General features: G+C 37.6%; 2 protein-coding genes across 5 annotated transcripts; both read left to right on the top strand.

Annotated features, from left to right (window-relative positions):
- The first annotated feature begins 23,219 nt into the window (after positions 1-23,219).
- On the top strand, positions 23,220-42,451 carry LOC117296431 (ralBP1-associated Eps domain-containing protein 1-like). Of its 4 annotated transcripts, none has more exons than XM_033779349.1 (17): positions 23,220-23,536; positions 24,209-24,338; positions 24,754-24,822; positions 25,342-25,508; positions 25,856-26,078; positions 26,979-27,185; positions 27,988-28,051; positions 30,773-30,924; positions 31,837-31,916; positions 33,038-33,136; positions 33,257-33,356; positions 35,222-35,383; positions 37,010-37,076; positions 38,183-38,442; positions 39,485-39,723; positions 40,887-41,026; positions 41,454-42,451. In XM_033779349.1, exons 1-17 carry the CDS (start codon positions 23,387-23,389, stop codon positions 41,629-41,631), a joined length of 2,487 nt encoding a protein of 828 aa, XP_033635240.1. In that variant the 5' UTR covers positions 23,220-23,386; the 3' UTR covers positions 41,632-42,451. The 4 variants fall into 4 exon arrangements, with proteins under 4 accessions (XP_033635240.1, XP_033635239.1, XP_033635241.1 ...); XM_033779348.1 differs by having other exon boundaries at positions 31,816-31,916; XM_033779350.1 differs by lacking the exon at positions 33,038-33,136 and having other exon boundaries at positions 31,816-31,916.
- A 2,036-nt stretch (positions 42,452-44,487) lies between these two features.
- LOC117296453 (CDK5 regulatory subunit-associated protein 1-like) lies at positions 44,488-71,094 on the top strand. Its single transcript, XM_033779396.1, has 10 exons — positions 44,488-44,978; positions 45,550-45,653; positions 51,820-51,955; positions 52,981-53,191; positions 53,894-54,014; positions 54,346-54,701; positions 55,689-55,875; positions 56,444-56,593; positions 67,374-67,514; positions 68,132-71,094. Exons 1-10 carry the CDS (start codon positions 44,489-44,491, stop codon positions 68,243-68,245), a joined length of 2,010 nt encoding a protein of 669 aa, XP_033635287.1. The 5' UTR covers position 44,488; the 3' UTR covers positions 68,246-71,094.
- Positions 71,095-72,089: the final 995 nt, after the last annotated feature.

Raw genomic sequence — 72,089 nt, 5'->3', positions numbered from 1 at the left:
ACGTGAACAGATTTATTTAAAATAATAAGCCAATCAAAATGCTTCAATTTTGATACCATCGTCTATAGAGACCCTGAAGCAGACACTGTTGTTAATCAATCGTGCTAAGGGGCTTTAGGAGGCTTTTGATCCACTTTAACAAATCAATCACCAACCAAGGGCCAGGTCCCCTGGATTCTCTCTGACGAACTATTTCAAACTGATCAAAACCTTCAGAAACTCCATTGTAGGGTTAGATTCCCGTCTCTGAACTTTATGCCAATCAACCATGCATGCATAATGCATGAAAACGTTTATTGTAGTGCGCACTGCACCAGTTTGGCCATCGCTGTCGGCCCTTTTGGTATCTCCTTGAAATACATTTTGTGTTCAGCGCTTGAGAATTTTTTTTTTGACCTAAATCAATCATTCCAACCGTAGCCAATTCTAAACCGTGAATCAAAACATTTTAAGACTGAATATTGTTTTCCTGCCACTCTTTATTCAGTAGAAATACTCTGACCTACTAATGATTTGGGGTTGCCTCACACGCGCTCCGGTTACCCAAAATGGATATTTTTTTATTGGCATACTGCATTTGTAGAGGTCAGCGCTCACAATACTTGGTCCTTCCTCTGAGTTGTATCTAGGCAAACCAGTTCGCCTTATTTTCACATGCCTTGTCACTTTATTTAACACCAACATTATTGTAAATACATTATTGGTACACTATTTGAATAGTACGGTAATAACAATGTGCAACCCCGTCTTCAAAATCATTAGAAACTTGTTGGTCTTTAACTTATCACAATACCCACCATTGAACTATCTTAGTACCAAAAACACAATTGACGTTAAATAAGTTTCGACAAGTAGACTGAAAGCTTCTTCATAGACATTTATTTCTCGTTGTTGTTCTGAAATAGCCGATACTATAAACGAATCTTACATTGCTTTTTTAGATTTGATAGGAACCTATAAAGCCATTTTAATTGGTGTTCGATACGTGGCCTTGTGTACCCCCAGTGTCTGCGTTGTGTTCTGGGAATCACTTTAAAGGCTGTAGGGGATAGGCCTTCCGTTCGAGAGGACATATTGTATGCTTTCAAGCCATTAAAAGCTGTTGCATTGTAAGAATAGTGATTTGCGTCATCAGGAATGCTACATGGAACAGACACGCCCATGGTCCACCCATGTCCACTCATGTTAAGAGTTGGTGTGCATCTATAACTGCTCATGTGACACTTAACATGGGCGGAAGTATTCTATATCTGTGATTGCTGATATAAATCTCAGAAATCTAAGAAAATGCTTTGTATTTAAGAAAGTCTTACTTTTAGTGTAAACTTTTATGTTTTTTAATCGGTTATAAATTAGACTATTATCTTTTAAAATAAATGTTTCTTTCAAGACAGCTATATTTTTAAACTGATCAAAGTTTTACAGAATTTAAGAATGAGGTAAAAATTGCTTCTTTCTCTCTCAATTTTGTTAATTTTATAGTTAAATAATAGGACATTTCTTTCCCACAATACTTATGCATGAATAAAAGAAAGTTATCCCAACCTTGAAGTTTTAAACATGGATTACAAGGAATTTAAAATTTCAAGAATATTACTTGAGGCCTATCATGATATACCAATGCGTTGGAGTTTAATTGTTTTCATTTATTCTCTTGTTTAATAAAGACTTGAAATTAGCTGACATCAAACAGTTGTATATTGAAGAAATAAATAAACTGAATAATACAAAATGTTGTTGGTACTTAGTTTGTATTTGTGTCATTGTAAATCATTCGGTTTTGTTTTCTAAACACTGTATCAATAAAGACATTAGCCCAAGTCGTTCAATTGGCATATCACTCTGATGCATCCAGTGTTGGATTTGAAGTAATACCCTTTTACATCAATAGCTTTTATTTATCTATTTATTTATTTTGTTCAAGTAGCCAGACACACAAGGCCTGAAGGCCACTTCAAGGTGTGGGCTACAATTAACTGTTTTCCAGGGGCCGTTGCCACCTACTCCTGGGGCTGAAACGGGCAACCTCTTTACAGTCCATACGGCTATACAGTCCGTCAGAAGCCTGGCTGGTACAGCAGAAAGCACTACCCCCTCCCCCCCCCCCCATTTTTCACCAGGCATGGCTTCGCAAGAATTCAGGGTCCATGAAATGTACATTTTAATGCAATCATTAGAGTTTCACATTTTTTGTGTCCCATTTCACCTTACTTTCAATTTTCGTTTTGCCTATTTGAAGGTTTTTTGTGCCTTTTTTATATTCATTTATCCTATAAATGCTAATCACTTTAAAGACACTGGACACTAATTACTCAAAATAGTTGTAGCATACAAACTTACTTGGTAACGAGCAATGGAGAGCTGTTGATTAATATTATGTAAAACATTGTCTCGAATTCAAGCATCTGAAAGCCGAAAACCCGGTGACAAGAGTCTTTTTCTTTTCTTTCATTGCTCTCGTGCAACTTCGATGACCATTGAGTCCAAATGCTCACAGATTGTTTGGGATACACCCAAATTGGAATACTACATGTTAGTCTTCGACAATTATTACCAAAGGTGTCCAGTGCCTTTAAGCCACAAGGGTAATAACTAAGTAGGGGATGTTGGACAAGAATCCAAATTTTGTTTTTACCCTGGAGGAGGAATTTTATTCAAGCTTCTCTTATACAAAAATACACTCAAACTATATATGTAAAAACGGCAAAAGGAAAGAATTAAAGCGTAGTAAAAAAAGATGTAATTAGAATAATCATCAGTTATTAAATTGACAAGCGATAATTAATATGGTATTGTTAACAAATTAACTGAACATTGATTGTTCATAATTATAAATCAATAAATTCCTTTATGTTTAATAACCGTCCTAAAATTAAAGTCGTATTAGAGATATCTAAAGCCCGATATATTTTATCGGGTCAAATGTTCTGAAGGGCCCCCCTAGAAGAATGTGTGCACCCCCCCCCCCTAAAAATACACCTTAGTTACGCCATGGTTACGCTGCTGTCAGGTAGTCTATTATCTAGGTAGTCCACTTAAATCTTGACAGGGTTAATGGAAAAACGAAAAGGGATAAACAAAATATGTATCCTGACAACCGAACCGAACAATGTTTGTTTTTGTTGTTGTTTACTATGTTTGTCTATTTACAGCACCAAGCGGGTAGCTTAGGACTAGGGCGGGGAGTGTTCGGGATGACGTGAATGGGAGCAATAATGAGCATTTTATAGGTATAACATTCGTCACCAGAGTAGTTTTTGCCACAGGGAGTAACTCTAGCGTCCCGACCTGGCACGTCGTACATGCCCCAGCGTTCATCAGCGTAGTTCTGCTGCCACGCATAAGAGTAAGACAACATGCCCAAGTCACAAAGCTCCGCATCCATAGTCTTACATTTGGCTTGGGCCGCATCCCGTTCAGTCTCACCCCAAAACCGTTCTGTAGTCAGACAAATACCACGTCCTGCGGATGAAAACAAGCATCTTAAAGGCAGTGGACACTATTGGTAATTTCTCAAAATAATTTTTAGCACAAAACCTTTTTTGGTGACGAGTAATGGGGAGAGGTTGATGGTATAAAACATTGTGAGAAACGGCTCCCTCTGAAGTGACATAGTATTCGAGAACGAAGTAATTTTCCACGAATTTGATTTCAAGACCTCAAGTTTAGAACTTGAGGTCTCGAAATCAACCATCTAAACGCACACAACTTCGTGTGACAAGGGTTTTTTTTTCTTTCAGTATTTTCTCGCAAGTTCGATGACCGACCAAGCTCATATTTTCACAGGTTTGTTATGTTATGCATATGTTGAGATACACCAACTGTGAAGGCTAGTCTTTGACAATTACCAATAGTGTCCACTGCCTTTAAATAACAAGGACACAGAAACAGGAGACAATGCAAAAAATGGGTGTTGAGCTGGCGTTAAAAAGTCAGAATTCCGATTGTTGTTTTGAACTGAAAAGGCCGCCTTTTTTATCAGTGCCCTTTTCGCGAGGCCGATCCAGTGGCGCTTGGGCGATTCCATTAATGCTGAACCCTGACAATACATACAAGTATATTTTTCTTTTTGTTGAAATCTGATCTCCAAAAGTTCGATGCAACAAAATTGTTAGTGTTCTTCGAAAAATGGTTTAAGCCCTACCGAATGGGACATTGTATTTAATGGGTTCTCGATATGGCATTTAGGACCGAAAACCATCGCTATTGGTCCGCGGAGGAAAAGGCGTGAATAGTTTGGGCACGTGAACAGATTTATTTAAAATAATAAGCCAATCAAAATGCTTCAATTTTGATACCATCGTCTATAGAGACCCTGAAGCAGACACTGTTGTTAATCAATCGTGCTAAGGGGCTTTAGGAGGCTTTTGATCCACTTTAACAAATCAATCACCAACCAAGGGCCAGGTCCCTGGATTCTGTCTGACGAACTATTTCAAACTGATCAAAACCTTCAGAAACTCCATTGTAGGGTTAGATTCCCGTCTCTGAACTTTATGCCAATCAACCATGCATGCATAATGCATAAAAACGTTTATTGTAGTGCGCACTGCACCAGTTTGGCCATCGCTGTCGGCCCTTTTGGTATCTCCTTGAAATACATTTTGTGTTCAGCGCTTGAGAATTTTTTTTTTGACCTAAATCAATCATTCCAACCGTAGCCAACCGCAGCCAATTCCAAACCGTGAATCAAAACATTTTAAGACTGAATATTGTTTTCCTGCCACTCTTTATTCAGTAGAAATACTCTGACCTACTAATGATTTGGGGTTGCCTCACACGCGCTCCGGTTACCCAAAATGGATTTTTTTTTATTGGCATACTGCATTTGTAGAGGTCAGTGCTCACAATACTTGGTCCTTCCTCTGAGTTGTATCTAGGCAAACCAGTTCGCCTTATTTTCACATGCCTTGTCACTTTATTTAACACCAACATTATTGTAAATACATTATTGGTACACTATTTGAATAGTACGGTAATAACAATGTGCAACCCCGTCTTCAAAATCATTAGAAACTTGTTGGTCTTTAACTTATCACAATACCCACCATTGAACTATCTTAGTACCAAAAACACAATTGACGTTAAATAAGTTTCGACAAGTAGACTGAAAGCTTCTTCATAGACATTTATTTCTCGTTGTTGTTCTGAAATAGCCGATACTATAAACGAATCTTACATTGCTTTTTTAGATTTGATAGGAACCTATAAAGCCATTTTAATTGGTGTTCGATACGTGGCCTTGTGTACCCCCAGTGTCTGCGTTGTGTTCTGGGAATCACTTTAAAGGCTGTAGGGGATAGGCCTTCCGTTCGAGAGGACATATTGTATGATTTCAAGCCATTAAAAGCTGTTGCATTGTAAGAATAGTGATTTGCGTCATCAGGAATGCTACATGGAACAGACACGCCCATGGTCCACCCATGTCCACTCATGTTAAGAGTTGGTGTGCATCTATAACTGCTCATGTGACACTTAACATGGGCGGAAGTATTCTATATCTGTGATTGCTGATATAAAGCTCAGAAATCTAAGAAAATGCTTTGTATTTAAGAAAGTCTTACTTTTAGTGTAAACTTTTATGTTTTTTAATCGGTTATAAATTAGACTATTATCTTTTAAAATAAATGTTTCTTTCAAGACAGCTATATTTTTAAACTGATCAAAGTTTTACAGAATTTAAGAATGAGGTAAAAATTGCTTCTTTCTCTCTCAATTTTGTTAATTTTATAGTTAAATAATAGGACATTTCTTTCCCACAATACTTATGCATGAATAAAAGAAAGTTATCCCAACCTTGAAGTTTTAAACATGGATTACAAGGAATTTAAAATTTCAAGAATATTACTTGAGGCTTATCATGATATACCAATGCGTTGGAGTTTTATTGTTTTCATTTATTCTCTTGTTTAATAAAGACTTGAAATTAGCTGACATCAAACAGTTGTATATTGAAGAAATAAATAAACTGAATAATACAAAATGTTGTTGGTACTTAGTTTGTATTTGTGTCATTGTAAATCATTCGGTTTTGTTTTCTAAACACTGTATCAATAAAGACATTAGCCCAAGTCGTTCAATTGGCATATCACTCTGATGCATCCAGTGTTGGATATGAAGTAATACCCTTTTACATCAATAGCTTTTATTTATCTATTTATTTATTTTATTTTGTTCAAGTAGCCAGACACACAAGGCCTGAAGGCCACTTCAAGGTGTGGGCTACAATTAACTGTTTTCCAGGGGCCGTTGCCACCTACTCCTGGGGCTGAAACGGGCAACCCCTTTACAGTCCATACGGCTATACAGTCCGTCAGAAGCCTGGCTGGTACAGCAGAAAGCACTACCCCCTCCCCCCCCCCCATTTTTCACCAGGCATGGCTTCGCAAGAATTCAGGGTCCATGAAATGTACATTTTAATGCAATCCTTAGAGTTTCACATTTTTTGTGTCCCATTTCACCTTACTTTCAATTTTCGTTTTGCCATTTTGAAGGTTTTTTGTGCCTTTTTTATATTCATTTATCCTATAAATGCTAATCACTTTAAAGACACTGGACACTAATTACTCAAAATAGTTGTAGCATACAAACTTACTTGGTAACGAGCAATGGAGAGCTGTTGATTAATATCATGTAAAACATTGTCTCGAATTCAAAATTTTGTTTTTACCCTGGAGGAGGAATTTTATTCAAGCTTCTCTTATACAAAAATACACTTAAACTATATTTGTAAAAATGGCAAAAGGAAAGAATAAAAGCGTAGTAAAAAAAGATGTAGTTAGAATAATCATCAGTTTTTAAATTGACAAGCGATAATTAATATGGTATTGTTAACAAATTAACTGAACATTGATTGTTCATAATTATAAATCAATAAATTCCTTTATGTTTAATAACCGTCCTAAAATTAAAGTCGTATTAGAGATATCTAAAGCCCGATATATTTTATCGGGTCAAATGTTCTGAAGGGCCCCCCTAGAAGAATGTGTGCACCCCCCCCCCTAAAAATACACCTTAGTTACGCCATGGTTACGCTGCTGTCAGGTAGTCTATTATCTAGGTAGTCCACTTAAATCTTGACAGGGTTAATGGAAAAACGAAAAGGGATAAACAAAATATGTATCCTGACAACCGAACCGAACAATGTTTGTTTTTGTTGTTGTTTACTATGTTTGTCTATTTACAGCACCAAGCGGGTAGCTTAGGACTAGGGCGGGGAGTGTTCGGGATGACGTGAATGGGAGCAATAATGAGCATTCTATAGGTATAACATTCGTCACCAGAGTAGTTTTTGCCACAGGGAGTAACTCTAGCGTCCCGACCTGGCACGTCGTACATGCCCCAGCGTCCATCAGCGTAGTTCTGCTGCCACGCATAAGACAACATGCCCAAGTCACAAAGCTCCGCATCCATAGTCTTACATTTGGCTTGGGCCGCATCCCGTTCAGTCTCACCCCAAAACCGTTCTGTAGTCAGACAAATACCACGTCCTGCGGATGAAAACAAGCATCTTAAAGGCAGTGGACACTATTGGTAATTTCTCAAAATAATTTTTAGCACAAAACCTTTTTTGGTGACGAGTAATGGGGAGAGGTTGATGGTATAAAACATTGTGAGAAACGGCTCCCTCTGAAGTGACATAGTATTCGAGAACGAAGTAATTTTCCACGAATTTGATTTCAAGACCTCAAGTTTAGAACTTGAGGTCTCGAAATCAACCATCTAAACGCACACAACTTCGTGTGACAAGGGGTTTTTTTTCTTTCAGTATTTTCTCGCAAGTTCGATGACCGACCAAGCTCATATTTTCACAGGTTTGTTATGTTATGCATATGTTGAGATACACCAACTGTGAAGGCTAGTCTTTGACAATTACCAATAGTGTCCACTGCCTTTAAATAACAAGGACACAGAAACAGGAGACAATGCAAAAAATGGGTGTTGAGCTGGCGTTAAAAAGTCAGAATTCCGATTGTTGTTTTGAACTGAAAAGGCCGCCTTTTTTATCAGTGCCCTTTTCGCGAGGCCGATCCAGTGGCGCTTGGGCGATTCCATCAATGCTGAACCCTGACAATACATACAAGTATATTTTTCTTTTTGTTGAAATCTGATCTCCAAAAGTTCGATGCAACAAAATTGTTAGTGTTCTTCGAAAAATGGTTTAAGCCCTACCGAATGGGACATTGTATTTAATGTGTTCTCGATATGGCATTTAGGACCGAAAACCATCGCTATTGGTCCGCGGAGGAAAAGGCGTGAATAGTTTGGGCACGTGAACAGATTTATTTAAAATAATAAGCCAATCAAAATGCTTCAATTTTGATACCATCGTCTATAGAGACCCTGAAGCAGACACTGTTGTTAATCAATCGTGCTAAGGGGCTTTAGGAGGCTTTTGATCCACTTTAACAAATCAATCACCAACCAAGGGCCAGGTCCCTGGATTCTGTCTGACGAACTATTTCAAACTGATCAAAACCTTCAGAAACTCCATTGTAGGGTTAGATTCCCGTCTCTGAACTTTATGCCAATCAACCATGCATGCATAATGCATAAAAACGTTTATTGTAGTGCGCACTGCACCAGTTTGGCCATCGCTGTCGGCCCTTTTGGTATCTCCTTGAAATACATTTTGTGTTCAGCGCTTGAGAATTTTTTTTTTGACCTAAATCAATCATTCCAACCGTAGCCAATTCCAAACCGTGAATCAAAACATTTTAAGACTGAATATTGTTTTCCTGCCACTCTTTATTCAGTAGAAATACTCTGACCTACTAATGATTTGGGGTTGCCTCACACGCGCTCCGGTTACCCAAAATGGATTTTTTTTTTATTGGCATACTGCATTTTGTAGAGGTCAGCGCTCACAATACTTGGTCCTTCCTCTGAGTTGTATCTAGGCAAACCAGTTCGCCTTATTTTCACATGCCTTGTCACTTTATTTAACACCAACATTATTGTAAATACATTATTGGTACACTATTTGAATAGTACGGTAATAACAATGTGCAACCCCGTCTTCAAAATCATTAGAAACTTGTTGGTCTTAACTTATCACAATACCCACCATTGAACTATCTTAGTACCAAAAACACAATTGACGTTAAATAAGTTTCGACAAGTAGACTGAAAGCTTCTTCATAGACATTTATTTCTCGTTGTTGTTCTGAAATAGCCGATACTATAAACGAATCTTACATTGCTTTTTTAGATTTGATAGGAACCTATAAAGCCATTTTAATTGGTGTTCGATACGTGGCCTTGTGTACCCCCAGTGTCTGCGTTGTGTTCTGGGAATCACTTTAAAGGCTGTAGGGGATAGGCCTTCCGTTCGAGAGGACATATTGTATGCTTTCAAGCCATTAAAAGCTGTTGCATTGTAAGAATAGTGATTTGCGTCATCAGGAATGCTACATGGAACAGACACGCCCATGGTCCACCCATGTTCACTCATGTTAAGAGTTGGTGTGCATCTATAACTGCTCATGTGACACTTAACATGGGCGGAAGTATTCTTTATCTGTGATTGCTGATATAAATCTCAGAAATCTAAGAAAATGCTTTGTATTTAAGAAAGTCTTACTTTTAGTGTAAACTTTTATGTTTTTTAATCGGTTATAAATTAGACTATTATCTTTTGAAATAAATGTTTCTTTCAAGACAGCTATATTTTTAAACTGATCAAAGTTTTACAGAATTTAAGAATGAGGTAAAAATTGCTTCTTTCTCTCTCAATTTTGTTAATTTTATAGTTAAATAATAGGACATTTCTTTCCCACAATACTTATGCATGAATAAAAGAAAGTTATCCCAACCTTGAAGTTTTAAACATGGATTACAAGGAATTTAAAATTTCAAGAATATTACTTGAGGCTTATCATGATATACCAATGCGTTGGAGTTTTATTGTTTTCATTTATTCTCTTGTTTAATAAAGACTTGAAATTAGCTGACATCAAACAGTTGTATATTGAAGAAATAAATAAACTGAATAATACAAAATGTTGTTGGTACTTAGTTTGTATTTGTGTCATTGTAAATCATTCGGTTTTGTTTTCTAAACACTGTATCAATAAAGACATTAGCCCAAGTCGTTCAATTGGCATATCACTCTGATGCATCCAGTGTTGGATATGAAGTAATACCCTTTTACATCAATAGCTTTTATTTATCTATTTATTTATTTTATTTTGTTCAAGTAGCCAGACACACAAGGCCTGAAGGCCACTTCAAGGTGTGGGCTACAATTAACTGTTTTCCAGGGGCCGTTGCCACCTACTCCTGGGGCTGAAACGGGCAACCCCTTTACAGTCCATACGGCTATACAGTCCGTCAGAAGCCTGGCTGGTACAGCAGAAAGCACTACCCCCCCCCCCCCCCCCCCCCCCATTTTTCACCAGGCATGGCTTCGCAAGAATTCAGGGTCCATGAAATGTACATTTTAATGCAATCCTTAGAGTTTCACATTTTTTGTGTCCCATTTCACCTTACTTTCAATTCTCGTTTTGCCATTTTGAAAGTTTTTTGTGCCTTTTTTATATTTCATTTATCCTATAAATGCTAATCACTTTAAAGACACTGGACACTAATTACTCAAAATAGTTGTAGCATACAAACTTACTTGGTAACGAGCAATGGAGAGCTGTTGATTAATATTATGTAAAATATTGTCTCGAATTCAAGCATCTGAAAGCCGAAAACCCGGTGACAAGAGTCTTTTTCTTTTCTTTCATTGCTCTCGTGCAACTTCGATGACCATTGAGTCCAAATGCTCACAGATTGTTTGGGATACACCCAAATTGGAATACTACATGTTAGTCTTCGACAATTATTACCAAAGGTGTCCAGTGCCTTTAAGCCACAAGGGTAATAACTAGTTAGGGGATGTTGGACAAGAATCCAAATTTTGTTTTTACCCTGGAGGAGGAATTTTATTCAAGCTTCTCTTATACAAAAATACACTCAAACTATATATGTAAAAATGGCAAAAGGAAAGAATTAAAGCGTAGTAAAAAAAGATGTAGTTAGAATAATCATCAGTTTTTAAATTGACAAGCGATAATTAATATGGTATTGTTAACAAATTAACTGAACATTGATTGTTCATAATTATAAATCAATAAATTCCTTTATGTTTAATAACCGTCCTAAAATTAAAGTCGTATTAGAGATATCTAAAGCCCGATATATTTTATCGGGTCAAATGTTCTGAAGGGCCCCCCTAGAAGAATGTGTGCACCCCCCCCCCCCCAAAAAAAATACACCTTAGTTACGCCATGGTTACGCTGCTGTCAGGTAGTCTATTATCTAGGTAGTCCACTTAAATCTTGACAGGGTTAATGGAAAAACGAAAAGGGATAAACAAAATATGTATCCTGACAACCGAACCGAACAATGTTTGTTTTTGTTGTTGTTTACTATGTTTGTCTATTTACAGCACCAAGCGGGTAGCTTAGGACTAGGGCGGGGAGTGTTCGGGATGACGTGAATGGGAGCAATAATGAGCATTTTATAGGTATAACATTCGTCACCAGAGTAGTTTTTGCCACAGGGAGTAACTCTAGCGTCCCGACCTGGCACGTCGTACATGCCCCAGCGTTCATCAGCGTAGTTCTGCTGCCACGCATAAGACAACATGCCCAAGTCACAAAGCTCCGCATCCATAGTCTTACATTTGGCTTGGGCCGCATCCCGTTCAGTCTCACCCCAAAACTGTTCTGTAGTCAGACAAATACCACGTCCTGCGGATGAAAACAAGCATCTTAAAGGCAGTGGACACTATTGGTAATTTCTCAAAATAATTATTAGCACAAAACCTTTTTTGGTGACGAGTAATGGGGAGAGGTTGATGGTATAAAACATTGTGAGAAACGGCTCCCTCTGAAGTGACATAGTATTCGAGAACGAAGTAATTTTCCACGAATTTGATTTCAAGACCTCAAGTTTAGAACTTGAGGTCTCGAAATCAACCATCTAAACGCACACAACTTCGTGTGACAAGGGTTTTTTTTCTTTCAGTATTTTCTCGCAAGTTCGATGACCGACCAAGCTCATATTTTCACAGGTTTGTTATGTTATGCATATGTTGAGATACACCAACTTTGAAGGCTAGTCTTTGACAATTACCAATAGTGTCCACTGCCTTTAAATAACAAGGACACAGAAACAGGAGACAATGCAAAAAATGGGTGTTGAGCTGGCATTAAAAAGTCAGAATTCCGATTGTTGTTTTGAACTGAAAAGGCCGCCTTTTTTATCAGTGCCCTTTTCGCGAGGCCGATCCAGTGGCGCTTGGGCGATTCCATTAATGCTGAACCCTGACAATACATACAAGTATATTTTTCTTTTTGTTGAAATCTGATCTCCAAAAGTTCGATGCAACAAAATTGTTAGTGTTCTTCGAAAAATGGTTTAAGCCCTACCGAATGGGACATTGTATTTAATGTGTTCTAGTATAATAGTCGTACATTAAGAGAGAAAGAGTGGACAACTCTCTTAAGGGTGAAAGCCGGGTCTTTGAACTCGAGTGAAGATCGTTCCTTATTTCACCCAAACAGAGTGACACAAACTGACTTTCACTCTGACAAGAGTGAAACCGACACCACTCGGACAAGAGAGGGGGTGTGCATGAGAGATCTTAGTATTGATCCAAAGTGCGTGGGGGACTGTGTCACCGTCATTCTTGTGAAGCTTGGCAAACACTCGGACAAGAGAGGGTGTGCATGAGAGATCTTAGTATTGATGCAAAGTGCGTGGGGGACTGTGTCACCGTCATTCTTGTGAAGCTTGGCAAACACAAACTAGTTCAATTAATTATTTTCTTACTCAACGTTTGTCAACATAACTTTTTGTTTACCTTTCATACTCTTTGTAAACATGTCCGGACAATTTGCTAGAGGTTCTGGTTGTATTATACCGGCACCCGTAAGTGCAGTTAGAATAAATGCATCTGCGGTGGACACCACGATCAAAATCAGCATCAACTTGTAAATCATCTGAAACGAAACCAAACAATTATAAATGTAATGTTCCCTTTAGAGCCGTATAACCTCAATCGATCAAAAGCGCAGTTAAAAGTGCAGTTAGAATAAATGCATCTGCGGTGGACACCACGATCAAAATCAGCATCAACTTGTAAATCATCTGAAACGAAACCAAACAATTATAAATGTAATGTTCCCTTTAGAGCCGTATAACCTCAATCGATCAAAAGCGTATACAACAGAACGGATGATTCCTGAACAATGTGATTACTACCATGGCGAGATCGGTCCCCTCTTCAGGTAACAATTCCATCATTTTCTGTCACTGAAATTTTATCAAAGAAGAAAAACAAACAATTAAACGAGCTCTTGAACAAACGTGAACAAGGAAGAGTTGACTGTTGGAGGAAGTTTGTTTTAATAAACATGATTTTCCCGGTATGGAGTCTACACCAAAAAACGCGACAGTGAGGTTATAAAACTGTGCAAATATCGGTGCTGCATGCTCTCTTAAAGCCATTATACACTTTTGGTACAGAAAGAAAGAAAAAAGTTCATAGAGTTAGAAAAATAATTTACAGGGTTTACAAAAGGTAATGGTGAAAGACTTCTCTTGAAATATTGTTCCATGAAATTCTTTACTTATTGAGAAAACATTAAAACAATATCAATTCTCGATAGCGAGAATTACGGATTTATTCTAAACACACGTCATGACATAATAATAATAAATAATAATAATAAACCTTGTAATGCGCACATATCCACCTTGCTGGGTGTTCAAGGCGCAGTAAAACCAAAAACAAATCAAAAACAAAACAAAACACAACACAAAGAAAATCAGACACAACAAAATTAGTCAGAAAACCTGTGACATAAGATAAGTGCGGAACGCGCGGAAACAAGAGTGGATTTTCCCGTTATTTTCTCCCGACTCCGATGACCGATTGAGCCTAAATTTTCACAGGTTTGTTATTTTATATATAAGTTGTGATACACGAAGTGTGGGACTTGGACAATACTGTTTACCGAAAGTGTATAATGGCTTTTTAGTTTAACCCCACGTCTGAACGTACAAATCGATCACAGATTCACATAAAACTTACACGGTCTAATGATGGTGATACTAAAGTAAAAAACGTGCTTTGAAATGTCATTATATGGGAATCAAGTAAAGCAAATTTCCCGTTTATCGCTCAGTGAGCGTTTTATTCAATTCTCTTTAATCGATGTTTTGCAAAAGGTGGCATTTATTTTGTTTTCACTATTTTCTCGTGACCCAGATGGCCGATTAGATCGATATAAAACCTCTACAGGTTTGTCAGTTTATGTAATTATGGTGGATTACATAAAGTGCCTTAACTGCCAGCAACAGTTTTGACAGCAAAAACAAAATGAGCTCGAATTGCAGTAATTGATGATGCAACTTGCAGTTGCTTCATTATTATAAAAACCATACAGTCAGTTGGAGGTTGCAATATGGTATTCCTTAAAGATGCCCATCAGATTATTGCAGTGATTTATGTAAGGATAAGAGGCAAAATTCAATTTGGGCCAAGTCGGTACAGAGTAAATCTAAAGCATGCAATGAGAAATGAAACTAGTGAAACGATTACACATTATTCTTTGATGAAGTTTTGGGAAGAAGAAAAAATAATATATCATATTAGGAAATGTTTTTGCAACAAGAGGCACAGATCCACTCAAAAAGTAGAGGTTAAAGATGTGAGAAAGAGGTTCAGCAATCGAAGGAAGAGCATTTCATAACATTACAACTGCCATCTACACCACTGAGCTATTTCCCTTCTTTGTGTCTTTTCTTAAACAACCAACAAACTAAATTTAAGATGGATGTTAAACTTTGCATGGTGGAAATACAATATGAAGTTTGCGGTAACACCATGCAAAGATAATCTCTAGTTGGGTGGTTCTGAAAAGAACCGTTGGTTTTAACTCGACGTTTCGATCAGTATACTCTGATCTGAAACTAAAATTACACAATAATATATGATACAGATGAGATCATTATAAATGAATATAACAAACATACCTTTATAATGGAAGTTTCTCCCTGGTGAAATACCGTCTCTCGATATGGCAGATTTAAATGTGCTGCTACTCTCTGTAAGTGGTGACTCTGCTTTCGTCAAACCAGCCTGTGTCGGTCTTGTTTTATAGAAAACATTTAGGACTGAAAACCATCGCTATTGGTCCGCGGGGGGAAAGGCGTGAATAGTTTGGGCACGTGAACAGATTTATTTAAAATAATAAGCCAATCAAAATGCTTCAATTTTGATACCATCGTCTATACAGACCCTGAAGCAGACACTGTTGTTAATCAATCGTGCTAAGGGGCTTTAGGAGGCTTTTGATCCACTTTAACAAATCAATCACCAACCAAGGGCCAGGTCCCTGGATTCTGTCTGACGAACTATTTCAAACTGATCAAAACCTTCAGAAACTCCATTGTAGGGTTAGATTCCCGTCTCTGAACTTTATGCCAAACAACCATGCATGCATAATGCATAAAAACGTTTATTGTAGTGCGCACTGCACCAGTTTGGCCATCGCTGTCGGCCCTTTTGGTATCTCCTTGAAATCTATTTGTGTTCAGCGCTTGAGAATTTTTTTTTGACCTAAATCAATCATTCCAACCGCAGCCAACCGCAGCCAATTCCAAACCGTGAATCATTTTAAGACTGAATATTGTTTTCCTGCCACTCTTTATTCAGTAGAAATACTCTGACCTACTAATGATTTGGGGTTGCCTCACACGCACCCCGGTTACCCAAAATGGATTGTTTTTTATTGGCATACTGCATTTGTAGAGGTCAGCGCTCACAATACTTGGTCCTTCCTCTGAGTTGTATCTAGGCAAACCAGTTCGCCTTATTTTCCCATGCCTTGTCACTTTATTTAACACCAACATTATTGTAAATACATTATTGCAAAAAATAGTTAATGGCCTGACGTTTCGACCCTAGCAGAGTCTTTCTCGAAGGCTAAATGACAACACAACAAACGTGGACAGGTAACTAAGTGAAACATAAGCAGTGAAGTGGAAATACATGAATGGGGTTAGAAAGCGTACATAAAAAGCAGGGGGATAAACAATGAATAGGGGGACAAAAAGGGGGGGGTGAAGAGAAGGGAATGGCTTGACCACAAGCAAGAAGATGGAAACACAAAGGACAACATCAAGGGTGGTGAGGTTGGGTAAAAAGTAATTTATATATAAAAGTTTGCGGTAACACCATGTAATAACAATATCTAAATTAGTTGGCGTGGTTCTGAAAAGAACCGTTGGATTAACTCGACGTTTCGATCAGTATGCTCTGATCGTCTTCTGGAGAATGCTGGACTCTGATGCTGCATGCTGCTTAAGTACTGGGCGGTGGATCAGCGGTGATGCATGAAGGCTTGTTATCGCAAACTTTTATATATCTTACTTCCACCATGCAAAGTTTCAAATCCTACTTAAAAAGTAATTTATTAGTGAATGAGGCTCAGGCTAGAAGGCTATGGGGAAAAAAGGAGACGGTAAAACAAAAGGTTTATTAGTCGTTTCCTTCTTGGATGTTCAGACCATGGGGTTGAATGGTCTGGAGGCGTCTAATCCAGAGTTTCTCCCTACTCAAACGCACAGTCTCTCTGTGGTTGCCTAGTGCCTCAATGCCCTGTAAGATCATGTCAGAAATGGTATCATTGTACCCAATGGAATCACTGCATCATCTAAATAGCAAGTAGCTGTCGTTATTATTGCTGGTAAAGACATGGGCCCAGTCTACCCTAGTCCATTTTTGCTGTTGCCAGTCACTCGTTGCATGCGCTGCCTGTTTTTCCAATAATTTTGTTGCAGTGGTAATACGTCGAGACGGCGAAACCAAACGCAACGCATGGCGTCTCCACACACTGCTCATTCTGGTCTTTACTTTAAGATACACGATTCTCACACCAAAACAATTTGTCCGTTTTTATTTAAATCCATGATTTACAAAAGTCTCCAAATGTCCTTGAGGTATGGTTTGAACTCCAACCGAGGACACAGCCATTGGAATTACGTCATCTGCCGTTACTTCTTCGCTGCTGATCGTTCTGAAGCCAAAAACACACAAAATACACGTTTTTACAAGCGAGAGGTCTCGTACAAATTAATTTCACAAGAAAAAAAAAGAAAAAAATTGAGGTAAAACACATCTAAAACTTAAAATCAAGTTTGAATATGCGCATTGATCTTACCAAAGATAATCAGATCTTAAAGACTTACTTTTTGCCAAAGCTTTCTCCTTCTGCTATTGTCTCTGGTAATGCTTTCCCTGCAGTCTCAGGTAACATGAATGTAGGTAGAGCAGACAGTAAGCAAAGTAGTCCAAATATCAACATAAGGCTTGGATCCCAAAGGTCTTGAAGAATAAGACATACTGGAGCTAAGATGGATCCAATGCCAAGACCCATCAGTTGGAGTCCCATACCAGCGGACCTGTATTCAGTACAATTATAATTGCAACAACCTGTGATGAGTAGGTGTAGACATTTTGGGCAAGAAGATGATTTTAAAGAAAGCTTATAAATGATAACCTTTAAAAATTAAAACGTCCTTTACCTAACGGGCGTAGGTAGAAGTTCTAGGCAATAAAACGGAACAATACAAAGAGCTCCTGAGGCACCAAACTTCCCAAGGAGAGACACGGACGTCTTCACGATTCCAGGTTCTAAAACATTGGAAGGTTATTATCATTATTATTTGTTCGGCCTACACCATACAAGAGCAACAAGTACAATTCAAGGAGTTACAGGAACAAAGAAGTTGATAATGAAACAACACTTAAAGCTTAGTATGCAATCATTGAATGATTCTACTTTGCCCTTGATGTTTTTATAACTAACTCTGTCCATTTTTTATTTATTGATTATTTTAAGTTAGTTCATTTCGTTTTCACCTTTCTATGTAAATGTTTTGCCCATCGTATTTTTGCTGTGAATTGCACATGTAGTATATACATTGGTGTAACCGTATTGTCTTAATTTTCAAACTCATCTGGTCGTGCCAATGTGCTTCTTCTTACCAAGCCACGCCGTAACTAAACACGCACTAGCTCCAATCAAGAAAAACCCAACCGTCATGAAACGACGACCGATTTTATCGAGGAATATAAGACATAAGACATAGGCAGGGATCTCAATCAGCCCCGACAGTAGGAAGGAAATGTAGTCACTGGTTCCTGAACCTCCAGTATTTAACGTCAGCCCAAAGAAGGTTAGACCAGCAACCATTCTAGAAGAGAAATTACAAACATATTAAAGTTAATTTCTTCTCTCGCGGTAGTTTATGACAAAGCTGTCAAGTTCGAGAATAAACTATAAATCGATAGCAAACATGCGGGTACAACCATGTATAAATCTCTTTTGAGTGAGTGTTGGCTCTGAGAAGAGCTAATGTGGTTTCGACGTCTCGAACAGTATACTCTGCTCGTCTTCAGTTCAATTAAATTCATTCAACAATTTAGGGGCGTCTTCTCTCTCTTTTACGTTTACATCTTTATTTCCACTGTAAATGACAAATCACTAAAATATAACAACATGCATTATTGACGCCATTTTTGCTGACAATTTGCATTTTTGGCTCGTCGTCGCTCTAAATGTGCCGCCGCGTTGTTTACTAGCCAATCGTGAAATGAGTTTTGTGACAAATGTGTACGTACTGCAAGCCGTTCTCGTGCAAAACGCCCGACTTTGTGTTTCAAATTGGCAATACAGATGGCTGCTTATACTTATTAAGGTTTAATTAAAATGACATTAAACACTATGCGTTTAATTTGATTGAATTATTCACAGTATTGAGTAAACTTACGATATCCATACAATGATTAGAATCCGTTTCCTAAGAGTTGGGTACTTCAATAAATCAAAAACCGACGCTTCGTTTGGTTCCTGTATATGGGAACAAGTAGAGATATTTATAACAAGTTTGTTAGAGTTTATAAAAATGCTTTGTGCAATCAATCAATCAATCAATCAATCTACCAAACAATCAATCATTCAAGATAAAATAAACCAATCAGTCATACAAGAAATAATTAAATCAATCGATTAAACAATCAATCGTCAGGCATTTGAAGAACGCCACCATTCTGGTTGCCTATTCCAAGGCGCGTGTGCAAAGTAAAGAGATTGTTGAAGACAAAAACACAAACCTGTAATTCCTTTATTTCATTCTCAGTAAAGATGACATCTGGTTGTGGAACACCGTTGACTTTAGCTGCCTTGCGAATGATCTTCTCTGCCAATTGAACTTTACCAACAGAAACCAACCATCTTGCAGATTCTGGAATAAATCTGCGTGAATTCACAGTTAGTCGTGATTTTATGCAAATTTTTGAATCAACTTGTCGACTTTTTAGTTCACCGATTTGTAATTGATATTCTGCGCCTCAATGCAAATGCATGTCTTAGAGACCAATGCCCACAAGCTTTGCTTCTAAAATGGATCCCTCTCTGCGGTATCATTTTCATCTTGATATATTGTATTCTTTAAACTGATTGCTCTTGAGTGATAATTTCTTGTTGAAACTGTTGATATGACTAAACCTTGAACCTTAAGACCAGCTTGGACGAAAACGACAAGTGATCTTAGATTAAACTCATGTTTTCGATTATTATAAAACGAAATCTAGTTTTTTACATTATTTTATAAGAAAAACAATATCTTTAAAGACACTTCTCATTATCCCCATTACGTCACCACTCCCGTCATTTTATGAGAGCTCTGTTTTGCAGCCGATTTGTAGCAAAGGAGGTACAGAAAAGCAAAATCCCACACATGACATCAGAGAAGCGTTTATCAAAACATTGAGGTTGGGTCTAATTATTTTGACCGATAATAACGAAAAATTCAGACTTGTCAAAATGATTATAAAAATTGCAATCGAATGATAAACAATTAAAGTTACAAAAGTTTTGACATCGAATTGCTGGACAATAATTGACACTCAAGTAGCTGTTTAATGTCTTCTTATCACAGATGTTTGTTTATCAATCATTAATATTAAACAATACTCACGCCAATAATAATATCCCAAGAAGTGGAGGAATAGAAATCACGATTTGTAATAGACGCCAACTACGACAGAACGCGGCCAGTAAAGCTAATGTCATATTACCGAAACTCAGAAAGAAACTTATCACCACACCAGCAAAAACTCGTTTCGAAGGACCAGTAAATTCATTACCTGGATTATAAAAAGGAAATAATAAATCACGATCATTGCTATTTATAGAAAAACAAAATGGTCTGTCTACAATTATTTAAAACAAAAGTTCTTACTAACCCAAGACGAAGCCAAGTTGGATCACAGTTTGGTTAGCCAGTCCAAGAACGGTCCGAAATATCGTGTAGAATATGAAACTAGGTGAGAAGGCAATAATTAAACCAACAAGTCCTTGGACGAGGAGACAAACCAGAAAGATTGACCGACGTCCAAACCTGCAGAGAGATTCATCCACAATCAAAGTCAATTACAGGCACTATTGGTTTATTACTCAAATTAATTGTAGATGCATGAAAACTTTCTTGGTAACGAGCAGTGAAGGCTGTTGATGTATCACATTGGGAGAAATGGCTCCCTCTGAAGTGCGTGAGTTTTAGAGAAAGAAATTTGTTATGCATTATGTTTGGGTAAACCAAGAGATAGTTACACTCACCTGGTCTTTGACAATTGTTTTCATTACCAAAGGTGTCCAATGTAGTCGGCAACTGCGTGTCATAATCATTATTTACCGATAATTATTGATTCTCAAACGTGTTGTGCACTTTAATTGTTTTTCTTGCTTTTTGACAACATTATCTTTTTCCAAAAACTATTAATATTTGTTTGATTTAAACTGTTACCTATCGGAAAGGTATCCAAATAGGACGGCTCCTACGACAGTTCCAATAGAGAATGCCATCTGTGCAATATCTGCTCGATTTCCTTCATCACAAACCAAATCAAACTGCGGGGGAAAAACACGTTCAATGATTCACGTTTTGAGGTTGGTACAAAGTACACCGCATCCATTCATGGCCTAACGGTTATTATGAAACAGCACCGGATTTAAACTCTGGTGTTTCTGACCCAACAGAGTATGGCGGGTTCGAGTCCCAGTCGTGACACTTTGCAAGAAACTTAACCATTAATACTGCTGCATCCCTCGGTCGGGAGGTTAAGCCGTTGGTCCCGTGTGGTGTGTAAACCCAGTGCACTTATGGAAAAGAGAAGGGATTCGCTCTGTTTGATTGGCTGTATTATCCACCACATTAATTTGTAAACAATCATAGTGCTTATCCTTAAACATTATTAGGTATCATACCGATTTCCCCACATACCTTGCAGGAAGCACTGTAAGTTACGTTTTAGCGACCGCCCATGAGCTCTTTAATAAGAAGCCCATTGTTATTATCTTCCTTTGTTTAATCTTCGAGGATGTTTTATTTTACAACCCTTGATTTGTAGTAGACCACTTGATATAGACTTGAGCTCGACTTAACTGCGAATGACTCAAACCCAATTTTTTTATTATTCATTTCTCGGGTCAGATAACATTTCAATCAGTCAATGTTTACGTTTTAGCTGTATTGTAAATGTTTTGTATTGAATTTTGTTGAATTGAATTTAATCACTTACATCAGAAATGATAGTTGTAGCATATGAAGTAGCATTGTACATCCATCCTTTGTCGCACTGGATCACCTCGACCCCAAGATCCGCTCCGGACGTGTTATAAACCAATGGTACCCCTGTCAAATTATATCGTTGGCAGTTATCATTAGGGTAGGTAGTGTCAATAGAGGGCGGTATACCAAGCATCATTATCTGCTCAGTGCATTGTGAACTAGTAAGATTCCATTCGTCACATTCTTGGTTTATGTCCGGCACTGTACACCAGTGATTTGTACTTGCTGCTGAAAAGACCTGAATATCGATGAAAACAAATTATTCTGATTAATTTAGATTATTTACCGGAAGAAAACAAAAAGATACATTAAGTGCCATAAACACTGGCAGTGATTCCTCGTTGTTGATAACAATCAACAATAAATCGCATTTTGATTTTTTTTCTTCAAAGCTTTGAAAATAGGCCTTATACAAGTCGAAAGTCCCTTGAACAAAACTACACACTAAAACTAAAAGATGAATAACGGATTTTAAACCAGAATTTTATTTTCAAACCAATTCGAGTTAAACATACCTGTACATTTGTATGCCAATACACAGGAATAACCAAAATACAAGCCGTGAAGTACACAACTTGTTGAAATCTGCCAAACTCACCAACATGAGCTAAGATTTCATCAAAATGCATCTTAACAGCTGAAGTTCCAACCGCTTGTTAACCAGTACCTAAAATCCCTGTGTTGAGAATTGTGTATTATTTCATTTGCTATCAAATACGGACAGTACAAAGTCGAGACAGTAATCCCCAGCTATGATTACAACTGCATTAGAGATTGTAATCGCCAGGCAGATGCATTTATTGTCTAAACAAAACCTATTGTAAAAGCTTCATCCGAACTGATTATGTTGACCACAGACATGGGTAAAGAAATAATCATACGGATTTGGGTTTTCGGTGATATGCCTATATTATACAAAAAATAATAAAACAATTCTTGTTGGATTCGATCGTGTGCCAGGACAACTTCAAAGGTTTATGAATAATTAAGTCGATTAAGATATTTATTCAAAGGATCTTGATTATGATTGTCTTAAAAAGTTTCTGGTAATGCTACCCTGCTCCCGGAGAGCAGAGAAATCTGTTCCCGGAGATCATCTGTCATATGGGAAACTAATGTGGGCTGAAGGAGGATGTTTCAATACAGGGCGCCATAGTGGGGGACAGAATCTCCGTGGGGGGTGGGGGTGGGGGCAAAATCTCCTGCCACACCTCTATTTTATAAATCCAGATGAGACACATTGTATGTTTGTGTCTCATCTGTAAAACCCAACCCTAGCCTAGCCGCCTATCACGTGCTTTTCATCAGTAACTTTTTAAAAATGTATATCTATAAGATTACACAGATTATCACTTCCCATGTCTCCAACTTCCCATGCCTCACAAATCAAAGATAACAAAATGATCCTCTTATAACCAACTAATAATTAATTTGTCCACCTTCTCAAAAATCTACAAAACAAGTTTTATGAGATGAGTTGGTTGCGCTTAGTCTATAGAGGGCGTTGGTGAACGTGACGTCATCATCCCAAGATGGCAGCTCGTGAGAGTAATGGAACTTTGTGAATGTAAAGTAAGACAATTTCAGCCCCATTTTCTTCCTACTCCTTCGTCCTTAGTTACCTCATTGTACAGCGATAGCTGTAAAGGTAAATAAGGCATATGAGCTATGACATTAAATTATTTTGGCCATGGATGGATCATTTTTGAGCCCGAAAGAACAGCAGTGTTACTCGGCGTTGTTCAGCACACTGGATACGGAGAGCGCAGGTCGAATCAAGACGGTCGAAGTATTTGAGTTTTTCCTGAGGTCTGGTTTGAATCCAGAGGTTTTGCAACAGGTAAATTATTATAGTGTCAAGCAACCGGAGTATTATTTGTACTATTTGGTAGTTTGTATTGTTTCAAGTCTGTGTAGTTCGTTGTGACTATCTCATCTGACATTGATTCATCCAGCCAGAGCAGAGCGGGAGAAAGGGTTTTCACTTGACTTACGATTTCTAATAAATCTAAGTTTTACTTTGTTTGAAGTGCAAACTCTTTTCATCAACACATCAATTTTTGACAATTTGTTGGTTTCCACTCTCTGCCAAATATTACTTTTTTCAAAAGTCCGTACAAACATTTTTGGAACACAGAAACTTGAACTGGCTGGAAGTGAAACATTTAATTAATTGAAAAACATTTTGCACTTGCAGAGAACATTACAACATTTTATTTAGCCTTTTTAAGTTTTTTTTTATTGGATAATAATACAGGAAATTGTGTTATGTTACGAGAACTAACAAGTGTCATGCTAAACAATGTCCACTACAGTACTAAGTAGCGTCCGCACATAATTAGCATACTGGTTTGATCTGATTTGTCATGTGTCACATTGTTTAATTTACGTTACCTTGTCAAGAAATAGTGTACGCGTAAAAGCGTGCATTCAAAGAAAAAGGCCATGAAGGCCATATCATATGACTAAATAAATAACATTTCATTCCTTTTTTTTTCATTTCTGTTTGCAGATTGTTGAAATATGTGGAGCCAATCGAGTTGGTCACTTTGGTCGAAGTCAGTTCTACATCGCTTTGAAACTGATAGCTATGGCTCAAAACGCTATACCCTTACCAGTGTCCAAGGAAATGATGGTTCAAGGTACATGGTCATTTTGCATTTTTATTTTAATATCACCAAGCACTAAAAGAAAGGGAACTGACTTGCATGTACAAAGAACATGACATGTTTTTATATATGTTTATTCTTGGCTTAAATGTGTCTTTGTATGTCACTGAAAGAATTGTATCGGAGACATATTGTGATTTGTTTGCAACTGAAATGAATTGTTAACTCTGAACTGCTTTCTACTTTAATTTGACAGCAGTCTTGGGTGCTCCACTACAGAAGGCTGTGTCCTTCTCTCGGATGACACCCACATCTATTCAATTTTGGACTCAACATGTGAACTTGGTTTAGTCTAGCGCTTTGTGTATTATTAATGTACATTCATACTTACATTCATAGCCAAGTGAGAAGATACATAACTCACTTTTTGACCATCATTTATTTGCAGGGAATGAAGTTCCACTGCCAACATTTGTGGCTCGCCCAAATGCTGGTGTTAAAACTCAAGCAGATCCAGGTAATATAGACCAGTCTAAATTCAGTTTGAAAGTAAACCATTTTACAATCAAAGTTTTTCATTTAAGTTAATAGAAGAAATGTTTGTGTTTGGAAAAAGGAAATTATTTATCACTATTTGTACCCAGATGATCCTGGTCAAATGGAGTGAAATTATTTATCACTATTTGTACCCAGATGATCCTGGTCAAATGGAGTGAAATTATTTATCACTATTTGTACCTAGATGATCCTGGTCAAATGGAGTGAAATTATTGATCACTATTTGTACCCAGATGATCCTGGTCAAATGGAGTGAAATTATTTATCACTTTTTGTACCCAGATGATCCTGGTCAAATGGAGTGAAATTATTTATCACTTTTTGTACCCAGATGATCCTGGTCAAATGGAGTGAAATTATTTATCACTATTTGTACCCAGATGATCCTGGTCAAATGGAGTGAAATTATTTATCACTATTTGTACCCAGATGATCCTGGTCAAATGGAGTGAAATTATTTATCACTATTTGTACCCAGATGATCCTGGTCAAATGGAGTTCGTCAATCCAGCTTTCATAGATCTTGGTCCTGATCGCAGTGCTGTTCTGTCTGGCAAATTTCAACCAAGTCCGAGATCTCACGGATCTTACCCCCATGGTGATCCAACGATGTCTCCAACTCGTACAGCTCATGTACCACCTCTTGTAAGTTTTACACGCTGATCATTTCAACTCAAGGATTAATTTACAAATCTTACATTATGTACTTTTCACATTCAATAATTGTTCTTATTGTAGCCCCATACCAAGAGTGGCTTTTAGCCTTGTTTGGGGCCAACTTACATAAAAAAAAGGATATATAAAAAATACCAGCCAAGACTGTGTATAGAGGAATTATACTTCATTATCCTAAATCCTTTTACTCCCATTCTGGATCCTTTTACCCCCATCCTGGATGCTATTTGTTTGACCTGGCGAGGATGGATGACAAGCATTCTTGTGAACTTGACAAATCTTACTTCAATTTTGATTTGATATTTGTTTGCCATCAGAATATTGCTAGTTCCCCGCCACCGTCTTCACCTCGAGACTCCTCCCCTTTTAATGACAACCCTCCATTGTCCCCACCTAATACAATTGAGCAACAGCCAAGTTTATCATCACCGAACAACGCTCGTGAACATCAACCCATCCTAGATAAACAGGGAAATACTCCTGGATTCTTGCCAAAGTCTGATGAAGGATGGGCATCGTTTGATGAGAGAGATCGGCAAGGTACAATCTCCTCATTTAAGAAATCTTTCACTCTGCAAATCATTTCAATTTCTAATGTGATTTTATAAATAATGTGGTTTTTTGCCTTGCTTATAATTGTAGTTTTTTGAAGTGCTTTAAATGTCTTTGATATTCATTTGATGCTATGCCAATGCGTTTTTATTACTTCATGAGAAAATAGAATTAGCTGTTGCAAACTGCTTACCCACCAAAAAGACCTATGTCATGAATGCCCCCCAAAAGTTAATGGCCTGTCATTTCGACCTTAGCAGAGTTTTTTTTTCTAATACATCATAAGTCTTATCATACAAATGACTTTGAAGATGGAAACAGTTCAATGTTGACACTGCAAAATAATGTGATATTTCACTGAAGTGGTATTATGCAGCCTGTGCTTTCTTAAAAGTCAAGATGAATCAAGGAGTTGAGAATGAAAGAACAACTGAACAACACTTGAATGTCAAGATGATCAAGAGGAATCAAGGAGTTGAGAATGAAATAACAACTGAACAACACTTGAATGTCAAGATGATCAAGAGGAATCAAGGAGTTGAGAATGAAATAACAACTGAACAACACTTGAATGTCAAGATGATCAAGAGGAATCAAGGAGTTGAGAATGAAAGAACAACTGAACAACACTTGAATGTCAAGATGATATGTTTATTCAGATTATATGTTTTACACTTGGTTTATGAAAATAAAAAGTGCATACTGTGAGGTTTATGTTGCAATTGAACCTTATTTCTTTAAGCAAGTCTAAGGTTGGAAAAGACTACTGGTATTTAAAAGAGTAGATTCATTGCTTTCCACAGTAAAGACAACAATAAAATCCACACTTTTTAGGAAAAATACTGACATTTTTCAATTTTTAATGTTTTTAATTTGCTGTCTTTTTAGGTGACTCAAAAACAACGAACTCAGTGAATAATTTATCAAGTGACACATCCTGGGCAAAGTTTCCAGAGAATCGAGATCGATCTGGTTCAGATAAAAGTTCAGGTCACGATAGCAGTGAGGATGTTTGGTTGATAACTCCAGAACAACGAGAGTATTACACCAATCAGTTCAAGACGTTAATACCGAACACGAAGGGTTTATTATCAGGTGAGTGGTGGAGATTAGAAGGGCTTGAATTTTGGTGGAAAATGCAAAAGACTGCGGGGCTTGCAGCTCAACATTTTTACTGGATCAGAATTTTTTTTTACAAGACCAAAATCAAAATTAGTTGAACAGGCACTCAAAGAAGATCTATTTTATTTGTGTTTATGTGTTTTAGTGTACTTTGATAATCTTGAAAGAGAATTGAAAGATAGTTATCACATTCACAGTCAACATTTTTATCACAAAGATATTTCATAATGAAGTATGGGCTTGTCCTATTATTAGTTTCCTGGCTTGATGCTTTAATCACTGGTCCCAAGCTTGCGGTCCAGTGTTAATTTCGAGCCCCGTTATAGTATTAGGGTCAATAGATCTCTTTTGAGTAGTCACAGCTCGGAGAGGGACCAATAGGAGACTTTCCAACGCTAGGCGGCAGCAGACATACCGGGTAAATTTCCATTGTTTACGTAGTTCTGAACATGCGCATAATTCTGAGAACAATGGATTTACCCGGTAAGTCTGCTGCCCTCTATCGTCCCAGAAAGTCTCCCATTAGGACTCGACCACTACTCAAAAAGAGTTGTTGTTCTTTGACAGTTTGTATGCATCTACACTTGGACAATCGCTACTCTAACTACGTGTAAGAGAATTATCCAAACCATCATAACTTTAAAGGAATCATTTCTTAAAATAGCTGCAGTACTTCTCACTAAGTAAGTTTGTATGGCCATTATTCCCAGTCTGTGAAGCTATTATTATTATTGATTATTACTGATAATGGAAGTTGGACTTGTTTTACTTACAGGTGCTGATTCTAAAGAATTCTTTGAAAAGTCTAAACTCCCAACAGCTGAATTATCCAAAATATGGTAAGATACAAAGTGGCTTTCTTCTGAAGATATTCAGAATATACTGGTACAAATGTTGACTTGATGAATCTTTGTTCCTTTCATTGCAACTAATCAGAGACAAAATTAGCACTCTATATTTTCACTTTACTGTCACATTACAATCCTCCACGTGTTCTTCGATCGAAATCACACGCTTGAATGTAACCAAGAGCAAACAAAGTTCTAAATGTAAGTCAAATAGCTTTCATTGTACAATGTAGCTGGGCCATTGATTGGAACAATCTTCCTACTGCCATTAGGGAAGCTGTTAGTAGCTGGGCCAATGATTTGAACAATCTTCCTACTGACATTAGGGAAGCTGTTAGTAGCTGGGCCATTGATTGGAACAATCTTCCTACTGCCATTAGGGAAGCTGTTAGTAGCTGGGCCATTGATTGGAACAATCTTCCTACTGCCATTAGGGAAGCTGTTAGTAGCTGGGCCATTGATTGGAACAATCTTCCTACTGCCATTAGGGAAGCTGTTAGTAGCTGGGCCAATGATTGGAACAATCTTCCTACTGCCATTAGGGAAGCTGTTAGTAGCTGGGCCATTGATTGGAACAATCTTCCTACTGACATTAGGGAAGCTGTTAGTAGCTGGGCCATTGATTGGAACAATCTTCCTACTGCCATTAGGGAAGCTGTTAGTAGCTGGGCCAATGATTTGAACAATCTTCATACTGACATTAGGGAAGCTGTTAGTAGCTGGGCCATTGATTGGAACAATCTTCCTACTGCCATTGGGGAAGCTGTTAGTAGCTGGGCCATTGATTGGAACAATCTTCCTACTGCCATTAGGGAAGCTGTTAGTAGCTGGGCCATTGATTGGAACAATCTTCCTACTGCCATTAGGGAAGCTGTTAGTAGCTGGGCCATTGATTGGAACAATCTTCCTACTGCCATTAGGGAAGCTGTTAGTAGCTGGGCCATTGATTGGAACAATCTTCCTACTGCCATTAGGGAAGCTGTTAGTAGCTGGGCCATTGATTGGAACAATCTTCCTACTGCCATTAGGGAAGCTGTTAGTAGCTGGGCCATTGATTGGAACAATCTTCCTACTGCCATTAGGGAAGCTGTTAGTAGCTGGGCCATTGATTGGAACAATCTTCCTACTGCCATTAGGGAAGCTGTTAGTAGCTGGGCCATTGATTGGAACAATCTTCCTACTGCCATTAGGGAAGCTGTTAGTAGCTGGGCCATTGATTGGAACAATCTTCCTACTGCCATTAGGGAAGCTGTTAGTAGCTGGGCCATTGATTGGAACAATCTTCCTACTGCCATTAGGGAAGCTGTTAGTAGCTGGGCCATTGATTGGAACAATCTTCCTACTGCCATTAGGGAAGCTGTTAGTAGCTGGGCCAATGATTTGAACAATCTTCCTACTGCCATTAGGGAAGCTGTTAGTAGCTGGGCCATTGATTTGAACAATCTTCCTACTGCCATTAGGGAAGCTGTTAGTAGCTGGGCCATTGATTTGAACAATCTTCCTACTGCCATTAGGAAAGCTGTTAGTAGCTGGGCCATTGATTGGAACAATCTTCCTACTGCCATTAGGGAAGCTGTTAGTAGCTGGGCCAATGATTTGAACAATCTTCCTACTGCCATTAGGGAAGCTGTTAGTAGCTTGGCCATTGATTGGAACAATCTTCCTACTGCCATTAGGGAAGCTGTTAGTAGCTGGGCCAATGATTTGAACAATCTTCCTACTGCCATTAGGGAAGCTGTTACTAGCTGGGCCATTGATTGGAACAATCTTCCTACTGCCATTAGGGAAGCTGTTAGTAGCTGGGCCATTGATTGGAACAATCTTCCTACTGCCATTAGGGAAGCTGTTAGTAGCTGGGCCATTGATTGGAACAATCTTCCTACTGACATTAGGGAAGCTGTTAGTAGCTGGGCCATTGATTGGAACAATCTTCCTACTGCCATTAGGGAAGCTGTTAGTAGCTGGGCCATTGATTGGAACAATCTTCCTACTGACATTAGGGAAGCTGTTAGTAGCTGGGCCATTGATTGGAACAATCTTCCTACTGACATTAGGGAAGCTGTTAGTAGCTGGGCCATTGATTGGAACAATCTTCCTACTGACATTAGGGAAGCTGTTAGTAGCTGGGCCATTGATTGGAACAATCTTCCTACTGCCATTAGGGAAGCTGTTAGTAGCTGGGCCATTGATTGGAACAATCTTCCTACTGACATTAGGGAAGCTGTTAGTAGCTGGGCCATTGATTGGAACAATCTTCCTACTGCCATTAGGGAAGCTGTTAGTAGCTGGGCCATTGATTGGAACAATCTTCCTACTGACATTAGGGAAGCTGTTAGTAGCTGGGCCATTGATTGGAACAAACTTCCTACTGACATTAGGGAAGCTGTTAGTAGCTGGGCCATTGATTGGAACAATCTTCCTACTGACATTAGGGAAGCTGTTAGTAGCTGGGCCATTGATTGGAACAATCTTCCTACTGCCATTAGGGAAGCTGTTAGTAGCTGGGCCATTGATTGGAACAATCTTCCTACTGCCATTAGGGAAGCTGTTACTCTATCTGCATTTTATAAAGTTCTAAAGACTCACCTTACCCCATTTTTAATTGCTTTCAAGCGTGCTATGATCTTGATGGAATAGCGCCTTATAAATTGTCATTTGTTATTGTTATGCTACAGACATGATACAGTTCATATTGATGTTTTTATTTTGAAGGCAACTTTCTGATGTAAACAAAGATGGAACATTATCCTTAGCGGAGTTCTGTACAGCGATGCATCTTGTCGTTGCTAGGAAACACAAAGTGGATTTACCTGATCAGCTGCCAGCCAGTCTCATTCCTGTCATTAGTCCCAATCAAGAGGAAGGTTGGACCTCATTTGCATCTCATTTGCATCTTTAATTAATTGATAGATTGATTTAAGCATTGTTAAAGCACTTATTTGCAATGTAGTATACAATTGTCTCGATGAGAAAATAGAATGAGGTGTTGCATGGTGCTTACCAACCAAAATGACCTATGGTATAAATGCAAAAAGTAGTTCGTTGCAAGACATTTTGACCTTAGTAGACCCTTTCTCGAAGGCTAAACAAACAGATGCAAATAAAAGACATACAAATGTCTATTATTATTATCATTATTATTACTATTATTATTAAAATCACGAATGTCTAAGAAACTAGAGGATTACACGATCTTGAAATATTTCAATATTTTGAAACAATCAAAGCAGCAGTGGAAGTGCCGTGGCCGAGCGGTTAAGAGGACCGAATTCAAATGTTGGTGTTTCTGAACAGCAGAGTGTGGGTTCGAATCCCCAGCCGTGACAATGTGTCCTTAAGCAAGACACTTAACCATTGCTTCGTTCTTCGGATGGGATGTAATGCCGTTGGTCCCATGTGTTTTGAAACGCATGTAAAAGAACCCAGTGCAGTTATCAAAAAGAGAAGGGGTTCGTATCGGTGTTCCTAATTGTGGCTGCTAAATGCGCCGTAGCACCTTGTAAACCCTTATGAAGTGTTCGTATCGGTGTTCCTAATTGTGGCTGCTAAATGCGCCGTAGCACCTTGTAAACCCTTATGAAGTGCTACATAATTTGGTCTCATAATTCATAACTTCAATTACCGAAAGTTTGTCGGCGCCTTGAGTACCTTGTTAGGTAGACACGTGCGCTATATAACACTTTGATATTATTATTAGGTTATGAGCTAGGGTTTATGTTGCTTTAATTGTTATTTGTGTTTACCTTGACTTGTAGCCCCCTACTTTATTCCTGCAGTTGGTGTTCCGAAACAAGTGACTACCCCAGCAAGGAGCGTAACTCCGCCCACACCTTCTACTAAGAAGGAGAAGGATGAGGTATGTTATTCTTTCTTCTTCTTGTTTGCATGTTGAATAGATGTATAAAGAATGTTGTTACCCTAATTGGTTTGCCTAGATGTCAAAGTATTGTAATCCTTGTATTGGATTGACCATTGGTTTGCCTAGATGTCAAAGTATTGTAATCCTTGTATTGGATTGACCATTGGTTTGCCTAGATGTCAAAGTATTGTAATCCTTGTATTGGATTGACCATTGGTTTGCCTAGATGTCAAAGTATTGTGATCCTTGTATTGGATTGACCATTGGTTTGCCTAGATGTCAAAGTATTGTGATCCTTGTATTGGATTGACCATTGGTTTGCCTAGATGTCAAAGTATTGTGATCCTTGTATTGGATTGACCATTGGTTTGCCTAGATGTCAAAGTATTGTAATCCTTGTATTGGATTGACCATTGGTTTGCCTAGATGTCAAAGTATTGTAATCCTTGTATTGGATTGACCATTGGTTTGCCTAGATGTCAAAGTATTGTAATCCTTGTATTGGATTGACCATTGGTTTGCCTAGATGTCAAAGTATTGTAATCCTTGTATTGGATTGACCATTGGTTTGCCTAGATGTCAAAGTATTGTAATCCTTGTATTGGATTGACCATTGGTTTGCCTAGATGTCAAAGTATTGTAATCCTTGTATTGGATTTTGACCAAATACATTATTTACGCCTTCACCTCCAATGCCCAATTTCATAGAGCTGCTTAAGCAGACAATTTTGCTCACAGATTTTGTTTGCTTGGCAAAAATTTGCAGGACCAGTCACAAGTTGTATGAGTGACATGGTATTTTGGCTGGTAACCTTTTCAGTAAGCATAAATTTGTTGTGCATAGCTACTTTTTGTGCTTAAGCAGCTGTATGAAATAGAACTTATGTACATGATGTCATATTAGTAGGGCGCCCTTACCAAGAGGTAAAAGAGCTGCCGTCATGGCCAAACATGGCGCCGCTCAAAAAAATCTTTGCATTTTGATTGTTTCAGCATCGATTTACCTCTAAGATGGCGGCTGGATGACGTCAATGCATAAGATCTTTAGTGGTCAGCTGAATCCAAGCACTGTATTTGATCCATGCACCACCATGTCTTGTTATTTTTGCATCCTACAGAATTGGGCCACATTTGCTGATTCTCCTTTTCCTGCCACTCAGTCGCCATCTTCACAATCTCCTGCTAATTTTGACTTTGCCTCCATATCTCCAGACCCTGTAAGTACTGTGTGAGACGCTCCCTAGCCATAAAAAACCTCCCTGTTTGATTTCCGCTATGATCTAAAGTTGCTTAGTGGGATGTAAATTGATTGACATGTTCTCTGATTGATTGTAAAGGATGCTAACATCTTCCAGCCAGTTGCTCTTCATGTTGCTCCGGATGGCAAGACGGTTAAGATAGCACCGGACGCTGAAGGAAGACAAAGAACTCATTCAGGTAGGCAGTAAGGCTATTCATTGAATGAGGCACATGCTGGTCTATCTACCATGCACCTCATTCCACGCCTGACGCGCGCTTGTCAATATTTGCGATAAGGTCTATGTCACACAAGGCAATTTACAGATGGACAGTTCCAGGCAATTTCCAAGAAGAGAGTTGAATGTTAACATACTATTCTTTGGGATCGTAAGACATTGTTTGAAAAAGACTAATGTGCTACCATAAAGGTTTTGTAGCATGCACGGCAGTTGCTTGTAAAAGTTGCCTTAATGTTATCGAGGGTTCCATTCAGAAGCCATCTGACTTTATGTTATCGAGGGTTCCATTCAGAAGCCATCTGACTTTATGTTATCGAGGGTTCCATTCAGAAGCCATCTGACTTTATGTTATCGAGGGTTCCATTCAGAAGCCATCTGACTTTATGTTATCGAGGGTTCCATTCAGAAGCCATCTGACTTTATGTTATCGAGGGTTCCATTCAGAAGCCATCTGACTTTATGTTATCGAGGGTTCCATTCAGAAGCCATCTGACTTTATGTTATCGAGGGTTCCATTCAGAAGCCATCTGACTTTTTGTTATCGAGGGTTCCATTCAGAAGCCATCTGACTTTATGTTATCGAGGGTTCCATTCAGAAGCCATCTGACTTTATGTTATCGAGGGTTCCATTCAGAAGCCATCTGACTTTATGTTATCGAGGGTTCCATTCAGAAGCCATCTGACTTTATGTTATCGAGGGTTCCATTCAGAAGCCATCTGACTTTATGTTATCGAGGGTTCCATTCAGAAGCCATCTGACTTTATGTTATCGAGGGTTCCATTCAGAAGCCATCTGACTTTATGTTATCGAGGGTTCCATTCAGAAGCCATCTGACTTTATGTTATCGAGGGTTCCATTCAGAAGCCATCTGACTTAATGTTATCGAGGGTTCCATTCAGAAGCCATCTGACTTAATGTTATCGAGGGTTCCATTCAGAAGCCATCTGACTTTATGTTATCGAGGGTTCCATTCAGAAGCCATCTGACTTTATGTTATCGAGGGTTCCATTCAGAAGCCATCTGACTTAATGTTATCGAGGGTTCCATTCAGAAGCCATCTGACTTTATGTTATCGAGGGTTCCATTCAGAAGCCATCTGACTTAATGTTATCGAGGGTTCCATTCAGAAGCCATCTGACTTTATGTTATCGAGGGTTCCATTCAGAAGCCATCTGACTTTATGTTATCGAGGGTTCCATTCAGAAGCCATCTGACTTTATGTTATCGAGGGTTCCATTCAGAAGCCATCTGACTTTATGTTATCGAGGGTTCCATTCAGAAGCCATCTGACTTTATGTTATCGAGGGTTCCATTCAGAAGCCATCTGACTTTATGTTATCGAGGGTTCCATTCAGAAGCCATCTGACTTTATGTTATCGAGGGTTCCATTCAGAAGCCATCTGACTTTATGTTATCGAGGGTTCCATTCAGAAGCCATCTGACTTTATGTTATCGAGGGTTCCATTCAGAAGCCATCTGACTTTATGTTATCGAGGGTTCCATTCAGAAGCCATCTGACTTTATGTTATCGAGGGTTCCATTCAGAAGCCATCTGACTTAATGTTATCGAGGGTTCCATTCAGAAGCCATCTGACTTTATGTTATCGAGGGTTCCATTCAGAAGCCATCTGACTTAATGTTATCGAGGGTTCCATTCAGAAGCCATCTGACTTTTTACTGCCAGGGATCACACCCAAGTTTACAATACAACCTGGGAAGCGGTAGCCAGGTGATCACCCTATTAAGGGGATGCAACCTTTCTCATTTCAAATATAATGGGTAAGTTTATTGTAGTCACATGAGGACTTTCTTGATTCTTAAAGATCCCCTACGAATAGAAGCTCTTTCTGATGAAGACAAAGTGGAAGAGGAAGATTCTGCTTTTACGATGAAGAAAAGAGCAGCGACTGTAGGAGAGAAAGACATCTTAGCTAAGCTTGCCCCACCACCACCAGTAGAGAGGACAAGGAGAGGTGACAGTTTAGGTGAGAAATCAATCAATCTGTCAATCAACCAATCAATCAATCAATCAATCATTCAATCAATTACCTATGTTTATCACGCCGTTCCATGGTCACCGTGGTCCGATGGTTATACTGCGACACTTGTACTCACAAGGTTGTAGGTTGAATTCCTATCAATCTAACAACCAATTTCACAATGATTAGAGTTCAAGTATTCAATCACAATATCTTGATGTATGCAACTCATAATCATAGATGTTAAACCAATGTTTTAGAGAGATTGGCTGTTGCCAGCTTGGTATATAAACCCCTGTGTGGGAGATCTTTTTTTATGAAATGTTTTGTTCTGAGAAGCACTGGAGTAAAGCCAGACAAACAAAAACAGTTTTCTTTCATAAACACCCTGTCTGAATAAATGAACTCAAATCCAATTCCCTTTTGAGTTTATGATTTATTCATAACACAATCTAGAGGATTTGTTTTATTAGACTACTGACTACTTTAGTTTTACAAATGTTTATCTAACCCATAATTTATTTTATGATATTTTAGTTGTTTTGATTTTATTATTCAACAATTTTATGTTTCACATTAATTTGCTAATGCTAACACAAACAATGATTACCAAATAAAGCTGTAATGTGAATAGTAAACCACACGTGGTTTGGGTAATCCAGTCTGATTCAGTCTGAACCAGTTCGATCCGGTTCTAAGGTGAGAGTAAACTGGAAGTAACTACTCTTGTTCAGTTCAAACCAGTTTTCATACACTATCCTGTAGATAATTTTGTTTTTAAATGATGCAGTTTTAAAGGTAAGTGAATCATATCGTTTCAGTTTAACTCATTTTTTGTTCTAAGATAAAACAAGTTTTTGTTGTTTATTTGTAAATCCATATATTTTATATGGTAACTTACCAAATCATTCTTAAATTCACAAACTCTACACATTAATCTAGTAGTATTTCCTCCTCACTCAAGTATCAGAGTAAACCATGGCTACCTAATCTTAACACAGCACTCTGTAACCATAACATCGTTAGATTCTGATCATGTCTCTGTGTTACAATAATTTACCTTCACTGGTTTAAAAAGGGCGTCGCAATTTCATTATTTTTCTGGTTGGCTGAATTCAACATGTATAAACTACTTCAGTCATGGCCAAGATTGCACTGGGACTATCATTGACCGTAGTTTGACCGTAACATATCCTAAACTCTGTGTAGTTAGACTATGCTAGTCGACTATTCGGAACCAACCTACCAGGCATTGTGCATCGCTGGTTACCAACAGCCGTGTTCATAGCACAGTGCAGAGTGGACCAGGTATCAAAATGGTAACTAGCGTTTTGAGTCGAAGTCGTGTTGAAAACATGGACTACATACATCTCTTAACCTACGTCACTAAACAACCACTCGTTAACCATTGATCAGTTGCTTATGCTAGCGAGATTGTTATTTTAACATTGTTTCTGCTTGCTTATGCTGCTATGTTGATTGTTTACATGTTAATGTTTCTGACTCTCATCATCTGCATGTTGCAAATATTAACATCATCTGCATGATACTAAAGTTAAGAGTGTTTAGTGCATTGATGTTGATGTAGATGTATTTAGTGCACTGATGTTGATGTAGATGTATTTATTACAGAGCGTGGTGTGATGCAATGTGAAGCTCCTGATGGTTATATAAAGTACACCCCACGATCTCGATCTAGGTATTGGGGCTTTGTATTCTATCATCAATCATCATCATCTTCATTCTTTATGTCTCTTTTCTATTCAGTATCTCCTGTTATCAGGCATGCAACTCTTCCGCGGATTTGAGGTTGTCGGCTTTTCATGAAATGGAAATCTGACGTTCCAAAAAACTCCGCGTAAAGTCAAATCACGCTGTATGAAAGAAAAAATCTGTATTGGATGCTCCGCGGAAGTTTACACGCATTGAACAGTCCAGACACAAACACAAGCTCTCCTTGTACACCATACACTATTTTTCAAAGTCTGGCTCCGCAGTGCTTTTATTGCTCGTTGTATAAGGGGATGCATCAGAACCAGACCCAATAGGCAGCTAGCATTGCAGTCCACGCGATCGATATCTAAACTATTTTCTTTTGGCTGAAGAGTTGCATGCTTGTCTTTTATGTCCTGTCACAATACTTTGTCTCTTGATGTTGTTTGATTGAAATTGATTCTACTTGCTCAAACTGCCTCTTCTTCCTTCAATCTCCATGTTCCATAAATCTCATTTCACCTGTGTTTGTCTGTTTTCATTGTCTTTTAGTTTACATAATTGTTCTAGTATAGATTATTTGTGAATTGAAAACTTTGTCCATACTATCCTTTGGCCTGGAGAAACCTGCTACATTAATGTTCTGAATGAAAGTTAACAATAAGAAGTACAGCTGTAGTATTTCACTTGGATTGTTACACTTGTTACAACACAATAATAGATAGTATTGGCAATGATAGAATAGTATTAGCGTATGATATACCCTCATCTTTCTCTATTTAAAATCAAATCATTGCCTTGAGATACGTACATAGCGCTTCCTAATATGACAACTAATTTGACATATTGCTTCCTAATATATCAGAAGTTTGTGTGATGTTCCAGATAGTCTGCCATCAGTAGTCATATCATCATTATGTTCATACTCCAACATCTTCCATGATAACAGACTACTGTAGTTAGTTTCCCTTAGAAACCCTATTGATATTATTCCATTTCATGTTCAGTGGTTTATACCCCCCTCCCCTCCTACGTATGACCTTTGACCACCTTTCATGACCTTTCACCCTTGACTCATTTCCACCTGTTTAGATCCTACTCGGGTGTGCCCCTCCAGCAGCGGTTACCAGTGCCCCTCTCTAGACATTCTGCCCTGACAGAGTCCTCTTTGGAGCCCTCTTGGCAGGGGCAGTCTCCTACCCCTATAGGTACCTCTATAGGTACCTCTATAGGTTCCTCTGTAGGTACCCCTATAGGGGAGGAGTTAACCCCACCTGCCTTACCCCCAAGGTTTAACGGTACCCACTCTCGCTCTATGTCTCTTGATCGTAAACAGCTTATCCTGCTTCCTGGTAAGAGAGTCCTTATTCTACACTAATCCAATCCTAATCCTACACTAATCCCTCCCTCTACTAATCTAAGATGATTCCTTCACCCAATATCCACTGGAGTTTTCAAGAGATTAGTCTTGAAAACAAGTCCTTGCATGTCTAAATGTTTGTTTCGTTGTTCCGCTGTTAGTCTAAGCACTGTTTATTATGACATTACACAAGTAAAACTATAGGATTTGAAATACCCCCTAGCTACGGGGAAATCTCAGCAGTCTAGTGAGCAAGACATCTTCTCAGAACTCAGGAAAATATTAAGTATACGCTGCTTACACACACCAGTGTTTGAGTAAAACCAAATAATATTGTTTAAATCTGGTATCCTAAATCAGGTTGATGCATGTTCTAGGTAAAGGATGTTTCAACCTTAAATGCTTTGAAAGTGAAATCGGTGACGTCTTTATGAAGTTAGCCTTTACTTTATACATGTATGAAGTATTAATTCCAAATGATGAACAATTACTACTACATGTACCTGTTTCAGTACCTAAGAATGGTAAGTTTTATTCCAATGATTTCAAGAAAACGTTCAATATTGGTAGTTACAATGTAGTTTTCGTTGAGCTACGGTAAGTACACCTGTACAGTTCATTTGAGCATTTCATGATGTCCTTGTAAAAATAATCTCATTGCAAAAGAGAGACACTTTGCTAAACTGTTGTATCTCTGTGCAAGCTAGAGTATGTTTATTTGAGACAGTTTTGCCAAGGTGCGACTTCAGAGTTTTTGGACTGACATTTCTTTCTTTCTTTAGTAAATTTGTCTTTATTCAACCTCAATATTTGTTTGAACTACCAAGACAGTTTCCCATGTGGTTTTTGTACAACTTTTTGGTGGTCTTGTTGGTAAGACACTGCTCTAGAATTGCAAGGGTTGTGGGTTGGAATCCCATCCAGGTAATATGCCTGTGATTTTTTCCACAGGACTCGGGGGGGGGGGAAGGTTTACAGATATGCAAAAAGTGGATCTTGAAATCCTGATTAATTGATTGGTTGTTATTTTACAGAGCGACAGGTTCTTCCACCTAGGCCTAGCATCCCACCAAGACCCATAACTCACTCCAGTTCTCACTCCAGTGATCAGACGCATTCCTCTGCTGCATCTAGTAATCGTAGCAGCTTCTCCTCATCTTTAGACGGTAATGAGGCAGAAGTTTCACAGGGTGACTTTGCTGACTTTAGTCATTTTCATGATGATAGGAAGGGAGATTCGATGGCAGCTGGGCAGGGTGATTATTTACCAATGGTAAGTCTAAGCCTGTATGCTTCATTTTTGAAAGGGCAAGGGCACCAAGGCATTTTCTCCTTTGTAAAGGGCAACCGATGAGGAAATTGTACATTTTGACTGGAGCTATTGAAGGGGCAGGCACCAAGGTAATGACCAGGGGCATGGAGGCAATGGCCTTGGTTGCCTCTGTCAAGTATCGGGCATGTAGGCCAATCAGGGCCTAGTATCAGGCATGTAGGCCAATCAGGGCCTAGTATCAGGCATGTAGGCCAATCAGGGCCTAGTTACACAAGTTAATTGTTAAGTGAACTTGAGGCAACCAACCAGGCATAAAATCAGATTTCTGCCTTGTTTTTTAAATAGCTTGAAAATTCTGCAGAAGCCTCTGCCACATGTACATGCAGGTCAGCCCTCCTTTTCAATCAAATTTAATATTAAATACAAGTCTATCATCGTGCAAGACGGAATGTTAAATTTCAGTCTAATGTCTTCCAGGATGAAGTTTCTCCTGGTACCTCCCCACCTCCTCCACCTTCTCCTCCTCCTCTCCATCCTCCCCATCCTCCCAGACAGTCACAGAGTGATGATCCCATGACTGTCGAGTCACCAAAGGGAGTAAGTAAAACAGGTTCAATAAGAAGCCATCAAGTCTTGTAGAAGTTATGTTGGAATTAAAACCAAAGGTGGCAGCAGACTTGGCGGGTAAATATCCATTGTTTACGAAGTTCTCAGCTTGCGCACATTTACTGAGAACAATGGATTTACCTGGTAAGTCTGCTGTCACCTAGTGTCACCAAAAGTCTCTCATTACAGACAGACAAGGAAATCCAAACACCATTGTTTTCACATTTCATAACTTGACGCATGCCGCGAAATTACCGACAGCACCGACAGCAATTTCAGTGGTGGTCTGTGCTTTTGCTGTGGTGCCCTCTGCAAGGTTCCAGTACAAATTGACATTTTCCTGATTGGGGTGGCACGTACCAGAGGCAAATTACTGTGGCCCTTTAAGAGCCAAGTTCAACGCCCTGCAAACAACAATCATATCTGGATGAATAAGAGACTGTTTTGTCATGATGAATGAAAAAAGTGGCAGTTAGATTGAGTATCTTTTTTCCTTGTATAATTTGATTTTTGTCATCATTGATAATAATTTATCGGGATTGATTTCTATATTACAGCATTTGCCATCTCCGATGCTAAGCAGTAAAGATCGACATATGTCTAGTGATATGTTACAAGCAGATGAGAGGAGATCGCAGTTTGCTAATGATAGAAAGAGACATACATCAGCGCCTGAAGCTGCCGGTGTGTCATCAGAGTAAGTTCAACAAAAACTTCATGTGTAACCATTTTAAGAGTCTGAACCGTAGAGTTATTTATAAGACCTAGAGGGCACACTTGCCTAGTTATGCCGTCTGGGGTGCAGCCATATTTGTAAGTTGAAAAAAAACAGCATAGTGTGTGTTTATCATACACTGTCCTGACTGTATAGTTTCATATTTCAACATACGTGCATGTATAATGCGTGTGTTCATCTTTCAAAATGGCGTGTGTGTCTCGTTTGTGCACGCAGCATCAGACATTGTTTGAAAAATTACTCCTGTGCTACCAAAGTGGTCCTGTAGCATGCACTGCAGTTGGTTGCCTCCGAGTTGCCCGTAAAAATTGCCTCGTGTGACAAGGCCCGTACAGTTTGTGTTAGTCTTAGATGCAATGAGATGTTCTTTGTGGCTCTTTTTTTTCAGTTTGATGCTATGTGATAGGAAATCAATCCAAGCGGCCATTAGAAGAGCAAAAGAAGAAAACACCAAACTATCCAGACTGAACAGCGAGCTGCAACAAGAACTAACACAAATTACAGAAGATCGTCTTTCTTTAGAGATTGACTTAAAGAAACTCCGACCCTTTGCTGTTAATACATAGGGCTTTCAGCATCATCTCTAATGCTAAATAAATAGTGTATTTTTCTTGAGATTGTTAACTCTTTATTCTGTTTTGTGATGGCCATTTTATCTTGACCCTTATAACTTTGAACATTTGCTATTTGGGGTTTGTTCCTTGCTTCCCAGTTTCATTGGTAATATTTCAGTTGAGCTTCCAATCAGGAGATACGTTGTGAAGTTAGATTCAAGATGCTGATTATTGACACACATTCACAAAGCTCCAATTTCTTGAAGATTGATTAATTGGAATGCCATAAATAGAATTCTTTCAGTTGTAATCTTGGTATTCAAATTTCCTTTATTATTTTTTAGTCATGCTGAATGAAAGAGTTCTGGTTATACATTTCTTTCTGTACAATGTTATCACATCACATTTCAGGCATAATTTGAAAAACGTTTATGTTGAACAATGAGAAAATCATTAGAGCAGGAATTGAACGTGGGACCTCCAGATTAATGAGCCAGAGTGCTCAGGTTCAGTTTTCCACTCTTATCAATTTGTCTTTTCCGGAAAATCATTCAAGATGTCCCATACAGTTTCCCTTGTGGTTTGCTTTTATAGGAAATAGAACAGTGTTTGATATAAATTTGTACATGAATAATGTCTAAGAGGTATCGTTTATGTCTTTATATAAACCCTTCACATCTTTTGGGATAACTTCGTACCTTTATTTATTCCATTGTCTACTTATGTACGAATGGCATGTAATGTAAACCCTTTATTCTGATTATTTGATGATTGTTGTTTGCTACCCCCATGTTGTTCCTGCTGCTATTTCTTCAAGTACTCATTTGATATATGTTGCTGCTAACCTGTATATTCTCTCAAACATAAATCTTAATTTTTAATTACTTCTGCCAGGAATTTTAGCCAAATAAGTATATTTATTTGTGTTAAATTGCTTGACAGTCAAATGGGAACTAAAGGTCTCTTCAAAATGACCAAATAAAATAAGGACACAATAATCACTCAAGAAAAAAATTACTATTTCAAGGGTTACTGTGGACTGGTCAAGAGATTTGCGATCTCAAACATTCCAAGTTTAGTTGGAATAAATAAATACTTGTTCACTGACCATTGCATGATATAAAGATTAGTCATTATGTAAGTGTATGAAACTAACATGCTTTGCTCCAAAGTATTTGTTTTTTCAAACCATTCAATGAAGAATATTTCCCAAGGAAACATTGACCTTTTGAAGAAATCAAAGACTTTCATTGTAGAAAATCTGTTTTACTTAAATTTGTTGTCTGGTGGCAGACTGTGCTTTTATTTGAAATTTTGATTAATTATGAATTATGATATTAATGGAAAAAAACAAGTATTATTGACGCTTACTTTAAATGTATAAAACTATCGGTAAGTTTGCTTGGGAACTTTTTGTTAAAGCAGACCATACATGTAAGTTAGACTTCCCCTAGTCTCCTGAAGTAAACTCTTTAAAGGGTATGGGTACTTTTTGTATGGAACAAAACACAAAATAATGTCCACAGATTAAAGATAGTGATAGTAGAAAGCTTACCTTATATTACTTGCTGAGGTGCTGTAGTTTTTGAGAAATGAGTAAAACAAACGGATTCACACATCTTTCCTGAAAACATTGCACGGTGATTTTCACTTTTTCCTCAATAAGTTGACCACTAATGAAGCTGAAACTTCTACAAGCAATTATGTTACATACATCTTCATTCACAGGGAGTAGGGATTCATGTCATGGCCCAAAACTTTTATCTACAAAAGGTGTTTGCTTTAGCGAGTACCAAAACTTAGCAAGTTTGAAAGGGAAGAGAAATCTTTGGTAGTGCTTGGTAAATGGCCTACCACGGTGCATGTATGTCATGGTCTGACCTCAAGTTACGACCTAATGTGTAAACTTGTAAATTTGCAATATTGTATATGTATATTAAATTTCACTAGCTGTATCCTTATAAGTGATAAGAGAAACTAATAAGTCCTTCAAACTGTAAACTCAATTTAATCCATGTCTGAACCTAGACACTTGGCTATGGCTTGTGCCATTGACAACATTGCAGTAAGCCATTGTAGCACTGAAGTCATAGCCAATACCAAGGCTTTAGTTTCAAAGTATTATTCCATTTGGCCATGCTACTCATTGTATTAAGAATGGTGGTAGATGATCCTTATTGTTATAAATGCACATTTTGCATTTGGGATACAAATAATAAATACTGAACCTAATAATGCTTGTGTAGTGATTGGTTCTTCTTCCTGGTTTTAGTACACACCTTGTCCAGTAACATGGTACAGAGAAACGAGTTAGCTAAGATGCACATGCAGTAACTTGCTCGTGCCCCTTGAGATTCGTTTAAGTTTTCTAAATTTGATTAAACTGATAATTTGCCCCTCGTGATTTTTTCAATTTTTGCCCAAACTGCTGGACCTACCCTTTTTAATTTTTTCCTTTCTACCAAAATTTTATAAAAACAGCTGGACTTGCCCCTTATTTTTTTATTTTTTTATTTTGGCAATTTTTTTATTTAACTGCTGGACTTGTGATTTTTGCAAATTTTACTGCAGAATTGTAGGGTTCTTTTCTTTGGGGGGGGGGGGGGGGGGGTAACATGTGGGGAGTGTGTTTGTGTTGATTATCTGAGCTTTTACTTATGTATAATAATTGATACAAGAAAACCAACTTATCAACATTAGAAAGTCTTTAACCCCCCCCCCCCCCCAGACACTCCCCCGCATTTACCACCCCCACACATGTTACCCCGCCCCCATAGAGCTATATATAGCTCTATGCCCGCCCCTCTCATCTCCAGGACTGGATTTTTGAAGAGCGCCCCCAAGAGTCTTACTTTAAAGAGACTAAAACATGGCGGCTTCCATGGCAGGTACAACGAGAATTGGAACTTGTTTCACAAAAGTTTTGTCTCTCAAAAGACAGACAACTGTTTCTTGCCATCCTTACTTTCTCTGTGGCATGAGGCAACAGATAAGTACATATCACATTGAAGGAATTCATAATTTGTGCTTGAGAAACTGTGAGTCAGCATTGAATAGTCGCGAAAATAAAAAAATCCACCACCGCAATTTCATTGGTAATCATGTCAACATTAGAAAGTATAGCAATGAACCGCCAGCTACATCATGCACGCCGTCTACCAGTACCAATCCAACAAAGTTACCCGAGATTAAAGTGGCATTTCAGGACAAATTGAAAGATGGGCCTTCCTTGCAAGATTTTATCATATCGAATGTTGATGACAATGTTTCCAGTCCTGCCATTCACGGTGAAGATTTCTCGACTGCAGATTCTGTTCCATATCTTGAGGCGAATTCATTTGAAGCTAGGAACAGAAAAGGTTTGTTTTAATTTTCTCAACTCATGAACTGAGTGAATGACTAACTAACCATGGACTAACTCATAACTTTTATACACATGATCTTTCTTAGCAATAATTGGGATAACTTTCCGTATGGCGCCACCACTTTTTCACTCATTTTTACAAAAAGGGATATATCAATCAGGTAAATTAGATACTATATTATTTTATTTCGAATGAAAAAGTGGTGGCGCCATACGGAAACTTTTCCAATAATTGTTTGTATTCTTTTGTGCACAATCATTTATTCCCACTTCCCTGCCCATGCTGACATGATAGCACTCTATTCATCAACAATCTTTTAAAATTATACATCGCTTTTTTATTAACATTTTTGCAATATGTGTAGTTAAAGTTTACTCCAATTGAATTATGATTGTTTGGTTTATTGACCAGTTGATTGCAAATGAACTGTTCTTTTTGTGAACATACATGTTTTTTATGTTGATGATCTTTTGAAGTTTGATGTGTATTTAGTTCATTTATTAGATAAGAAGGAATTGGCCATTTTGCTGTGTTTACGTTCTTTATACTTGACATAATTTCTCAGTGTATTTTGAGACGTATGGATGCCAGATGAATGTTAACGACACAGAGATTGCTTGGGCAATTCTACAAGAAAATGGATTTCAAAAAGTGCAGGATGTTTTAAAGGTAAGACTTTCTACCAACCAACATCTTATTATTTTATTTGGAAAAATTTTACGTCGTCGCCACCAACTTCCGGCACTTTTTTTTTTTTTTTTTTTTTTTTTTTGTGCACCTGAGGAGGTTTTCAATCGATTGGGCTAGGATGAAAAAGTGGTTTTTATAGGGGATCGGTTAAAAAAAAAAAAAAAAAAAAAAAAAAAAAAAAAAAAACTAAAAACCTATAAAATTTATGTAAAAAAACACCCCGTGATTTGTCTACAGGTCCCGTTTCTCCCTTCTCTCCTCGATCCTGCCTTCTCTCTCATCCAGTCTCCATGTATCTCTATCTGGTGTCTATGCTGGAAGAAATGGATAGTTAGTAATCATTGAAATAATGTAATGCAGTACCGGGAGTCGAACCTGTAAAGCAGAGTTAACAAGTTACTATACATGTACATTCAATAGTCCATAGCCTAACCCACCGGGCTACGAGGCGTTGATACCAAATTTAGTTGTCTGTCCTAGATGTGTTTGCCATTACCTGGGTCAATAAAGGTCATAATGAATATGTAATTTAAATGAATATTAAAATAAGCTGTGATTGTCCAGTGCTTTGCATAAGTTGAATATTCATACCGTCCTGAATGACGAACTCCTTCACGCATCAGTCACGTGAAAGGTTATTTTGGATTGTTCCACTAGTATGAGTCCCGAGGGGAGTTCCACCGAGGACGCACGTAATCACCAAGAGTAATTATTTAGAAAGTCTCCCAATTGTTCTGTTGGGCTATATAAGGAAGCTCTTGAAGTCTTGAAGTCATCTTGTCGTGCTTTCTAAGTTGAAACATGAATACCTTTTGGAATGCTGAGAGATTGTTTGAGACTGTTGCCACGCCGGATGCTGCAATTGCGTTCTGCAAAGAACGTGGACTAATTGCCGACGCCCCCGATTGCCGGTACTGCCGCCACCCGTTGACATGGTCCGTGAAGACGGACCATGCCGACGGGTTCTCGTGGCGGTGCACACATCGGGGGTGCCGGAAGCGGTCTCGCAATTGCAGCATCCGTCATGGCAGCTGGTTTAGCGACAGCAAGATGTCACTGAAAAAATCCTCAAGCTCACCTACTACTGGGCGGCACGAGCGACAACCTCTGCGGCAATTAGAGAAACATCAGTCCACGAAGGTGAACAAACCAGTAGTAAAACTGTCGTGGACTGGTTCACTTTTTGCCGCGAGGTTTGTCTTCGTGCCGTCGAGGAACGGTGCAGCAAGGGGATTGGTCGAAATCGACGAGTCAAAATTCGGTCGCCGGAAATACAACCGAGGTCGTTTGGTTGAGGGTAAGTGTGTGTTAGGCGGCATTTGCCGTGAGACAAAGGAAATTTTCCTGATTGAGGTGCCAAAGCGGGATTCAGCGACCCTTATTCCTTTAATTAAGGAATATGTGGCCGCTGGATCCACAATCATATCGGACTGTTGGAAAGCATATGATTGCCTCAGTCAGGAAAATTTTACTCATCTCACGGTAAATCACTCCTTAAATTTCGTTGATCCTACCACTGGCGCTCATACTCAAAATATTGAGTGCCAGTGGTGGCAGATCAAGAGGAGTCTGCCGAGCACCCACGCTACCAGCTCTACCGACGGCTTCGGTTTCCGGTTGGCCGAATACATGTGGCGCCGTCAGAATGCCCTGGTCGACCACTTCGACCAAATCCTCAGTGACATCTTGCTGTTGTATAAACCACCGAAACGTTTTTGAATTGGCCCGTCCCCGACAACTCTCACGACTACCCTACTTTAAGGCACTGCTCCGCAGAAACGCCAGACAAATAAATCCAAAGATAGAATCATAGTTAACCAACCAACACATTACCGTTTATTAATTTAAATAACTTCCAAGAAAATTGTCCCTTACAAATATTCGATTAATAATGCAACATGATCCCTTACCTAAAACATACTCAAAAGCAACTGGTGACCCCAAGTTCAAATAAGGCAAAATGTCCATATCATCCAACTGCAATTTAAAGGGATTATTATACATTACAAGGATGTTGGACTTCATTTCCCCTTATTTTTGCTGGGTGGCTAAAATAAGATATACCCCCGCCGTACAGGCCCGTAGACTAGTTCAACCTGCTTATTATGCAATGACGGTCATTGTATTGAAACCATAACAGCCTATTCTTATAACATAACATTACCTTCATAAACGCACGTGGTTATTTTGTGTTTTGTTCGAATTTCCCTCCGTCCTCCCTCCCTGGAAGAAAATTGCAATCAAACTACCACGCATTTTGTGACCTTTGAAAACTTAGCGTTTAAGACATGTATCGAAGGTGGGCTGTAATGGTGACAGTGATGAGACCTATGTTAAAAGTGGAGCCATTTACAGCTCAACAAGGTGGGTTAAAGTTGTGGGTAGCCATTGTATTGGCGCGCCTGTACACCATAGAGTCCCAGAATTGTACCTAGCTTTTACCTAGACCCACTAACTGGGGCGCTGTAATTCTTGTTTTCTAAATTTTGATATTATCTGTCTGCCCCCATTACTAGCAATGTCAAAATTTTGAAGAAAAAAAATATACAGCGCCCCAGCTACTTATGGGCGGCCAAAAGGGCCAAAAGCTAAATAAAATAAAAACTAACTATATTTTTAAAAACTAACATAAAAAGCGAAAATCAAAGAACAATAATAATTAATTAAAGAAAAACAATAATACCAATAATAAACAAACGAAATGTATGTGTTGATCGCAAATACAGAGCACCAAAAGTTTAAAATGAATAAAATAAAAATAAAATGAAAAAACAGCATACTTTTAATTTAGATTAAAGGGAAAAGATGAACATTATTAGTCAAAACTTGAAATAATATGAAAATATATTTATCCACTAGAAAAAAATTTACACTAAATAAAAAAAAAAAAAAAAAAAAAAGAAAAGTTTTTCCCTTTAAAAATAAATACACAAAAATGTTTTTAAATAAACAATAAAAGAAAACTTTCAAAAAAAATAATCCATTAGAAACAAATGACACTAAATAAACAAAAATTAATAATGAAAGAAATGTTTGTCCCTTAAAAAAAATAACACGAAATGTTTTTAAATTAACATCAAAAAAGACTATCCAAAAAAATAATCCATTAGGAAAAAAATTCACTAAATTAAAAAAAAAAATTAATTTAAAAAATGTTTGCCTGAAAAATAATTACACGAAATGTTTTTAAATCAACATGAAAAAAGACTATCCAAAAAAATAATCCATTAGGAAAAAAATTCACTAAATTAAAAAAAAAAATTAATTTAAAAAATGTTTGCCTGAAAAATAATTACACGAAATGTTTTTAAATAAAAATAAAAAAATGATCCTTAAAAAAAATTACACTTTATATATTTTTTATATTAATTCTTACCTAAAAACCACCAACATAAACTAATATTGCACAAGCTACGTTAAAAAAAAACCGAAACAAACATTGAGGGCGTCAAACTAAAGACAAATTGTGTAAAGGAAAATTTTTGTAAAGGACAAGTTTTGTAAAGGACAAATTTCAGAATCAACGAACAAAAGTTTTTACGAACTGACCATAAATGAACATAGAGGGCGCACATAATGGCGAGTCGCGAATTTCTTTTCCCAGTGGTTTTTAAGGACTTTGTCCAAGACTTTGTCCAAGATTTTCCCATTGGCTGCAAGACAGCATCATTCATCGTATATCACTTCTCGCCGGGCCAGTGTTCCCCTATTATTAAAGCTATTATCATATAATTAGAATAGCTGTATGGGTTGAAACATGTGATTTCATGGAGCCATAATTAAAATAAAATAAAAACTTTTATTTTACATGGGTAGGTGTACATGTTCATGTACAGTCCATGCATGGTGGTGCAATAAAAACCAAAGATCGTACGATCATTGATAAAAACCTGTGCTTTCATGGCTGATCGTGTGTGTGCTACTTGAAGAAAGAAAAGCTCTTGTAAATTCATGGCTGTGCTTTCATGGCTGATCGTGTGTGTGCTACTTGAAGAAAGAAAAGCTCTTGTAAATTCATGGCTGTGCTTTCATGGCTGATCGTGTGTGTGCTACTTGAAGAAAGAAAAGCTCTTGTAAATTCATGGCTGTGCTTTCTTGGCTGATCGTGTGTGTGCTACTTGAAGAAAGAAAAGCTCTTGTAAATTCATGGCTGTGCTTTCTTGGCTGATCGTGTGTGTGCTACTTGAAGAAAGAAAAGCTCTTGTAAATTCATGGCTGTGCTTTCTTGGCTGATCGTGTGTGTGCTACTTGAAGAAAGAAAAGCTCTTGTAAATTCATGGCTGTGCTTTCTTGGCTGATCGTGTGTGTGCTACTTGAAGAAAGAAAAGCTCTTGTAAATTCATGGCTGTGCTTTCTTGGCTGATCGTGTGTGTGCTACTTGAAGAAAGAAAAGCTCTTGTAAATTCATGGCTGTGCTTTCTTGGCTGATCGTGTGTGTGCTACTTGAAGAAAGAAAAGCTCTTGTAAATTCATGGCTGTGCTTTCTTGGCTGATCGTGTGTGTGCTACTTGAAGAAAGAAAAGCTCTTGTAAATTCATGGCTGTGCTTTCATGGCTGATCGTGTGTGTGCTACTTGAAGAAAGAAAAGCTCTTGTAAATTCATGGCTGTGCTTTCTTGGCTGATCGTGTGTGTGCTACTTGAAGAAAGAAAAGCTCTTGTAAATTCATGGCTGTGCTTTCTTGGCTGATCGTGTGTGTGCTACTTGAAGAAAGAAAAGCTCTTGTAAATTCATGGCTGTGCTTTCTTGGCTGATCGTGTGTGTGCTACTTGAAGAAAGAAAAGCTCTTGTAAATTCATGGCTGTGCTTTCTTGGCTGATCGTGTGTGTGCTACTTGAAGAAAGAAAAGCTCTTGTAAATTCATGGCTGTGCTTTCTTGGCTGATCGTGTGTGTGCTACTTGAAGAAAGAAAAGCTCTTGTAAATTCATGGCTGTGCTTTCTTGGCTGATCGTGTGTGTGCTACTTGAAGAAAGAAAATCTCTTGTAAATTCATGGCTGTGCTTTCTTGGCTGATCGTGTGTGTGCTACTTGAAGAAAGAAAAGCTCTTGTAAATTTGGGAATTCCCCAGAATATAATGTTATTTTTTAAGTACACACAGCCTGCACTGGAGCCCCCAATTTCATGGCTCTGTTAACTGTGCGTATCGACGCTTGTGGAAGCAGGGCATTCTGCGCTTATGTCATTCAAGCATGTTTCACAAGATAGTGGGGAATGCTTATGTCATTGAAGCATGTCTCACAAGATAGTGGGGAATTCCGGCGTAATTTTTTTATTATAACCTTTTTTTAACTTTAGTGTAATATTTGTTTCTAGTGGATTTATATTTTTTCATATTATTTCAAGTTTTAGCTAATTGTTCATCTTTTCCCTTTAGTCTAAATTACCAGTATGCTGTTTTTTATTTTATTTTAATTTTATTCATTTTAAACTTTTGGTGCTCTGTATTTACGATCAACACATAAATGTTGTTTGTTTATTATTGGTATTATTGTTTATCTTTAATTAATTTTAATTGTTCTTTGATTTTCGTTTGTTTCGTTAGTTTTCAAAAATATAGTTAGTTTTTATTTTATTTCATTTTGTGTGTGTGTATTTGATGTATGCTTTTACCCATTTACTATTCATTTCTATTTTCTAAACTTTGTAATTGAATGGTGTAAACCTTTTTTAATTTTTTTATTCATTAAATAAATAATAAATAAATAATAAATAAATAAAATAAAAACCCATTAAGGCTACACTTGACTGTCACCAGGGACTTGGTTGTCACCTACTCCTGGGGCTAAAACAGGGTTACCCTCTTCACAGTCTATATAAGGATGTAGGCTTTAGGCCATGGTGTCATCCTTTAGGAGCCATAGCTGTTTATTGAATGAATATTGCATTAATTTGAAAGAAAAACATATAAAAAGGCACTGTTGATGACTGTTTAAATCTAGATACAGCAATAGTTAACAGGATTAGAAATGAAAACCATATAGAAACACATGTAGCTATGTAATTTAAGTTTTGCCAATTCCAGACAGTGCTGTGCATGACAAAACAAATAAAATATTAGGCCTAAACCATTAAAAATCACATAACACATTTTGATAAAGAGAAAGGATCCTACAAGTTTCTTTGATTTGTTACCTCTTTATTTAGGCTGATGTTATCTTAGCTGTCACATGTGCCATCAGAGAAAACGCAGAGCAGAAGATTTGGAACAGATTGGAATATTTCCAGGCACTTAAGAAGAGAAGAAAAAAGGGACAACCTCCTCTTAAAGTTGGTCTTTTAGGTAAGAGTGAACGAAGTGCCTTTGGCTAACGCTATGGTTATTGGTCTGGCTGCATTGACAGCGTTGAGGAATATGACTTTTGGTATCCTGCCGCTGTAGCCACAGCCAAAGCAGTAATTCAGACACAACAAAGTTATCCTCTAAAGTTATTTTGAATCTTGGAAATTTAAAACAGGCCCAGTTTTCTGGAGGTTGAACTCAATCTTTATTTCGGTGTAAGGTTCTGTAATGTAAGTGATTACATTAATCCTCCATTGATTATGCTTGCAATTTGCACTAGACTGCAGGACAGGGGCCAGTAGTTTTAGCATTATTTTGGCCGGGCCAGTAAACTCAAAGCTTGATACGTCCAGCAGTCTAATCTTTTTCAATTGAATAGTAATACCTCGCTGTGTAACATTTTACCTCTATTTTGAAAAAATCACATATACTGTAGTGTTTTAATGTTGACTTTGACAAATCTTTTCGTTCAATTCTGTTGAGTAATGTAGCACACTCGCCTCTAATTAACTGAGATATTCAAACTGTGTGAACAACATTTTCTCATTGATTCTGGTCTTATCAATTGTTTGGTCCAGTAAAATTTGTAGGCTACAATCCCTGCAGTCTTATGGACCCCCTTCCCAATATGAACCCTAGGCGTGCATTACTTCAAGTCAAAAGGAACACTTGATACTTGTTGTGTTAGGGTTAAGAGCTAAAACCGTAGTACATGTAGATGTTGGTTGTAAATGTGCGTCTCTCACTCTGACACATTATACTTATGCCTGTAAATTATAGACGTTTGAACATGTCGAATAGTGGATTTGATTATTCTTTGAATTATCTTTGTATTCTTTACTTCTCTTCTGTTGCTTACATTATGTTTCATTTTTTGTGCTGCGCCTCGGAATAGGGCGTTGTACACTACATGTAGATAGATGGCACATTATAAATGCATTATTATTTGAATCTTGATGACTTTATAAAAAGTCTTAAAACCAGCCTTATGTAATCCTTCATATCCTTCTCTCTCTTCATACCAGGCTGCATGGCAGAACGTCTTAAGAAAGAGATTTTAGAACGTTCTAAGATAGTGGATATTGTTGCTGGACCCGACGCCTACAGAGATCTACCAAGACTATTGTCTGTTGCTCATTCTGGACAGTCCGCTATAAATGTCATGTTGTCAATGGATGAAACTTATGCAGATGTGATTCCTGTAAGATTAAGTGAAGGATCCAAATCAGCGTTTATGTGAGTATTCAGAAATTAAAAATTGAGAAATAGAAATAAACTTAACCGAGTTTACAACGGGTTTACATTTAAAAAATCATCTGTGTTTGTTTCTTATTGTGCTAGGCATTTTTCTGTAATCTGTATTAATTGTTTGTTCGGATAAGAGAATAGTTCAAACAAATAGTTCAGGAACATTTTTAATTTTACATTTTGTCCCTTGAATTTGCTTAAATTTTATTGTCACATGACTTAATGCCATGAGCTGTGTTTGGGAATGATTACACCGTGTCTTCAATTTATTAGATGTTAAAGTTCTTCTTATTATTATTATTTATTTTTGTGTACTCAAGAATTTAGTGCTTACCACACATAAGTTGTCTCAAGGAAAGCACTGCCTATTTAGTGCTTACCACACATCAGTTGTCTCAAGGAAAGCACTGCCTATTTAGTTCTTGCCACACATAAGTTGTCTCAAGGAAAGCACTGCCTATTTAGTGCTTACCACACATAAGTTGTCTCAAGGAAAGCACTGCCTATTTAGTGCTTACCACACATAAGTTGTCTCAAGGAAAGCACTGCCTATTTAGTGCTTACCACACATAAGTTGTCTCAAGGAAAGCACTGCCTATTTAGTGCTTACCACACATCAATGTAAGATCACCCCCAAATAAATTTACATTTTCAGTTAATGTACATTTCTTGTGTATTTTGATACTGTAGATCTATAATGCGAGGCTGTGATAATATGTGTAGTTACTGCATCGTTCCATTCACGAGGGGAAGAGAAAGAAGTCGACCTGTTTCTTCTATTATTGATGAAGTCAAAATACTGTCTGATCAGGTAGGAACTCATTGTGGTTTTAATGGCGTTTAATGGCCTAGTGGTTAAGAGCACCGAATTCAAACTCTGGTGTTTCTGAACAGCAGAGTGTTGGTTCGAATCCCGGTCGTGACACTTGCATCCTTAAGCAAGACAATTATCCATGATTGCTTTGGAAAGTTGGGGAGGTAGTGCTTTTTGCTCTACCAGCCAGGCATGTCAGGCTTCTGATGGATGACACTCAACCCTACATATGTATGGACTTCAAAGTGGGTAACCCTGTTTCAGCCCCAGGAGAAGATGGCTAGTTTATAATTTTAACCTACTAGTATTTCATTTTGTTTAAACACAGGGTGTGAAAGAAATAACTCTACTTGGTCAGAATGTCAACAGCTACAGAGATACCTCGGAAACTCTTTATTATGGACATGAAACAGCAGTTGATAATGCATCTCACCAACCTTCTCATCTTGCTAAGGGATTCAACACCATCTACAAGGACAAAAAGGGTGGTCTAAGATTTGCTGATCTCTTAGAGAAAGTCTCAGCAGTGGATCCTGAAATAAGGATCAGATTTACATCGCCGCATCCGAAAGACTTTCCAGATGAAGTGTTGTATTTGATTCGAGATAGAGATAATATATGTAAGCAAGTTCACATGCCGGCACAGAGTGGGAACTCCGAAGTCTTGAAAAGGATGCGAAGAGGGTAAATGACTTGTAGATTCTCAGGAGTTAATAGTAACAATAGATATGGATCAGTACAGTGATGCATACCAAGTCCCTCCGCTTCACATGCTTCTAGAAGTAAAGTTCACTTGCAGTTACAACCATGCCCTGAATCTCTTTTGAGGAAGTGTTGTGCTCTGAAATGAGCTGGTTTGTTCTTGACATTTCAAACAGTATACTCTGCTCGTCTTCAGGGTCAAAATGTTAATGTAATCTGAAACTGCATTCTGATCAACACATTTGGTATAGAAAAGTTCATATTACAGCTTGTAAAGGTCTATACAAATATTAAATGTATTCAAACATTGTTTTTACTATTAAAAGACTAATTGAATGAGGGCAGCAAACAAATATAACCAAACTGTACAGTCATTCAATGCAGGCCTGATCGGGGGCCTTCTTTACAGAGGCCTCTTTACAGTCATTCAATGCAGGCCTGATCGGGGGCCTTCTTTACAGAGGCCTCTTTACAGTCATTCAATGCAGGCCTGATCGGGGGCCTTCTTTACAGAGGCCTCTTTACAGTCATTCAATGCAGGCCTGATCGGGGGCCTTCTTTACAGAGGCCTCTTTACAGTCATTCAATGCAGGCCTGATCGGGGGCCTTCTTTACAGAGGCCTCTTTACAGTCATTCAATGCAGGCCTGATCGGGGGCCTTCTTTACAGAGGTCTCTATGCCCTCTGTATGCTTCCATTTTGAAAGGGCAAGGGCACCAAGGCAATTTCTCTTTGGTAAACGGCAGGCATCCTGTGAGGAAATTGTACCACGTACTGTAGCATCTCAAGGGTACTATTAAGGCAATGACCAGGGAGCATGGAGGCCTCTGTGAAGTGTCAGGCCTGTAGAGGCTTACATAGTATCACCCATGTTCTTGTCCAGCCCAGTAATAACGTACTAGGTTCAGAATCCTAATTCAGAATCAAAGCCATTTCCTGATGAGTTTAATTGTTTTCTCTTTTTATTAGATACACGCGGGAAGCGTATCTTGAGTTGGTGGCGCACATCAGAGCTATTATTCCTGATGTTTCATTAAGCAGTGATTTTATTGCTGGGTTTTGTGGAGAGACAGAGATGGAACATGAAGACACTTTGTCTTTATTGAAACTTGTCCGCTACAATTATGCCTTCTTGTTTGCTTACAGCATGAGAAAAGTAAGTGCAGTTATATACATTTTATTTCACTATTTATCAAAGCCCTTTTTTAATTCATGAACCTAACTCTATCAGCCTGTATTAAAGTCATGCATCACAACAAGCCTTAATTAAAAGAATAAAGGGGCAAATTTGAAGTGAAACCACATCTCATTTTATAGACCATAATCTAGTTATGAGGTGCACGTTGAGACAAGCTGGACTCGGGAAAAAAAGATAGAAAGATTTATATTAAACATTACACCTCAAAGACACACTTGATGTGTAACATCTAAGGAGATTTATTCTGTAAAGGTTGCTGATGAATAACTTTGATATTGAATAAGTGATCTTCAAGTAGAAAACGGTACTGAAATATTTTAGAAAAAATGGATAGGACTAGTTGACAGCAAAGATTCAAGAGTCCCACCATCCCATCACCAAACTGATCAAACAGTTGAGTTATTTCAAAACTTGTTGATCCATCCAAACTCCTCAGACAATATAGACTTTGTTACTGCAACCATTACTGGTGCAGAGTTTACAGCTCTGTATGTGATAATGATTGAAGTATTTTGTATCTGCTTAGAAAACAAACGCCTATCATAAGATGAAAGATGATGTTCCTGAAGAAGTGAAACTTAGACGGCTTAAAGAAATCATCACGGTGTGTAGACAGGGAATGGAGGAAAGTAACGCAGCACAGATCGGACAAAAACAACTAGTCCTCATTGATGGGGTAAGTCATGATAAAGGTTAAAGGGACACTACAGAATTGGTTTTGCTAACAAAACAGATGCTGGTTGTGGAAGTATTTTATGTAATCCACAATATACAAAAACTTACAAACTTAATTCAAGGGATGTTTTCTACTATCATGACTATCATCGTCAATAGACCGTGTAAGTTTTATGTAAATATATGTGATCTTCCTGATTTGTTTTTTTCTTGCCAATTCTGTAATGTTCCTTCAATATGAATCCTGAGTTAAAAAAGTATCATAGTGAAGTTGTGACTTATCCCTTCATCCATTTGCCACAGAATCCAAGAAAGCTTTTAGAAACAAATCAATCAAATTACAGTAATTTAGACATAATCAATAGCATAATATGTGTTTCTTTTTTTTTTAAGCCTTTTAAGATATTGGCTTTGTTTTTTGTGTTATCCTTGGATAGTTTGTTGCTGTATTTTTCTCTTGTGTTCTATTTTGGTTTAATTTATTTCATTGTCTTTTCTCCCGTTGTGTATGGATTTTTGACATGTTTTTATCCAAATAAATTCCATCAATCAATCAATCATCAATCAATCAATCAATCAATCAATCAACTAATCATCCTTACCTTCTGATGTTCGATTTTACTGGAATGCGAGAGCAATTAGTCCACATTTTTTTATTTTTAGTAAAAATTTTACCGGAAAATGTAGGTTTCTTTACAAATGGGTCACCTAGTTCTTTTTTGGTGCTTGATTAATGTCTAATGGGTTTGTGAAATAAGAAAGGACTACATATTATGTTGAGAACACAGCTGTGGCCTGGTTTACATGTACACGTACAGTCAACATCTCTCTAGTTATTATATAATTAATTTATGTGATGATCTTCTGATGTAATCGAATTATTGCCTATGTTGAGTCGTAGACATTGTGTAGAAATTAAATAGATTGATTATCTTTGTTAAAATTGATATCAAGGTCACGTAGAGAACCTGGGTAGAGCGGTTTCCATTCTTGTTGCACGTAGCTTAGAATGAGGCTATAGGTAACTGTAGAAACTTGTGTAGGAGCTAAGGAACGTGACTTATGAGTTATGACCCAATTTGTGATAGTGAGATAATGTAATGAAGGGAAATAGTAGACAATAATACATATAGGTTTCTTTGCTTTTGATGTTCTCCAGTTACTTGCTTTGTTACTCATTCAATACATATTATCCTAAAGTCTCTCACCACCCTCGCCCCCAACAAGATGACAACAAGCAAAATGAAACAATTAATTGACTGTGTGGTAAAATATTGAAAATGTCTGGCAAAAAAAAATAAAACAAAACCAAAAAATAGTAATAATAATAATACAAGTAATAATAGTAATTTTTTTTTGTAATTTGTCCGTAAGATTAATTTCGAATCTTAATAATATTTGGCTGATGTTGAAATCAAACTAGTACCACATTGGTAATAAGCTGTCAAAACATAAGCAATCTTAAAAAAGCGACCCAATTTGAAATGAATGGTACTCGTCCACATACTCAGATTGTTTTCATACATTCATAGCAGTCTTCAAACACCCACCTACATGTATAGGCCTATCAATTCATTTCATTAGTTACTATTCTTTTATGAAATGCTAATGCAGCTTTTAAATAGGTAAATTTCACATAATCATCCAAATTCAAAGCAATGCATATACAAGCCCAGAACGATAATTTCGGCCGTTGCCTGATAGCTGATAGCTGAGGTGCGCCACACAGGCTGCCACGGCAATAGCATTGCTCCTGTTTAAGTAATCTTTTCTACCTTTTCTTGGTGGATTTTGCACTTCAAACTGTGTAAAACATAATGCTTTTACATCAGTGACAATATCTGTAAGACTCTTTGATTTCTGCTGTCCTGGCTGATGGAATATTGGATGGATCTTTGGTTTTTGACATTCAACCTGTGAGTAACATATAGCAAACTACATGTACATGTCAATGGGCATTTTACTCACCCATGGACACAGTGTGATCAATAGACCGTCCAACCTATACAACAATTGAAAGGACAATAGATGAACAATAGGATCAGGGAAGTACTACACCCTACTTGCTTGGGTCTGTCTTGGGCTATGTACTACTGCATGCGACCATGGAGTGGTTCACCAATTCAAGTATAGTATTGAAGTTTTCCCTAGCAACGGCAGGCTTGTGCATCAGAAGTATCTTAGCACTCGTATAGTATACTATCCTAACTCCTCCGCCTCGTTCCAACTTCAATTATTAGTATTGAAGTTTTGCCTAGCAACGGCAGGCTTGTGCATCAGAAGTATCTTAGCACTCGTATACTATACTATCCTAACTCCTCCGCCTCGTTCCAACTTCAATTATTAGTATTGAAGTTTTCCCTAGCAACGGCAGGCTTGTGCATCAGAAGTATCTTAGCACTCATATAGTATACTATCCTAACTCCTCCGCCTCGTTCCAACTTCAATTATTAGTTGCTGGTGACGTTAATCCTAATCCGGGACCTGATCATGATACCAATGACAATCATAATCGCAATCCTATATCCTCTCATCAAAAAATTGTATACAGCAGGACTCAGCTGATGAATATGAACACTGGAACATTGACTGTGCCCTTAAGTACATGGTTGAACATAACATCTCTCGGAATACAATCCAAACCTTCAACTCATAGAGGAGTGCGTGCAGGGATCCGTAAGCATCGTAATAGATCTGTTGACATTTCACATTTCCTTAAATTTAGTTTGTGGAATGCGCATTCAGTAAGAAATAAGACAATCAGCTGTTCTGAGTATGTGCTAGACAAGGGGATTGACGCGTTATTTCTAACAGAGACCTGGCTGAATGACTCTGATAATGTTATTATTGGGGAACTCTGCCCTCCCGGCTATATGTTCATCAATGTTCCGAGAGATTCCGATAACTATGGTGGAATTGGTGTCTTGTACAGATGCCCCCTGAAGTTTCAGATTATACCATTCAATTTCAAATCTGCTACTTTTGAGTACACAATCATTTCAAACACAGGACGCAAGATCTACTATATCCTGATCTACAGACCTCCCCCATCCAGAAATAATGGTTTGAAGACTTCACAGTTTCTTGATGACTTTGCGAACTTTCTAATATGCGTGAACTCGCTAGCCGGCAAAGTTGTCCTGTTGGGAGACCTCAACATTCATGTCGATTGCCCGGAGAAAACAGACGTCACCCGTTTTCTGGAAACTGCTGAGAGTGCTGGTTTTCAACAATTTGTTCATGGGGCAACCCATATATGTGGCCATACACTGGACTTGGTCATGTCTCGACCTGAAGACAATCTCATCATGGTCTGTACAGTTGGTGTTAGGCTTTCAGATCACCATGTTGTTGATTTTCAGCTCATGCTGGACAAAGCAGAAAACCCAAAACAAGTTACTACTTATCGGAACTTTCGCACAATTGATACAGCCAACTTTCAGAAAGAGTTGAAATTGAAGTTTAACAACATTATAGCTGGAGTTGATAATATCGATTGTCTGACAGAGGCATTTGAAGAATGCACAATCAATTCCTTGGACCATTTTGCCCCTGTCTCTATGAAAACTCGTAAAACAAGAATTAGACAACCCTGGTATAACTCAAACATACACGAAGCTCGCAGAATTCGACGAAAGTGTGAAAAGAAGTGGCGCAAGACTCGTCTAGAAGTTCATCACCAGCTTTATATTGAACAAAACAGAACAGTCAATTGCAGGATAGAGGAAGCTAAAAGCAGCATATTTCAGAAAAGCTGCAATCTGCTTCTGATACAAAGACTTTGTTTAAAATTGTTAATGGGCTCTTGAATAATACAAGTAAAGTGTTACCCGCATATGAGTGTGCACAAGATTTAAGTAACGACTTTGTAGTGTATTGCCAAGAGAAGGTTGCTAACATTTATTCTAGTATGAAACATGTTCAGTCAAGTGTAACAGGTGGTAATTCCCACAATGTTTGTGTAGCATGTAAACTACCTGAATTCAGTCAAGTGTCTGAAGAAGATGTTATTAAGCTTGTTAACAAAGCTGCCACAAAAAGTTGTATATTGGATCCTGTACCCAATTGGTTTCTTAAAGATAATGTTTCCATATTTCTACCGGTTTTAACACGCATCATAAATAAGTCTCTCACTACAGGCGTTTTCCCAAGTATTCTAAAGCATACTGTACTCAACCCTCTCATTAAGAAGCGGTCACTGAATCCAGACGAACTCAAGAACTATCGTCCTGTCGCTAACATCAAGTTCTTATCTAAGCTGATAGAGAAACATGTGATTAACAACATCAATGATCACATTGTTAAAAACGGTTTGGGTGAGGAATTTCAGTCAGCTTATTGTGTGTCTCATAGTACTGAAACCGCACTACTGAAAGTCAAAAGTGATATCATGGGCATGATCCACAATGAGAAGGGCGTGTTCCTGGTGCTTTTAGACCTAAGTGCCGCATTCGACACTGTTAATCACAATGTCCTTTTCAACAGATTAGAATGTGAGATTGGCATTACAGGGACAGCTCTTGAGTGGTTTAAGTCTAACTTCAGTGGTAGAACAACACAGGTTTTGATACACAATACTTATTCAGCCTCACACGATATGCTTTATGGATTGCCGCAAGGATCAATTGTTGGACCGAAATCCTTTACTATTTACACCATTCCCATTGGTAGAATCATCAAGGGGAACAATCTACTCTATCACATCTATGCTGATGATATTCAGATCTATACCAGTTTCACACCTTCGGATTCATCATCTATTCAGTCTGCCTTACAGGCGCTCGCAAAGTGCATTGTAGAATTAAAATCCTGGATGACTGAAAATATGTTGAAACTGAACAACAATAAAACCGAGTCCTTTGTTGCAACCTCACCTCATTTCAATCGCTTCATGCCCAGTGTTCAACTGCAAATTGGAGATGAAATTATCACACCCACTAAAACTGTTCGGAACCTTAGCATTGACTTTGACAATCTTATGTCTATGTCTCCACAAATAACATCATTGTCTAGGTCTGTGTCATACCATCTGCGTAACATTACACGTATAAGAAGGTTTCTAGACGTTGACACATGTAGCAGTGTTACATTGGACAAAAGTGCCACTGAAAAGGTCATTCACGCATTTGTTACTTCTCGTCTTGACAACGGCAATGCTCTTCTCTACAGTCTTCCTAACAACCAGATTTCCCGATTTCAACGGCTCCAAAATACTGCTGCCCGCATTGTGACACTGTCTAGAAAATCCTGTGCTATCACCCCCATTCTGAAACAACTACACTGGCTCCCTATCTCTCAACGAATCATCTTCAAGCTGATGCTCATTGTCCACAAAGCTCTTAATGGCAAGGCTCCCCACTATATTTCTGAACTGCTTCAAGTTTACACTCCATCAAGGAATCTTTGATCAAGTTCCATGCTTCTCCTCATTGAACCCAAGTCTCGACACTCATGGGGTGACAGGTCTTTTTCTTCAGCCGCGCCACGCATCTGGAACTCTCTACCACTTAATCTTTGATCTTGTGTTTGTACCGCAACATTCAAGTCTCTTCTCAAAATTTATCTTATGTCACAGGTTTTCAATGACTAATTTTGTTGTTTCTGTTTTTCTTTGTGTTGTGTTTTTTTTTTTTTTTTTTTTACTGCGCCTTGAACACCCAGCAGGGTGGATATGTGCGCATTATAAGTCTTATTATTATTATTTTATTTATTACGATTGGACTATGGCAACGCACTTTTACTTGGAGCTAACACAACTCAAATTAATAGACTTCAACATCTTCAGAATTGGGCTGCCAAACTAATATTTTGTGCTTCTAAACATGATCATGCAACTCCTTTTCTTAAAAAGCTACATTGGCTCCCGGTGAAAGAGCGCATTCAATTCAAAATATTGGTGCATGTGTATAAATGCTTAAATGGACTTGCACCAGCATATCTTTAATCTTGTTTTTCTGGTCACATTCAAACTAGGGCTGGGCTTCGCTCAGCATCAGACAAAACCCGTCTTGCTGAAAATAAACCAAGCAGCAAATCTCTTCAATCCGCTGCATCTAAATCATTTTCCTTAGCCGCTCCAGGACTGTGGAACCATCTTCCCATCACAATACGCACCTCAATTTCACTGCCTATTTTCAAGAAAGCACTTAAAAAACATCCTTGTCCTTAGTGTATGTTTATTGCTTTATTGTTCATTTTGTTGTATTATCTGCATTGCTATTGTTCGTTTAAAGCGCTGTGGTCTAAATGAAATGGCGCGATATAAAAAACCCATTGTATTGTATTGTATTGTAATGCCAAATTGGTTAGTTTTGTGCTTCAAATATTATGAAGTAAAAATAAATGTTTTTTGCCTCGGCCAACAGTTTCAGAAAAGCTTTGATATTACAGTTCATAACTCCTGAAGGCAAGGTCTACATATTACAGTTCATAACTCCTGAAGGCAAGGTCTACATATTACAGTTCATAACTCCTGAAGGCAAGGTCTACATATTACAGTTCATAACTCCTGAAGGCAAGGTGTACATATTACAGTTCATAACTCCTGAAGGCAAGGTCTACATATTACAGTTCATAACTCCTGAAGGCAAGGTCTACATATTACAGTTCATAACTCCTGAAGGCAAGGTCTACATATTACAGTTCATAACTCCTGAAGGCAAGGTGTACATATTACAGTTCATAACTCCTGAAGGCAAGGTCTACATATTACAGTTCATAACTCCTGAAGGCAAGGTCTACATATTACAGTTCATAACTCCTGAAGGCAAGGTCTACATATTACAGTTCATAACTCCTGAAGGCAAGGTCTACATATTACAGTTCATAACTCCTGAAGGCAAGGTCTACATATTACAGTTCATAACTCCTGAAGGCAAGGTCTACATATTACAGTTCATAACTCCTGAAGGCAAGGTCTACATATTACAGTTCATAACTCCTGAAGGCAAGGTCTACATATTACAGTTCATAACTCCTGAAGGCAAGGTCTACATATTACAGTTCATAACTCCTGAAGGCAAGGTCTACATATTACAGGTCATAACTCCTGAAGGCAAGGTCTACATATTACAGTTCATAACTCCTGAAGGCAAGGTCTACATATTACAGTTCATAACTCCTGAAGGCAAGGTCTACATATTACAGTTCATAACTCCTGAAGGCAAGGTCTACATATTACAGTTCATAACTCCTGAAGGCAAGGTCTACATATTACAGTTCATAACTCCTGAAGGCAAGGTCTACATATTACAGTTCATAACTCCTGAAGGCAAGGTCTACATATTACAGTTCATAACTCCTGAAGGCAAGGTCTACATATTACAGTTCATAACTCCTGAAGGCAAGGTCTACATATTACAGTTCATAACTCCTGAAGGCAAGGTCTACATATTACAGTTCATAACTCCTGAAGGCAAGGTCTACATATTACAGTTCATAACTCCTGAAGGCAAGGTCTACATATTACAGTTCATAACTCCTGAAGGCAAGGTCTACATATTACAGTTCATAACTCCTGAAGGCAAGGTCTACATATTACAGTTCATAACTCCTGAAGGCAAGGTCTACATATTACAGTTCATAACTCCTGAAGGCAAGGTCTACATATTACAGTTCATAACTCCTGAAGGCAAGGTCTACATATTACAGTTCATAACTCCTGAAGGCAAGGTCTACATATTACAGTTCATAACTCCTGAAGGCAAGGTCTACATTTGGTTTTTGGACCTGTTTGAGCTTTAATGCTTTATACATGTGTGAACATTTTATTACAAAAGGTGTTGCGTTTCTAGATAATGTTAAACATCTAGATTGAAATGTCCATGCAGGAAGAATAATCAGTAATAGGAATACATGTACACAATCTGAGAAGTGTTACTGACAGTCATGCTTCTTAGATTCAAACTTTGGGGCATACAAACTATTATCTTGTCTTATAATCCATTACTTCAAAGTGAAACGTTTCTCCAAATGCTTTAGACTTTCGAAAGCTGCTGTAGACTTCTAACCAAATAATTATTTTGATTGCCATTAATTTTGAGAGTGATTACACTGCCTTCAAACCTCTTGCTTTTATTAAAATGACTGAAGTTAAGCATAAAACGTACTTGTAATCTCATTGCATTAGGCAGAGCATGCGTGCTGGAAAGTCCAGCTAGATTGATCAGTGTGTGTACCGTCGGGAACCAAAAGCAAACTCGGTGATTTAGAAATGATTTGAAGGTGATGATGCGTGTTATTGAAGTTGATGTGAGATTGAGGTTGCTAGAATTGCTTTCCTAATAGACGCCACTAACAACCTGTATAAGGAATGCAAGGAGTGTGTTAATTGCAACACTTCGCTCTCAGCGGATGTTGGCTGCTTTTGTGTTATAATAAAAACCTGATTTTACTGGAGGTATACAGGTTGAAACCAAGGTTGAGGAACTAGAATTGGTCTAGGAATTGAAATAATAAAGCAATAAACGCAAGTCGTAGGAAACAAGATGCACAAACAGGAAAAGGTTTTGTGAAATTTCATTTAGTAACAAAGAAGGAGCGCTGGTATAAAAGTTGCATTGTTTGCAATTAACCTTTCTTTCTCTACTTCCTTGCCAATATTATAAAATTACTTTGTTTTGACCATTGACTCCACACATACTGTTATTATATATATTTTGTTTGACCTATACGTGTACATAATACATTTCAGTTTGTAGGAACGCTTGATGGATTTTTTAATATCATCACCCATATGATATAGATTATGTTCTACCCATACATCGATGTGTGTTGAGCACTTAATACCCTCAAGTCCCCTGAAAATAGAATCCATTGGCATATTATCTTGGTAGGATTTGAACCGTATACCTTTGTCATTCTAGAGGAGATGTTTTATTGTGGGTTCGAATCCCTTTGGGATAATAGGTTCATGATTTCTTGTTATTACAGAGCTCAGGCAAGTACTGACTGAGTTTACTGAGCTCAAGGAACATCAGGGTTTTTAAGAATGTAAATAGTTTCCTTTTCCCTGATGTCAATTTAGCATAATATATTAAAATCACATGTAGATTATATTTAATGAGTAGAAGTTAGTACCGGGTATTAAAGCCCTTCATACACGTAGGTTTGGATGCTCATAAATCTTGCCATGAAATACTACTCTTATTGAAGTACTAAAACACAATAATATATCCTGGCTTCGGTGGTCTATGATTGCAACCTAGTCAGATTCAGTATTCTTGTTCTTATTGTGGTGTTGTATAGTTCATTGAACAGATGAATAAGCATTACATCAAAGCTCATAAAACACATAAACATGGAGCATCAGCTTTTAGAAACTAAATGTCTTATGAAGAAAGTAATATCTGTTGTTTAATTAAAGCCAAACGAAGCAGCTGAATGGTTATGGTTTTCCACTAATAATTAAATTTTAAATTTTAATCATCATGTTTTTAATTAAAACCTTTACAGATTTGTGTAAAGTTTCCAACCATTCAAACAAGATTTTTTTCATTTATTTGTTACTGAATGAGAAAGTCTTTCAAAAGAAAAACTATTTGGCAATATTTCCTTTTACAGATAATAGAGCTAAATGACGTCATTGTCTTGAAATGTGCAATTGCGCTGAAGTCAAGAAGATTCATTACTTCATTTGTTACTCTATTCATTACTTTATGTTTTTAGATTAACAGAAGGGGAAAAGAAGAGGAAATTACTCAAAAATATGTATTGAATGAAAGACCTTGTTAGATCCTGTTTATTATTCTTATTATCCCTTACTTCAAGGGCAATGAGATGCTTTGTAGTAAACACAACCTGTTTAGATTATTCCTTATTTGACCTAAGGCTAGAGTGTCAAGCTAACCAGTGATGAATAACACCTTCGGAAACCAATAATATGAACAAATTTATGTGCAGAGAAGAAGAGGAAATGAAATTGAATAATTTGAGTAGAGGGAAGTCAACAGGAAAGTCCATCAGTATTGTAATGTAATTGACTGCTCTCATCGGTTTATCACTATGTATTGAAGCCTTTATTGCATTGTATTGTGTTTCTCCATTATAAAGTACATCACCTTTGGCTTCTTCAGTTGAAATCACTTATCATCAGAGTTTTTTGTATATTTCATATTTAAGTTCAGCAAATATCCTCTTGTTTTAAAATGATCCTTGCCACAGCGTTTCAGGGAATATTTAATGATGTAGAAAGTGAGGACATCCAATGGTTATGAAGATTAACAAACTGAACATAATAATCAGCTCGTTTTATTTAGTATGCTCTGTGGATTAAAGTATGGAACGAAAAAAAAGGGTATTTATAATGCGCTTTTCCAAAACTTGATCAAAGCGCATAACAAAGAAAAGGCTAAACTAAAACTTGCAGGAAACAAATCATTAATCTACCTTTTAGGAAAGAGATAAGTTTTAAGTTTTTTCTTAAAAGTAAAAACACAAGAAGATTTACGGACATTAATTGGGAGAGTGTTCCAAAGTTCAGCAGCAGAGTGTGAGAAGGCATGTTTGCCTTAAGTTAATCTAGATTCATGAGTGTTAAGCTGAGTTTTATCGGTAGAAGAACGGAGTCCTGAATGAAGACAATAGTCATTGTAGTACACAGAACATTCTGCAAGTTTCAAGCTCTGTTTTTGTTTCTGCAAGTTCCAAATTCTGTTTTGAGCAAATGACATTCTGCCAGCCCAAGGCTCTGTTTTGTCTTCCACAAAACATACCAAACAAACACAACGTGTGATAACATGCTTCTGTTAACCTAATGTTGTTTTTGTTTGTCTATCATTTAGGTCAGTAAGAGATCTGATAATGATCTTGTTGGTCGGAATGATGGTTACATTAAAGTCATCCTACCTGATATAAAGGTTCCATATGGTCTTAATACATCTACTTTGAAGTCAATCAAACCTGGTGATTACGTGGCTGTACATGTAAGTCAATATAAGTTAATCAATAACTAATGACCATGCTATTCTTGACTAATCCTTCAACCAAAGATAACTTAAGCTTCTTATAAAATACAGAAAGTTTGTTTCTGTTTGTGCAAGTTATTAAAGTGGTGACCTTTCTATATTTGTTAAGGGTACAACCTTAAAGGTTGTACCCTTAACAAATGTAGGGAAGAGCACTGGACTTGAGCTCTGGTGTTTCTGATCAGCAGAGTGTGGGTTCAAGTCCCAGTCGTGACATTTGTGTCCTTATATGCAACAATAAAGTACACTGTATAATGATGGGCAAGATATGAACATGTTTGAGACAGTATTTCCTGTTATAAATAGATCAGCTAAGACATTTTGATGGGGCTGTCATGATTGCAGTGTTGCTCAGAATTACAGCAATTTGTCTATAATATCTGGGGGGGGGGGTTCTTCATTTTATAGGCTGTTCCTTGACATGCCTCGCTTTTTTAAACCTGCCTCCACATTGATATTTACTGTAGGCCTACTTTTGTTGCTTCCTTAAGTGTGGAAGTAAATGCTGCTTTAATTTGACTTGAAAAACAAATGCTGGATGCTAATTGATGATGATTTTGTTGATTTGTTTTCAGATTGGGAGTTGCAATTCACAGGTGTTGAAGGGGACACCGTTGTATCATACGACCATTAAAGAGTTTCACAGTCAGGATGTACATGTAGATGTGTTTACAAGGCACAGCAGTTAGCGATTCTAAGATAGAAGTGAAAAAATGATAGGTCAGTATGGAGAGGGTTGGTATCAATAAATTGTCTTAAGTTATATACTCTTCTGTGATTTAGTAGTGCAAGTTTACCTTCTATCTTTCTGCGGGTTCTTGGAGGTACTTATTCTAATGTATCTCTTAGCCATTGTCAGTGTACTGATTGAAGTTGCCAACACTAACAGACTAATAAAATAGAGGAACCTACCTAAAGAGACACATAGCTGACTGAACACTAATAAAATAGAGGAACCTACCTAAAGAGACACATAGCTGACTGAATACTAATAAAATAGAGGAACCTACCTAAAGAGACACATAGCTGACTGAACACTAATAAAATAGAGGAACCTACCTAAAGAGACACATAGCTGACTGAATACTAATAAAATAGAGGAACCTACCTAAAGAGACACATAGCTGACTGAATACTAATAAAATAGAGGAACCTACCTAAAGAGACACATAGCTGACTGAATACTAATAAAATAGAGGAACCTACCTAAAGAGACACATAGCTGACTGAATACTAATAAAATAGAGGAACCTACCTAAAGAGACACATAGCTGACTGAATACTAATAAAATAGAGGAACCTACCTAAAGAGACACATAGCTAACAGACTAATAAAATAGAGGAACCTACCTAAAGAGACACATAGCTGACTGAATACTAATAAAATAGAGGAACCTACCTAAAGAGACACATAGCTAACAGACTAATAAAATAGAGGAACCTACCTAAAGAGACACATAGCTGACTGAATACTAATAAAATAGAGGAACCTACCTAAAGAGACACATAGCTAACAGACTAATAAAATAGAGGAACCTACCTAAAGAGACACATAGCTGACTGAATACTAATAAAATAGAGGAACCTACCTAAAGAGACACATAGCTAACAGACTAATAAAATAGAGGAACCTACCTAAAGAGACACATAGCTGACTGAATACCAAATTTAAACAGTTTCCGGCGAAGTGTACCTTACATGCTATATCTCATTTCAGTGAAACTCTTATCTTTAGTGCATTATGTTCTGTGTAGTTTGATTTTTCGAAACCTTGATTACGATAATTGAAGTACCCCTACCCTACAAATAAACAGGCTTGTTGAGCTACTTTATCAATGAATGTTCAAAGAGAGAGGTTCGTTTGTTCAATCAGTCTTCATTTGTAAGCATAATTGACAACAAATCTATGCTTATTTGAGCAGTGCGTTTGTACAGCATTTATGCTTTGTCTATTATGATAAACATTGTTCATAGTTAACTGTGTTATTAGAGTGTAAAACTGGTTGCCTTAATAACAAATATGCTTCTTCTGTATTATTCAGCTTATCAATAACGCAAACACTGAATTGAATTCTTTACAATTTTGTTTTAAGGCTTGAAGGTGACCAGATCATATCATTTATCGGAATATGGAACTATTAATTTCTGGTCCAATAACCCAAATATTTACAGCATGGTCCCGACACTTACACCCCTGTTTATTTGAAACCGTCTCTACAACCCAAACGTCTAAGTAGTTAATCGTGTCCTTGCTCTAAGCTTCATAATGGACTGATATGAAGTTCATTTCCATCTGGAAAACCCATTTCCTGTCAGCAGGATTTAATGTTTCCTTTTTTTATCAACCAAACCTGTCATCAAATTGCAAATCTAGCCTAAACCGAATGCCAAGGTGGTAGTTTGTAGAACTATATGGTTTGATTGCTCAATGTCGCAAGACTCACAGTCTTATATCTTGAGGTTTTATAATGTTAGTTGTCTGTCTTGTATAAGGCTGGATTCATGAAGCACTTTAAGCTTTGTTTGACATTGACGAAGAGGAAATTACTAAAGCAATGTTTGTGAGAAGATTTCCGTACAGTTTGCTTGTTCAGCTGTTTCTTTTTCTTACAAGAATAGTCCCTGATAAGACATTAAGATGAAGAAGAATGGAGCCACATTTATGGATAACCTTTGCTTTACTTTACGAGTATGTCTCGGTTTCGTAAAAAATAATTTATATTAAAATCCAAAAGTATCGATTTCGGTTAGTGAAATATATTTCTGGGTCTTTGTCCAAAATTAATGTTTGTTTGAATTAAAACCGATTCTTCTCAAAGTGTTATAAAAAGAACGAAGTTAAGTCTGTTAAGTTAACAAATCAAGTATTAGCAACCCTGAGGGGTATGACTATGAGCTGAGGTTGTGTTGCATTGTTAATTACAAAACAACTAAACGAGTTTATGAATGGAATTTGATTCAATTTCATGGCTGGAATCCACACAAACCTTTTACATTGAATTATCTTTAGTGATGTATTGGCTTTATTAGAAGTTTCAGTTCCGAACTTCTAAACTAATGGAATTACCCCCTTTTTTTTTTTGCGAAATTTTTATAAAAAGACGAACATGTCAGTTTGCATTCTGCTGAAAACCTCATAATGATTTTTGTAAAGTTATAACAAGTAACTTCAAACAATACAGTCAAGTTACTTCTAAATGTCTGGAAATTATCTGATACGAAAATACTGATTTTGTTTTATGTTGTGCGCTTTTATAAATATAACTTTTGAAATTAAGTATCGAAACATTGTATGTTCCGGGTTTGAAGTGGAATTGTTTGATAAAACAAATAGGTCTACTGCTAGCCGGTTTTGATGATAAATGAGGCTTTCATTCGTGCAGATTTAAAAGGGAACAAAGTCCAGGTTTTATACTCGTGTATTCCCCACTCCAAAAAAATAGGCACTGCGCTGTCGGTTTTCATGTTCTACATAATGTAACGTGTATAGTCGCACTTATCAAAATGTCTCTATTAAAGTAATTGCCTTGTTTGAGAACTTTGTGTGACGGACTATGTCATTTCAGGTCTGGACTTCTATATAGAAATGAATCTAGATTTGCTTATAAAATCTATTAATTATAGGCGGTGTATTGATAAGTATTTATATTGCAAGCACATACACAGGGTTAGAGTGTTAGTAGTGTGGGTTCAAATCCCCAGCCGTGACACTTGTGTCCTTATTAAGCATGTAACCATTGCTTCGTCCTTTTGGATGGGACGTAAAGTCGTTGGTCCCATGTGTTGTGTAACGCATGTAAAAAAAAACCAGTACACTTATCGAAAATAGAAGGGGCTCGCCCCGATGTTCCTGGCTGTGGCTGCTGTATGCGCCGCCGTAAACACCTTGTAAACCCTCATAAGGTCTAAACAATATAGGGTCTCAGAACTCATCACTGCAATAACCCATATCTTTCTGAACGTTTGTATATACTCAGCGACTCGAGTACCTTGTTTGGTAGATACGTGCGCTTATATAATATAAGACTTATAAGACTTCATAAACTGTCTTGACTGAAATTCATGTTTAAAGACTACATCGTGATTAAAAAAAAACGAGATATAATACGAAGTAGGGGAACAACAGCAACAACAACAACATGAACAACAACAACAACATCAAAATTAAATTTAGCATCTGAGTTGATCGTTAGTTATTTCATTGAAAAATGAAGAAATTGGTTTGTACTTATTTATTTCATCATTAGTTCATACTTCGAGTCTTTTTGTTAGCAGCAAGTGACCATCTCAAATAATAACGGTTTCCTGTACTTATTTTTAACACAAGTTACCCACGTAACTAACGGACTAAATCTTTAAAGCAATATGCAGAAACATAAACACTGTTTGAAGTATCTGAGTGCAGTAGAAACAAACACTCATGCAATATGAAGTTGAACTGCTCCCATTTTCTGTTGTATTCCAAATGAAAAGAGAGCCATCAAGTCGTGATTGGAATAATATGTCTCCAACTCCCTTGTGTTTAGTTGAAGT

Source organism: Asterias rubens, chromosome 11 (genome assembly GCF_902459465.1).
Source record: "Asterias rubens chromosome 11, eAstRub1.3, whole genome shotgun sequence".
Lineage (NCBI taxonomy): Eukaryota > Metazoa > Echinodermata > Asteroidea > Forcipulatida > Asteriidae > Asterias > Asterias rubens.
Note: the sequence above shows the minus strand (reverse complement) of the source record. Positions and strands in the feature narration are given on the sequence as shown.

Bases quoted from the DNA above. Each gene is read 5' to 3' on its own strand.
- LOC117296431 (XM_033779348.1), top strand. From the start codon at position 23,387: ATGGATGGATCATTTTTGAGCCCGAAAGAACAGCAGTGTTACTCGGCG. The intron at 27,186-27,987 runs GTGAGTGGTGGA...TTTTACTTACAG, and splicing joins CACGAAGGGTTTATTATCAG to GTGCTGATTCTAAAGAATTC. The intron at 31,917-33,037 runs GTATGTTATTCT...TGCATCCTACAG, and splicing joins CTAAGAAGGAGAAGGATGAG to AATTGGGCCACATTTGCTGA.
- LOC117296453 (XM_033779396.1), top strand. From the start codon at position 44,489: ATGGCGGCTTCCATGGCAGGTACAACGAGAATTGGAACTTGTTTCACA. The intron at 45,654-51,819 runs GTAAGACTTTCT...CTCTTTATTTAG, and splicing joins AAGTGCAGGATGTTTTAAAG to GCTGATGTTATCTTAGCTGT. The intron at 51,956-52,980 runs GTAAGAGTGAAC...TCTTCATACCAG, and splicing joins TCTTAAAGTTGGTCTTTTAG to GCTGCATGGCAGAACGTCTT.